Below are 72,089 nucleotides of genomic sequence, written 5' to 3'. Positions count from 1 at the left end.
GACATGCATCTCAGAGGTAGCAGGTTTAAGACAAGAACATTAGGGTGCAAGGGGAATTGGAGGAAGAATGGGGAAAAGAGAGTGGGGTGGATGTATGTACTTTCCGATCACATTTTCATTCAATGACAAGGCCCTTCTATTTCTGGCCATCCGGGCCACTGTGGGAGATGTCCATCTGGCATGATCATACAGGACCACGCAAAGTCTGTGTAATTCACTCCTGGCTTATCACAAGGAAAGTGTCAGAGCATAAGTCCTCTCTAGTCCTAGGAAGAGTATCACTTGTCATATGGCGTGAGGCAGGCAACAGGAAGTTCTCTTTCAAGGGATCATTGCACGGCAAGAGGCTGATATTGACCCAGTGCCCTCCCAGCATCCCATGGCTAGCCACCCACTCAGCACTCCTGGGCAGCTGCCCCTCCCTTCCAGGGCAGTTTCCTATGACCTTCAATCAGATTTACCCAGCCTCCCCAACCATCTATTCATCAAGTCTTCTCAGTCCCCACCCCCAACCCCCATCCCCACCCCAAAGCAAACACTTCATTCTCCCCTGGATGACATTTTACTGCAACACTTTAGAGCATATTTTTAAGGAGTTTTAAAATTATGAAACATTTGAAAAGTACGGAGAAGTACTGAGGTTAATATATCAAATGCTCTTCTACCCACCACCCAGGTATAACAAAGAGTAATTTTTGCTGAATGTATGTGCTTCTGATATATTTTTTTTAAGAAATAGAATTTTAGAGACATTATTAAAACCCCTTTATATCACTCCTCATTTTATTCCCTTCCATCCCTTCCTCCTCGGAGATAAGCACAGTTTTGAGTTGGTGTAGGCCTTCTAGAAACCAAGTAAGAGTCAAAGAAAACTAAGTTTTTTTTTTTTTTTCCTTTTCTGGGTCAATCAGATTTCTTCTCATTTAGAGTCGAAGACAGTCAGTTGGCTACTAAAGAGAAAATAACTGTTTATTTAGAAGAGTCATCTTTTTACTGACATGTGGCATCAGCAAAAGGAAATGACGGTAGGAAACACCTTCACCCTGATCCTGACCAGGTGACTATGGTCAAAGACAGTACAGCCATTTGCTGTAATAAATATGAAGATTGGGACAGAAGCTGTTGGTTAAGGCAGCAGACTTAACAGAAATGCGAATCTGGAACAGGCCTCAAAAATGAAATAAATTCTGAATGAAGTGATAAGTTCAGTAATAATAAATATGGGAGTTCCTATCATGGCACAGCAAAAATGCATCTGACTAGGAACCACGAGGTTGTGGGTTCGATCCCTGGCCTTGCTCAGTGGGTTAAGGCTCCGACATTGCCGTGAGCTGTGGTGTTGCCGTGAGCTGTAGTGTAGGTCGCAGATGTGGCTTGGATCTGGCGTTGCTATGGCTGTGGCATAAGCTGGCGGCCGCAGCTCCAATTGGACCCCTAGCCTGGGAATCTTCATATGCCATGGGAGTGGCCCTAAAAAAAAATAATAATAATAATATTTATGTAAATTAAATATGGCCACTATTTTGAAGACATATTATGAAGGCTATAAAATTGTGTTTTTGAAGACTACTTAATGGGGACATGCTCATAACACAGTGTCGAATTTTTTGAAAAGGAATAAAAAAGGAAAACAATAATTGTATGTACAGTATGATCCATACGTATGTACTAACATATCCATAAATGTAAAGAGATAGACACGGATATATAGAGATAATATTATATTTTTGTGTGTGTATTTGTGTTTGTCTTGGAAACAAGACTAGGATACATATAGTTGTGTTGTGTGTGTTTGTGTTTGTCTTAGAAACAAAACAAATGAAAATAGTTATAGTTTGGGGGTAATAGGATTTTGTTGGGGGCAATAAATTTTGTTTTTCTTTCATTTTTCCAAATTTTCTAGTAAGTCATGCAAGTATTTCTTTATATAACATGTGTCTACGTAAAAAAGAAGTGAAATCAGAGATAGGTTGAGCTTAATTCAATAGTAAAGGCAATTATGTATTCCTTTGACAATCTGTGAAGAGACCCACTTACCTGAGAGCTCCATGGTCTGCCATCGTGAAACTCAAAAAAATGTTGATAAATTTAAATGACTAGAAGCAACATGAACTTTTGTCCTTGTTCTTATGAAGGAAGAGCTATTTGTAGAACAGCTGATTTCATGATTTCCATGGTCTTTTCACTGAATCAGGTTGAATAAGTTACCAACGTGATCAACTGAGCATAACTGAGTCTCCAACATGGGGAGGAGGAAAAAAAAAGGAGATTCAACTAAAAGTAATTGATCTAATAGCCACATGTAAACACAGAAGCAATTTCAGGGTCAAGATAATGAGAAAATCAAAGTAAACATGTTTTGTAAAACTTACTCAAATATGCTCGGGAAGAATAATAGATAATCCTGATTTTCAATACAGAAATTACTCTAATTATTTTCAACTGACTATTTATTTATAGTGCTTGATGGCAGACATGTATTTATAGTTTCCATTTTGACAGCTTTTGTGGTTTTAATTTCATTTCTTCACTTCTGAATGGTTTCAGACTGCCCATCCCTTCAGAGGACACAGCATCCATCCCTTCTTCCTCTCTCACTTCCCAAACGACCAGAAATCTCAGCTGGGTCAGGAATGCCATGTTCTTAGAAAATGTTCTGTGAACAGGAGGGACGTGATTTTCCCATATCTCTTTACTATTATTGCTGTTTAAATCATTTTTGCTCACAAAATTTCAATTTCCGATCACTTTAAATGAAAGACTAGGCCAGCTAAGACCAAATGGAAAGAGTTATTCATAAAATAAAACAGGTCAAAAGACATAATAAGAAGGATCTCACCTTGGGTGAAAATGAAAATGCTTCAACAAAAGGACACATATAAACACACTGACATCCACTGACATTAACGAGCATTAGCTTGTGTTAATAAAATCCCAGCACCTTAGGGGTGAAACGGAATTAGACATTATCCAATTCAATTCACTCATTTTTTTTAGATAGGAAGACTAGAGCCAGAATTAAAAGGTGACCTACTAAGATTGTAGCCAAAGTTTCCTAAATCTCAATCTACTTAAAAAATAAATAAATAAAATTCTGAATAGTTGCATGTGGTCATCCTTTAGTTCAAGTTGCACACTGTCTTAATCCTGGGCAGTCAGCACCAAGCAGTGCCATGTCACATAAACCAGCAGGGTTTAGTGGAACAGATGCCTCTTTGAAAGCTCCTCTGACCTAGGGACCTTGTGCCCATATAGACCATACTGCAGCTGACCAAGACAATTTAGTTTGGACAGCAGGTGAATCTGATGATGTAAAAAAAAAAATGACTTAAAAGCCAATTGCTTTCAGAAGGGCTTTTTTAATATTGGAGTCCACTATAAAATTGGTGATTATTGTATGTCATTATAGGAGGCCAATTTTTATGTGAAAGATCTATTTTGTTGATTAAATGAAATTCTTCTTAGTGCCATTGGGTCACACATAACATATGTCCAGTCAATTATTTTAGGAGTAGTTGAAGATTTCTTTTTTCACAGTAATAGTTTTTTTGGCAATCAATAGAGCTTTGAAGAACCATTTTTCTTGATAATGACCCAGATCTTTTTTATAGGAATTTTTTTCCCCAAGATGGATAGAGTTGGATCATGGGGAAGGGTGATCACATACGCTATATTGTAATTTTTCCAGAAAGATCGATGGTTTTGCATTCCAAAAGGTTAGCATAAAACAATAGTTTTTTTTTAACTTTTCATGACTAAAAACAGATGTGGGTTTAACTTGACAGATGTCAAATAAAAATATTGATACTAAAGAAGTAGCCATCCTTTTTCCAGGAAATCTCATCTCTTTTCATCTTGCTAGATCAATAATACAAATTTAAACTATGTTGTGTTCAATAATTTAGCCAGGTAGAAGTCTCAATATTAGATATTTGGGGATTTAGTTTCAGGTCTAATTTTCATACACTGATTTTCTGTGGAATAATCATTTAATTTTAATTGCTTTACAAATAAACTATTTTTAGATACCAATTATGTTTACGAAAAAAGTTACACTTCCTTTAAAAAAGACTTGTATTTATACAATTTTTTTTTTACTCCTAGTTTGTGCTTGGATTAAAATCAATTATCTAGGGCATCTGTTGACCCATGTAAATTGTATGTGTGGGTCTTTAGTCCATACATGAGATTAACACTTTCTCCTGAATGAGTTGAAAGACTTGTACTGAATGGATTAATGAGCAACTTCCTGTTGATATAAGCAATACTTCTATGGGCCATTTGGTTAAATATCTTTGCTAGTCCTGTGTGAGCATCATTACCCTGTCTGTTCAAGGCCAGGGAAACTTGCTGACTTACCCTTTCCTTCTCCTTCCCATTCTACAAGCAAGTTGCTCGAGGTTGGAGCCAATCTTCCTGTCTGGTACCTAGGGACTATGTTACAAGAGGACAGGATTTAAAAGCTAGAGAGTGCCCATAGGCTGCATTTACTGCCTAGGCTGGAAGTGATAAAGCTGTGATAACGGACTAGTTCATGTGCAAGTGCCCATTCCCAGTGTCACCAACCCACTGAAGAAGGAAGCAGGGCAGGCCTGGTTTCATACCCTCATCACACCCTAGGTAGGGAGGAGAGGCAAAGGTTCTGCACCCCTTAGATTTAAAGCTGGAAAGGAGCCACATCTAATTATAATCCTTGATAGACGCAGAGGCATCAGACAGTCGTTTAATCTACACACTGATCCAGTGGACCAGTAATTCCTAAAACAAACTTATTCCCAAGGAACCAGGCAGTGCCACGGGGACTCCAAGCTGGGAAATATGGTTGCGCAAACTAGGCGTGGGAGACTATTTTGTGCAGCTGCTTCTGTCCATCATGCAAATTTCTGCTCAGCAAGTACATTCACTTGGTACGTTTTCAAAGTCACATAGACAGAGACATGTATTTAAAGCTCATTAAACCCCATGGCATCCCTTTCGGAAAAGAAGAGGAAAAGTCTGGGGTTTCCCCCTCACGGATAAGCATCTGTCATAGGCTTAGTGTAACTGCCTTTTGGAATACTTACCTGTACTTAAGCCAACTCTATAAAGGTGGGAATCATCTCATGCCACTGACTCCTAGGTCGGCAAGCTGAATCTTCTATCTGAGAGGATGGCAAATGGAAGACAGTTTTCCAAACTGTAATGTACTGTTATTCCCATTAAGTGTTCCGATAGTCGATTCTAAGGATTCCGGACCAGACCAAATTATAAATGTTGACATCCTGATATGTATCTTTGAGATCCTTTCCACCGGTTCCCGGTTAAGAAGGTTCTAGTTATAATGTGAACATACCATCTCTGTATTAATACCAATAACATCCTGAGAAGTTTGGAAGTAGAACAGAACCTCACAAATGTCATTAATTATGAAGGGGAAGGACAATCAGGAATGTCAAATCATCCCTGCGGTTTTCCAGATACAGTTGTTTGTGCCCTACCTTTTTACTCTGACCATCCTAACAAAGACCTCCTCAGGAACTGAAATGGGTGATCTGGCCCATGGATGAGCCTTCTGCAAACCAGCAGTCAAAAGCTATGACCCTTATCCAAATACCCGCTAACCTTCCACCATCACTGCAGCTAAGAGTATCCTAGCAAGAGGTCTCTCAATGCTCATATCTTTAGAATCCTAGTCCTGCCTGAAATCCACACTGCTTATGGAAAAGAAAATTCTGGCAATGGATGCCAAGTTTGAGTTTGGTCTCCTGGCAAATGATGACAAGACATCTGAACACTGCAGCCTAGAAAAGCTGAGGCAATCAGAATAGACAGGTGACATGGCTATCTTCTTAGATGTTTCAACCTGGACAACATCTAAAACTTGGGCAGTTGGCACCAAGCAGATTCAGGTTACATAAACCAGCAGAACTTAGAATAGACATCTCACTTAAAGCCCCTCTGACCTGGGAACCTTCTGTGCATTGACACCAAAATATAATCGACCAAGTCAGCTCAGGTTGGACAGAATGCAAATGCCTGATCAGGTCAGCACTTAGCCCAGGCACTACCCAGAGTCTTTCCCAGAATTTACAGGATCCCTATTATCCTGGGAAAGTGGCAGCATAGTCCAGCAGCACTCTTAACAATAGCTCCTTATTCTAGGCACATCCTGGATCCCTGCCTAAACCCTGATCTAGAGCTCTGCTCTTTGTCTATCTGGCTGCATTTTTGAGTTTTGGTCTCTGTGACTCTTATCATTTGGCAGTTGTCCTTTTGGTGGTTTTTTGGCCTTGATTTACTTTTCATTATAGAAAAACAAGAGAAAGAAACAAAAAGCAAAAATAAGAGCCCCATCTTTCCTTTCAGACTTAACCACTATAAGCATTTTAGTGGTATGTCCTTCCAGATGTTTTCCAGGTCTGTTAGTACACACACACACACACACACATTCTGCATATATAGCCTCGTATTAGATCATACATGAAAGGTATATATCATAATGGTTGGCACACACTAAACATCCAATAAACACAAACTGGCATTATATCTCTGATTTGTATCATTCATCAAACTATCATGAATATGCTCCATGTTTATAATCTTTCTCTATATGTCATTTTTAATAGATACAGGGGATGTGCCATACTGTAATCTTTTATTTACACTATTTTGCTGTTAGAATCCCAGCTACAATAGACATTATTCTAGTTAAAAAATTTTTTTTGTCTTTTTGTCTTTTTTAGTGCTGCACTCGTGGCATAAGGAGGTTCCCAGGCTAGGAATCCAGTTGGAGCTATAGCTGCTGGCCTATGCCAGAGCCACAGCAATGCAGAATCCAGCCATATCTGTGACCTACACTGCAGCTCATGGCAATGCCAGATCCTTAACCCCCTGAGCAAGGCCAAGGATCAAACCAGCATCCTCAAGGTTCCTAGTCAGGTTTGTTAACCACTGAGCCACGATGGAAACTCCTTCCAGTTAAATTTTTATATTCCAAGATAAATTCCTAACATTAGAATACTGGGTCAAAGAATTTGCATAGCTAAGACATTTGATGTAACATGATAAACTCACCTATTGATTACAGGCATATACCAGTTTGCACTCCCCCTTTCAGCAGCACAATGGAATGTCAATGCATGTATTCATTCTTTTGCTCAACAAATAAATTTCATGAACTATGATAAATGCTACTTTATCAAACTTTTGGGACCAAACATACAAAGACCTTACTATCCTGGTTATGCAGTTTAAAAGAGAAGATAATAAACTTAAAAAAAATCACAATAATCAATTACAAAGTTTAAAAAGCACCATGACTATAAAAACAAGGTGCTATTAGATGTGTATTGGTTAAATATCCATGTCTAACAAATTATCCCCAAACCATCATGGTTTAAAACAACAGACATTGGAGTTCCTGTAGTGGCACAGCAGAAATGAATCTGACTAAGAACCATGAAGTTTTGGGTTCGATCCCTGGCCTCAATCAGTGGATTAAGGATCAGTCGTTGCTGTGAGCTGTGGTGTAGGTCATAGATGCGGCTCAGATCTGTCATTGCTGTGGCTCTGGCGTAGGCCGGCAGCTGTAGATCTGGTTAGACCCCTAGCCTGAGAACCTCTATATGCCACAGGTGTGGCCCTAAAAAGACAAAAGACAAAAAAAAATTAAAAATAAAACAACAGATATTTATTATCTTACGGTTTATGTGGGTCAGGAATCTGTTTACAATTTAGTTATATCCTGAAGATATTTAATATGTATATCTTAGAGGATGACAAGGCAGGCCTTAGTAAAAGATTAAATGTGGATGAAGTAGAGAAAGAAATCAGAAAACATTCCCAGGTTTCTGGCTTCAGCAATTGACAATAGGCATTATAGACTTTATTATTACTGTAAGTAATAATACCTTATTATTACTATAAATTATGGTTTGGTTTTGTTTTTTTTTTGTCTTTTTTGTCTTCTGAGGGCCGCACCTGCAGCATATGGAGGTTCCCAGGCTAGGGATCTAACCAGATCTCCAGCTGCCGGCCTACACCACAGCCACAGCAACACCAGACCCGAGCCGCGTCTGCAACCTACACCACAGCTCACAGCAATGCAGGATCCTTAACACACTGAGCAAGGCCAGGGATCAAACCCAAAACCTCATGGTTCCTAGTCAGATTTGTTTCCACTGTGCCATGACAGGAACTCCTGGTTGTTATTATTATTTGTTTACTCAACAGGTAAGAGGATTTTCTCATTTGCTTCATATTTTGTATTTATTTTCATGTGCTTATTGGTCAAGGTATTTTGGTTTAGTTATTTCATGCCTAGTATCATGGAAGTTATACTATTTTTCCAAATGGTAGAATTCATATTAGAAACTTGGTCTTCAACATCTTTGTTAGTAATTTAATCATCAGAAATTTGTAACATATATTTATAAGGGGAAAAGTAAGGTACATAGTAATATGTTTATAAATGTATGCATAATAATGCATTTATGTTTGGAGAGGTACCTGTGTTTGCAGATGCTTAGATTGTCTGTAGTAAAATATATAAGAAACTGGTAATAATGGGTTTTACCGGAGAGGAACTGGGCATCTGAGGGACAGGGAGACATTTACTTTTCCTGAATCCTTTATCTTTTGAATTTAGTTGCTTAGGCAAATATTATCAGTTTTAAACATTGCACCTCTACTAAGAAGTCATTAGGGGAGTTCCCATTGTGGCTCAGCCATGACTAGTATCCATGAGGCCAAGGGTTTGATCCCTGGCCTTGCTCAGCAGGTTAAGGATCTGGCATTGCTGTGAGCTGAGGTGTAGGTCACAGACACAGCTCGGATCTAACAATGCTGTGACTGTGGTATAGACCAGTGGCTACAGGTCTGATTGGACCCCTAGCCTGGGAACTTCCGTGTGCTGTGGGTGTGGCCCTAAAAGGATGGAAGGAAGGAAGGAAGGAAGAAGGAAAGAAAGGAAGAAAGAAAATAGTCAATAAATAGGAATATATGATGGCCTTGTGGAAGTAAATACATGGCAGACTTTAGTACCCAACCTACAATCTCATGGCTATTTTACCCAATGAAAAAGATGTATGTATTCAAGGGCCTCTAGGAGATTTTGTTTAGAATCTGCTCGAAAGCATGTATTGCGTCATTGTAAGAATTGCATACCAAAGACCTTTAATAACGATCATATTTTGCTCTGTATGTCCATGTCCTCTGTTTATGTATTGTCTCCACCCAGGTATCAATTATTTAGCACTCACTGTTGAGCTTGTGCATTATCTAGTCTCTTTGATTCATATCCTTAGCTCCTCTGCCACCTGCCTCTTAATTATTTTCCTGCTCATTAACAGCTCGAGTGGGCATAGTCATAAAGGGGAGGCAAAACTCCAATAAATTTATTTGTTATTCTTAATTGTACATAGGAAAAGGCTTTATGAGGCAAAGGTTGAGTTTAGTGATTAAAATGAGATATTTCAGTCATTTTAATTTATTTTTTCTTGTTATTCTTAATTCTTTCACATCTTTGCAGTCTACTCACTATGAAGCAGTGTTTTTTTTTTAATCTTTTGATATCAAAAGATATTGTCTGCATAAAAATCTACTGGCCACTTATTCAACATCCACAATTTATCCCCAAATCTGAGCATTATAATGTCCAGAAACAAATACAGTAGCAGGTATTGAAATAAGATGTTTCAGAATAGTAAGCAAAGAAAAAAACAACAAAAATGTAATAATACATAAAACAAAGTCAAGGGGAGTGTGCATGACCAAAGAATGAATACAGAAAGGCCCGATATAAGATGACTGCTCAGAAGCAAAGAGCACCCCCTAAAAATCAGACCCCAACTGTTTAATGTGTTTGTTAAAAGAACTGGGAAAAGAAAGAAATGAAAAACCTGCAAAAATAAGAAGTAGTAGGATGGAAAACTGAAATGGTACTCATGAGTGGATACCATTTCATAGAAGCCCAATATCTGTCCATCCTATTTTGGTAACTATTTTCCATTTAATCTGTTCTCTCTCCAGTCTCCCTTATGGTCTCTAATCAGAAAAATGCTACCTTGACTCTAGAGGTGGCAAGTGATCCAGGACGGGCCAATCAAAGCATCTCATCTTCCTGGCAACAGTCATTGGTTCCCAGTGATCCCATGGCCCCAGCTGGGCCAATCAAAGCCAAAAACACTGATTTGGGGGAATTCAAATTACTCTTTTGAGGGGTCAGACTTGTCCTTTTCTACTGGACTAGGAATTTGGGGAATTTGAAGGTTAGAAGATGTTTTTACCATCTTGTGTCTGTGAATGAAGATGAGAATGAAGATGAGAATGAAGCAAACATACCGGGAGTGGATAGCCGCATCCTGCCCTGGGGATAGAAAGAAATCAGGACCCACGGGACATTGCTTGAGCTCTTGCCTAAACCAGCCTGACCTGAACACATCCCTACTCCTGGGCTGCTCAGTTACATGAAAGCTAATCAATTTCAGTTTTCCCCCATATATAGGTTTGAATTGAGTTTTCATTGTAGAGAAAAGAGTCCTAAATAATTGGTTTTACTCATATAAGTTGCTGAGGGAAAGAAAGATGGTGTCATTTTTGTCTGACCAGCCAGTAAGACACAGGTGGGTCTGATCTAATAGAGCTAACTTGCCATTCATTCCCTAGAAACCAAGCTCTAGTGGGGCCATGAGAGGCAGGCTTTTCTAATAGGCAATAATAAATGCTAGTGATTTCACATTCAAACATTTTGAAAGTAGTTAACCCCAATGTGGAGTCTCAGAAAATATCCAACATTGGTTTATCTAATAGGAAAATATGGACCTGTGAAAGAATGTAGTTTGGAGACTGCATAAAAAAAAAAGAATAAAACTGAGGGACAAGGAGATGGGATAGTGAAACTTACAGTAGGGGTGTGGGAGTGCAAAGTTATTTCCATCCCTAATGTAACTGAAATCTCCCTGAACCTGGCAGTGTAACTGATGGCTGGAATATATGGTAAATTTCACTGTGACATTGAAACTTGCTGAACTGAAACACTTTGCTTCCATCATACTTTGAAATCATCACCCTGGACTTGGACTTTTGGGAAAAGTTGAACAAGATCAAAACTCTGAGTCATTTGTGTGATATCTTGATGCCAGGAAGCGATGACCTCTCCAGAAAAATGGGGCAGTGACATCAGTTTGCAGCGGGTCGCTAGGTGCTGTGCAGGGTGGCAAGTTTTAGTGCGCCATCCTGGAAGATGCTTCCTGCATGAAATATGAGACCAGAACTCTAATTCTAACAATGTTATAAACAAACCTATGCAATTAAATCCTAGGCCATGACTGGAAACAGAGATAAGCTAATAAGATTACGAACCAACTAAATAGATCCCGAAGCCATATGATGACATCATGAAATTTTAGAAGATACAGCTGGCTTCTCGTGATATTTTTGCAGCTGAAAATATGTAGCATCTGGTCTTTCGCTTATCATTCTTTGCTGAAATACTTGTCATCTTAAGTTTCTTTTTATCATGTAGATGTGTTAAGTTTAAAAATAAAGTTGGAAGTTTTTGATTGAGCATTCCATCCAAGTTCATGTAAAAAATAAGCAAAAATTAGTCATGGTTTCATAAGCAAACTCTTATGTCCTAAGCCTTTGCAGTTGCGATAAGCAATTTTGTACTCTTGGATCATCACTAACCAAGAGAATGATGGTGATGTCTTATGTCTCTATGTGGAACAGTCATTCATCTATGCATGCTCTTAGCATAGGGAAGTGTAATATATTGGCTGTAAGTTTCTTTGGTTCAGACCCAATTTCACCTCTTACTAGTTGTATAACTTTGAACAAGTTATTTAATCTCTCAAGTTTCAGTTTGCTCAGCCATAAAATAGGAATAACAGGAACTACCATTAAACGGTACATGGTATTTGTATAGTATTTTGCACCATGTCTGACATACATAAACCCCAAATAAATATTATTTATTGTTATTCACTCAATTAACCCTACATATGTGCAGGTACTGTGCTAATCCCTAGGAATAGGTGGCCAAGAAGAGAGAAGTAGATTCTTAACAATCAACTGCTGTACAAGTAGCATCTCTGACAAGTTTATTGTCTAAAACTAGTGTGCTTCAGTTGCTGACCCACAGCTAAGATGATCCTTGGGAAGCTGTGCATCTGGCACCCAGTGTTAGAATGATAAAGGTTCCTCCAGAGAAATAACATTAAGAGGTAAGTTTTAATAACTTGTGCAACATAAAAGAATGTGTTCTAAAAATATGCAATTACATGTAACTAACAAAAATTGAATTCTAGGAGCTCCTGTCATGGCTCAGCGGAAACGAATCTGAGTAGCTTCCATGAGTATGCAGGTTCAATCCCTGGCCTTTCTCAGTGGGTTAAGAATCTGGCATCACTGTGAACTGCATTGTAGATAGCAGACACGGCTTGGATCCTGTGTTGTCCTGGCTGTGGCATAGGCCAGCAGCTACAGCTCCAACTCCACCCCTAGCCTGGGAACCTCCATATGTCAAGGGTGCAGCCCTAAAAAAAGAAGCCAAAAAAATGATAATAATTCTAAGTGGTAGCCGTGATGTGCGAAGCGACATGGGAATAACATCCCAGCATCTGAGTCTGCTCTTGATGGACAGACCAAAGGCCAATCTCATTGACTTCTCCTCTGGCTCCACTTCCATCACATCTTCTCTGATTCTTCAACAATTGCCACTGTCACAGCTGCCGGCAACTTTTTCTTTGCCACACTTGCCACATATTGTGTCATCTTCATTATTCCCACTGACATTACCTCTAGCTGCTCCCAGATCTGACAAAGTCTCTGCCTTCCAGGAGCTCACAGTCTAACAGGGTATAGGGCATTTGGAAATTTGGCCATATTCAAGCCTGGATGAAGTAAATACTAACAAAGAAGTATAAGAAATACCTTACAGAGAAAGGAAAGTTTTATGTAGAGAGTATGTATTTGAGCTGACTGTCTTTTGATAAACAAAAATAAATGGAAGACCATCTCAGGCTATAGTAATGGCATAAGCCACTAAAAAGGTCATCACTTTGCTGTTCTTTTAATAGTACAAAACCCCGAAACCAACAAAGGCTTTCAACATCAGGATCTAGCCACTTTTATCTTCTGGAAGGGCATGGACAGGTCAGTATTTTCAAGTATGCATACGTGAATGGCACTTCTGGTTTCTCAAGGGGCCGGAAGCTGAAAGGATAGCCATTTTGTTTTTATTTTTGTTCATTAGTTACTTACCCAGTTTATTGCAATGGTAGATGTTAACACAGAGCCCATCATAATATGTTTGTGTATTTGTGTGTGTGTGTGTGGGGGGTGATGAGTATGCGTATGTATACTCAAATACGCATATGCATCACATGTAAAACAATGATTTAGAAACAAGAATCAACTCAAATTCGAAAACGATCAGTCAAATTTCTATAAAATCACTGTGTTAGTACCAATGTGTGTTATTTCTATTTTCTACTAGTAACTGCAACTGGATTTATTTTGTTTCACATGCCGTAAGTTTTGTGTTTTCACTTTAACTACCATAGGCTAATTCAAAAAGCATGTACCTTGTATTTGAATATTAATGATCAACTCTTTTTGTGATGGCTTGATTAATATCGATAATCCTTATTACTCACCTGAGCTTTATAGTCATGGTGCCTTTGATCCATAAGATATATGGAAATAGCCATGACCAAATGAGATAGTTCAGGCTCATGGTATTTAGATATGCCAATGAGAAACCTTTAATGCCATCACAATAACATTTCTTATCTCTCTTCACCAGAGTAGAACACAATAGAGCATGAGAAATGCATATGCCCAGGTTTTAACAAAGAGCCCATTACCATATTAGACTTAGCTGTGCTCAGTTAACTCCACAGGATCAAAATACAGGCAAATGATCCAATGAGTGCATTTTATTGCCAAATGTTGTCCAAATTAAAGAGATTATTGTAGCAAATGTTTCATTAGTGTTTGACTCAACAGACAAACCACTATTTTCCCTGTGAGCATGTTTTAATCAAAATGGAGACGGCAACAGATGCTGTTTGATAGTTTTCAAACCTATACTAAAATTTCTCCCACCATCAAATATATTTCAAGTTTCTTTAAAGGTGATATTAAGAATGCTGCTGCCCAAATTATATAGCTCAGTTCACTTCAGAGCTTTCTTGCTATTTTATGTCAATTCTCTTTCACACATCATTCAAACAGGATTAAATTATACATGCTTTGAACATACAATGCAATGAAGTAGTGAGAGTCTGCCTGGCTTCCTGGAAAGATTAATTAAGTGCATCAGCTTTTTCCTGGGTAGAAAGAAAGTGTAAATTTGGTTCTTTGATGCAGGATTGAGCTACTTCTCTCGAAAGGGGCTAGAAAAAAGTGTTGATCACAGGTAAGGCTATCCTAAAATTAGAATGCCCTGTTCACATTACATAATTGAAGAAATCTGAAAATGGCTGAACTCGCAAAAAAAATAACCCCTTCCTCGCCCTATGGAGTGTCTTGAATTCCTGTTTTTCAATTCACTACTTGCGAATTTTCTAAGAGCTCCTCTGAGGAGTTCAACAAATAATTTTCCAATGTATTGATAGGAATTAGTGTATCTGAGCCATTGGTATATCTATGTCTCTGGAAGAGGGCAGACTTTTAGGAGAATGAGTGAAATTGGAGGTTTTTATATTTGTTCAAGGAATGAAACACTCGTGGCAAAGATATTTTTATAACACCCTGAAATGTTACTATAGTAAACTGAAAATGACTATGTTTTGTGCAAATTCAATACCCTATGAAACAAGATTCTAATATGGTTAAATGGTAGCAGAAACTAGGTTTAAAGAAAAAAATCAGAAAATTTTTATTTAGAACACTATCTGATAGCTGATTTTTTTTTTCACTTGCATATAGGGAAAAGATGACTATTATTTGATTTTGAAAGGTAGAAAATCTTGATATGGTATTTTTCTAGAGCAAAGTTTGTGAACTGTTGGATTAAACTTTTTGACAGTTAAGAATAAGTGATAGGTAGCAGGTTGAGAATAATGGGATAGGTCTATGAATATCTAAGAAACATGATGATAAGCAGCATGAAATAGTGGAAAAAGACTTGGATTATGAATAAAATGCCCCAACTCTACCAGACATAGTACCAACTCTACTCCTTATTAGCCTTCTGTCATTGGGACAAGTTATTAAATTTGGGGGACATCCAGTACTTCACTTGTAAAATGACGTTAAACCGCATTAAAAAAAAAATAGACATCAGTGATTGAGTGATGTATCAATCACTGATTGAGTGATTTGAGTCCCAGAGTGACTCTCAGGAGACAGATTCAATGTGAAAACATTTTAGGAATATTTTGAAGAATGTATTTCACTTATATTTCGCTTTTATCTGTAAGAAAGAATGATAAAAGATTCTTGAAATCCATGTATAATTAAGTTTAAAATCGTTCTTCCAATAAATAGAAGATTAAAATTCCATGCTGTAAGAAAACATTGTGTTATTATTCGATTGCAATCTTCTGTCTTAGTAGCACATGAGACAATTGATGGTGTATATTGGAAAGAAAAGTGGTAGGTAAATATTCAATGTTACAATGAAGTTGCACTGGAAGTGAGTTAGAAAAAGAACATTTATTGGTACCAAAGGTAAGGTTGACATATTTTATGACTTTGTTTAAAGCTGGCTTGATACCAAGGAAGAGATCATGGAAATGACAACCGCTACAAAGAGACCTGAAAAGTTCTGATGTGCATGCAAGCCATCTGGCATTAGCAAAACAAATTTTACCCCATGGGAGGAATCTGAATCTGCTTCTAATTGATAAAATACCATTTTAGCCCTAAATATTGACACATTGACAATCAGTGAAGCTCCCTGAAAGGCAACAACACCTACAAAATAGGATTTGATGACAGGATCATAGAGTAAGTAGCTTTATAAAATCTAATCAGTTAATGACCATGGGAGGGGGGAGCATGTCTGTAAATTCATCACTCAAGATCAAGTTCAAGAATCACTTCTCAAAGGAAGAAACTTTTCCTTGAACCCCCAAACTATGAATGACTGCCTCTTCTCCCTATAACACTCATCTTAACCAAACCTTTATTAAAGAACATATCAAACTAAATGTTAGCTGTCTCCTGCTTTGAGTATCACAAAGCTAGTAACTATGGTTTGCTCAACTGGTATCAAGAGAACTTGATATAGTGTAACACTGGGTACTAACGAGGAAATCAATAAATTATTGGTGAAAGACTGAATATGTTTAATGTATTTCGTATATAAGAATCATACACATTAATTTGTGAACACAGTTTGTAAATAAGATTAATGATGCTATTACAATGCTACGAGTTTTAATTTACATGGTGTAAAAGATAATGACTGCCCTAGAAACATCAGTTTATTGATCTACCACACCCCATTTCCCCCTTCTAGTTTTATCAGCCCTATTCACAGTCTTGGGAATGTCAATCCTTTGAACAAGGTGAACTTTTCCCTCACCTTCATTTCTTGGCTCTGGCTGATAGACCAGGGGTGGAAACTTGTCCATAACAGGAGGGATCCTCTGGTGGGGTCGAAACTTAATCTTTCTCTTTGGAGAACTGAACCAATAGAGAGTCTGAACAAGTGGAGAACAAAAGCACATTATGGGTGGAGCATCAGGATCAAAGGTACTGTTCTCCCGAGGATTATCGGGGGGGGGGGGACATTTTCTTAGATTCCACACATGTTACACCATAGAAGTTCCTTTTCTCTCAGGTTAATTGCATAGATCCTTCTTCCTTAAAACCAAAAATGCTCTTTCCAAGAGCAAGTACATTTTCTGTATCCCAACATAAACATGATATAGTATACTGGTTAATAGTGGTGATCAACTGTACAATGACATATAATTAATACAAAATTCACCCTAATTTAATGATCATTGGATGTTATCATTGATTTTAACAATCTAGAATACTTCTGTGCTTCAGAAACTTTGGGTCTTGCTCTCTACTGGACACTTCACTTCGCCTTCTCCCTTGATTTGAACTCATTTTCAGCTCCAGGTGAGATTTTTTTCTTACCACCACACAGTCCTATTCCTCAGGCATTCATATCAGCTTTGCTGTTACCCCACTGGGGTTAACAAAGAAGTGCACATTATTAAAATATAAAAGGGTGGGAGAGTGAGCAGTTATTGATTCATCTGCATAAAGGGATATATATCAAATACTTTTGAAATGTTATTACTGACTTTAAAGTAGAAAGGTAGGTCAATGTACAATAACAAAAAGACAAAAACAAAGCAAACAAGGAAAGAACCCTAAAACAAATGGAAACCATACTGGGTCAACATAATTCATGTTGTTTATCAGTTTTATTGTATATATGGTTAAGAGTTTCCTCAAATTTCAGTTTGTTAATTAAAATGTACTTGAAACTCAGAAATAGCCCTTTGTCTACTGGTAAATACTGCAGAATGACCCTAAATACTTCTCCATCTCTTTCTAGCATGCTTTCCTGGTTACCAAATTCTGGAAAGCTAAATGTTATAGACATTTCTCAGACTCAGGTGAAGCTAGAGTTTCACATGCGACCTGGTTTCCAGCAACCAGATGCACCTCTATAAGACAAGAAAGGTGAATATGAACATCACGAGACAGAATCTATGGGGCTGTTTTAGCAACTAAAAGGTTTGAAGTGTTTGGTTCTTCTACAGAACTGTAATGGAGGATCTAGGATTTAGTCTGTATCTTCATTAGTTTTTAAGTGGCAGATGATGAGTGGAATTTCCACTTGGCCATCCCTTTGTACAGCTGGACATCTCTTCTACGATCATCCAAACCTGGTCCTAGATCCCAGCAAAAACGTTGTAAATTGTCTATTACATTGTAATAAATCCTTTTCTGCTTAAACTAGAAAAAGTTAATTTTGTTTTCTGAAACCATGAACCATGGCCTAAGTAGTAACTGGTACCAGAAACAAGATGCTGAAAACTACAAGTAACACCAATTTAGTAGAAGCAATTGGGTAATGGATGAATGGTGAGGGTCTAGTTTGAATGTGGTAGCCAAATATTTGGTTAATCTATCAATCTTTTGCTTACCTTAAAAAGCAGGATGTCTAGTGACTAAGGGTATGCATTCAGGCAAATAGTAGAACTAATTTGTAGTATTGGTAGGTGGTTTGTTTTTGCTATTTTTAGCAAAATCTTATGAGTTAGATGAGGTCAAACTAGAACCTTCTTTTGGAAGGAGAGGTAGAATGAAGAAAAGATTTGCTAAGGGAGGCATTCTCTGCCCATGCCCACTAACCACACTGATGGAGAGTCCAGTGATTTAGAACTTGCAATGCTGAAAAACTCATCTACTTTTATATCTGAACTTGAAGAAATTTTAAGTTGTAGCCATGAAACTATAGTCTTAGCAGGAGGTAAGTCTCTCGCTTTGTCATAAAGCAGCAGCGATATTGCTGGCAAGAGATGATGAATTGCATTGCTTCCCCATCTAAGCCTATTATTTCAGAGGCTTTCAAGGTAGCTACCATTAATTTAAGGGCCAAAGGGATGGGGAGAGAACAGAGCCCAGTAAATAAAAGATGAGAGTCTATAGGCTCAAAAACCATGTATGGACAAGACTTTTGGCTATGGCAGTTTGTACATGGAATAGAATGGAAACAAATCAAGTCTGCTAAGTGTTTGGAGGAATTATCTTCTCAAAGAAACCCCAAACTTGGTCTACAACAGTCTGTGATTGTTAAAACTTTAAAATAATCCCTGTGCCCTAATATTTCAAAGTTCACAAAAGCTCAAGAGGGGCATCCTCCCCTTTGCCCTCCAAAAATATATATGTTGAAGAGAATTGACAAGGATGAACCTCCCAGGGGCAGATCCAGGAGCAACAGAGGACAAAGCACGAAGGATAACATTCAAAAGAAAGAACTAAGAGTTTCCCCGTTGGTCAACAAAAGAACTTCCTGCAGTGCTAGGGCAGAGAGTCCTGGTTATTCCTGCTCAGTAGGTTTTGATTATTACTATGGAATGTGATTAATGTATGGTTCTCATTCCTCCCTTTTCCAAATAGAGACATTTATTCAATGATCCATTTCTCCTCCATCACTGAAAACTTATGTGTGCTGGTAGCTGAAAACATGTCTTTAGTTTATTGGTTGCCAGTCTTTGAGTCACCTCTGAGCCTCTTAGAGATGGCTGCATATCTGTTTCTGAAACACTAGTAACAGAAAGAGACTTGTGTTTCAATCCCTTGGAGAGAAAGTAAGATCATTCTATTTATGAAAACAAAGGGGTCCATGGTGGGTTGAAAAACCCAAAAGGCAGACTATGACAGAAAATTGCTAACAGCCTACTATGGAGGTTCTAAACTTTGTCTGCAATTATTTGATACTTGTCCCTTCAAGATGACTTTCCCCTTATGCATGGAATTAACTTAGTGACTCACTTCTAATTAATAGAATAAAGTGGAAGTATTCGGTGTCACTTAGGAAATCAGGTCATAAAGGACACTGTGACTTCATCATTGCTTTCTCCTGGATAGCTCGCTCTGGGGGGAGGTAGCCGCCACATCATTGGGCTACTCAAGCAGCTTGTAGAGAGGTTCATGTGGCCGACCTGAGGCCTCCAGCCAACAGCCATGTGAGGAGCTGAGGCCTCCTGCCAACAGCCTTGTGAGGGAGTCTTCTTGAAATTGGATCTTCCACCTCCAGGCAAGACTTCAGATGACTGCAGACCCTGCCAATATCCTGATGGCAACCACATGAGATACCTTGGCTCAAAACAATCCAGCTAAGCTGTTCCTGAATTCTTTACCTACAAGAAACTTTGAGGTTATAGTGTTTCTTGTTTCAAGTTATTAATTTTTGTGGTGAGTTGTTATGCAGCATGAGGTAACTACTATACCCACTAAATAGCAAGTCTCATCTTCCTCAGAAAAATATCTTGATTTTATTTGACCATTACTTTTAGCTAAAATGCTGTATACCATGCACTCCCACTGGATACATCCAATGAGATGTTAGCAGGAGTCATTGGATGGACCTTTCAGGAAAATTCCTTTAAAAGGAGGTAAGCCACCCACATTCTTCCTACCTGGAATGCAGATTTGATGGCTAGAACACCAGTAGCCAGCTAACATCAGGAGGCAGCCTTTAGGATGAAAGTCAAGAGCTAACAATGACAGCATAGAAGTAATCTGGGTGCTTAGTGATATTGGTATCATCAAACCATCCCCCCAGAATGCATTTGGGGACTTTTCTTACATTGGTGAAAAATCAGCTTCTAGAAGTTAACTGTTAGCTCTTGTCTCTCTAACTAGCAGCCATATATGGTTACAAGTGGATAGAAATTGGAATTAGATTTCTCATATATCTGGCTTTTAGGAAATATAATACACTGAACTACCTAACAGGATAAATCATTTAGCTTTGTAAGAGTAGTTACTACTGTAAATTATTGAGCTATGTAGCTGGTATAAGCCTACCTTCTTGGGACATGGATGGTATATGCTGTTTATCCAGGATTCTCTTCCTAGGTCACATCTGGAATTCCATATTAGCACTGATGGACGAACACACTCACACACCTCTTAGTATGGGGCATAAGAAATTACTGACACTTAAGCTGTCCAGATAAAACATCTTTCACCCTTACTGTACTAAGTCATTTAAGAGTCATAAAGCAGCCACAAAGTTAATTTCCAACAAGTAATTTTCCCGATTTTCGGCAAATCATATCAAGCAAAGTTACCTTGAATTGTAGTATTTTAAGAAAACATTTGTAGACTAATTTTTTGATAACATCAAAGTTCTTTTTTTCAAAATGAGAAGATAGGTTCTTTAGTGGGGTTTTTTTGGTTTATTTGTTTTCTGTCTTTTCTAGGGCTGCTCCCAAGGCATATGGAGGTTCCCAGGCTAGGGGTCTACTTGGAGCTACAGCTGCCTGCCTTCGCCACAGCCACAGCAACCCCAGATCTGAGCTGCATCTGTGACCTACACACAGCTCACGGTAATGCCAGATCCTTAACCCACTTAGCGAACCCTCAATCTCTTGGTTCCTAGTCGGATTCGTTAATCACTGAGCCACGACGGGAACTCAATGTTTATTTTGGTTTTAAAAAATATTTTAAAAACATTATTTAGATATCATTTACATACCATGCAACTTACCCATTTAAAGTGTATAATTCAATGATTTTTAGTATGTCAACAGAGTTGTGCAAACATCATGACAGCCAATTTTGAACACTTTTATCACTCCAAAAAGATATTCTATTGGCAGTTAATCCCCATTTCTTCCCAAATCCCTCCCTAGATCTAGGTAATCACTACTCTACTTTTCGTCTCTATAGGTTTGCATATTATGAATATTTCATATAAGTGAAATCATGCAGCATATGGCCTTTTGTTCCTGGATTCTTTGACTCAGCATAATCTTTTCAAGTTCATTCATGTTGAAGCATATATTGGTCCTTCACTCCCTTTTTATTGCAGAGTAACATTTCATCATAAGGCTGTACTACACTTTATTTATCTGTTCATTAGTTGATGGATATTTGGGTGTTTCCTGTTTTTGATATAATGAAGAGTACTGGTATAAACATTAATGTACAAGTATTTGTGTGGAGATAAAGTTTTCATTTCTCTAGAGTATATAATTAGGGGTAGAAGTGCTGGATCATACGTAATTCTACGTTTAACCTTTTGATGAACAGCCTGACTTACTTCCAAAGTGGTTGCAACATTTAAAATTTTTACCAGCAGTGTCTGAGGGTTTCAATTATTTTACAGTCTCATGAACTCTTGTTCTTATCTGTTGTTTTTTAAAATATTATTACAGCCATTTTTAGTGAGTGCGAAAAGATATCAATCTGTGGTTTTGATTTGCATTTCCCTGATTGCTAACCATATGGAGCATTTTCCCATGTGCTTAATGTATATATTCTTTGAAGAAATGTCCATTCAAGGCCTTCATTCTTTTAAAACTATGAAGGTGTTAGTCTTATTATTGAGTTGTAAGTGTTATTTACATATTCTAGATAGAAGTCTCTTACGGATATATGATTTGCAAAATTTTTTGCCTATTCTGTGGGTTTTCTTTTCATTTTTTTTTTTCCGATAGTGTCCATTGAAGCACAAAGGATTTTAATTTGATTTAAATCTAACATCCTTCTTTTTCCTTTTGTAACTTATGTTTTTTGTGTCATATCTAAGAAGGCTTTGCCCAACTAAATTCATGAAGATTTATTGCTATATTTCCTTCTAAGAGTTTTGTAGTTTAGTTCTTACATTTAGGTCTATGATCCATTTTGAGTTGATTTTTGTGTATGGTGTAAATAAATGGTCAGATTTAATTCTCTCCTGTATGGACATCCAGTTGTCCCAACCCCTTTTATTGAAAAGACTATTCTTTTTGCATTGAATTGTGTGAAATCTTAGGGAGTGTGGGTGTATGTGTGCATGTGTGTGTATATTTGAGGGTGAGGGTAATTTTAGTTTGGTTTTGTGGAAAAAGAAACTATATAAGAATTTTATGGGAGTTCGCATCATGGCTCAGTGGTTAAAGAATCCGACTAGGAACCATGAAGTTTTGGGTTCGATCCCTGGCCTTGCTCAGTGGGTTAAGGATCTGGCGTTGCCGTGAGCTGTGGTGTAGGTCACAGATCCTGCATTGCTGTGGCTCTGGTACAGTTCTGATTAGACCCCTAGCCTGGGAACCTCCATATGCCACAGGAGCAGCCCTGGAAAAGGCAAAAAGACAAAAAAAAAAAAAGAATTTCATGCTTCTCAAGCTAAACAAATCTAAAACAAATTGGTCAGTCTATGTCTATGTCTTTTGAGGGTCAAACATCTGCATAAATGGTAAGGATAAATCATGTTTTCTTTTTTTTTTCCTGGTTATTCTCAGTTATATCATGTTTTATCGCTTTCTTTCCTAGAGAATCCTTAATAATTTGGAAAAACACATATAGTTGTCCCTGGTATCTGCATGGGATTGGTTCCAGGACCTCCCACAAAAACCAAAATCCTCAGATGCTCAAGTCTCTTATATAAATTGGCAGTAGTGTTTGCGTATAACTGAGAAACATTCTCCCATATACTTTAATCTCTAGATTACTTATAACAGCTAATACAAAGTAAATACTATGTAAATAGTTGTAAACACAATGTTAAGTGCTGTGTAAATAGATGCTGGCTTTTGCTTTTTGAAAATTGCTGGAATTTTTTAAAGAATATTTTCCTTCCGTGGTTAGTTGAATCTATAGATATGGAGGGCTGAATTTATGTACTTTGCTTTAGTTGAAGGTTATCTGAATAAAATTACTTAAAAGGGATGAGATTATGTTTTACCCAATTGATTTACTATCATACAAATGTATATTTGTGAAATCCCGAAAATAAATTTTGTGTTCATTTATGATAAGAATGCTTAATGAGATCTACTTGACCCATTTCTATGTGAAAGGATAGGATTCCATGTTATATTTGCTTTCTTTTCTTAATTTTTATTTTTTTAATTGAAATACATTTGATTTACAATGTTGTGTTAATTTCAGGTATAGAGCAAGGTGATCCAGTTATAGCAATATTTACTTTCAGTTGTAAATTTTATTAAGTTGATATGGCATCAAAATCGACAGGTTTTTCTTAGTTTCATTGGGATTTATTGGCTTTTTGTACTGCTTAACTATACCAGACATTTCTTGTTTGAGGAGCATCCATGTTTGCCTTCCATTAAAGTATCTGCCCTTTCCTTACACACTTTTAAATGCTTGTATGCAATCACTGTCAGGGTTTTTGTTTTGTTTTGTTTTGTTTTTAAGATCCAGCTTTTTGGAGTTCCCTTCGTGGCTCAACAGTTAACGAACCCGACTAGGATCCATGAGGATGCAGATTTGAACCCTGACCTTGCTCAGTGAGTTAAGGATCTGGTGTTGCCAGGAGCTGTGGTGTAGGTCACAGATCCTGCATTGCTGTGGCTGTGGCTGTGGCTGTGGCCAGCATCTGCAGCTTCAATTTGACCCCTGGCCTGGGAACTTTCATATGCCGCAGGTACAGCCCTAAAAAGCAAAAAAAAAAAAAAAAAAAAAAAAGATCCAGCTTTCAGGATTCATTTTATTGTAGAAACTGAGTGTCCTCATTTTGCCAGTCCTTGGCACTCATGCCCCACTGAAAGTAAAAGGGCTCCAGGCTCATTATGGAAAACTGCACAGTAACCTGCAGACAGGGCGTTTAAACATCTTCATCTTAGCTCTTCAGACCTTTCTCAGTACTCAGGGCACTGCAGCACATCCTTACTGCTGCAGCTTCCGGCAGGTCACTGCCTCAAACAAAGACTGGGGTACATTTATACTCTACAAGTAACTGGGAATGGAAGAATTGAAGGGCAAAATCTTAGGCTTCTATTGCCAGGAAGATGCTTGATAGTAATAGCGTAGGGGTAGTTCTGTGTTCTAAGGAAGATTTTTTTAAAGTTTATTCAACCCCAAATTTATAGAGTTTTATTCCTGCTATAAAGCCAGTTTACACGACAGTCTACCACCAGAGTTATTAGAACTAGAAGTAGCTGTAACTACAGTATGGTTAATGAAGACACAGTACATAAAATGTAAACTTTGCTGATTCTATAATTGCCATAAAAGCTTAGACACAAGAAAGTGATCTTTGTAACATAGCTAAACACCTGTAATCAACACAAATAAAATCACAGATTTCACAAGATTTAGATTTTCATCTTAAATCTTCCTTTAACTGTACTATTAAAGACTTCATTTGTCCCCTAGAGCTGCACTGGCCACATGTGGCTATTAAGCACTTGAGGGTGACTAGTCCAAATCCGGATAGGTTAGGAGTATAAAAACCACACTGGATATTAAAAACTTAGCGTGAAAGAATGTAAAATATCTAATGAATAATTTTTATGTGTGTACACACAGAATGGTATTTTTGATATCATAGGTGAAATATATTATTAAAATTAATTTTACCTGTTTCTTTGTATTTAAAACAATTGGCTATCAGAAAATTTTAAAGTACCTTTGTAACTCACATTTACGGCTAGCTTTGTATTTTTATTGGACAGTGCTTCTCTAAGAGACTGAGAGATGGTAACAACCTAACTACATTGAGATCCCATTTGAATGTTTTTGTCAGCTGTCATAGTTCACTAGACACTAGTTCATAGTGTAGAAAGTGGGCTCAATACTTCTCAATGGCCATTTTTGTTTTCTTCATACTTTGCTACTTGTTAAAGAGTCTTTTCCTTTTCTGAGAACCGCTTTCCACTTTGCCTACTTGGCAAATTCTTCTTACCTATGAATGGCCAGCTGAAGCACTCTGTTCTCTGTAAAACTTTCCCTGAATTGCCTTACCCCACACCTGAACCCCAAGTAGAATTAAAGACCCTGTCCTGTGGGCTATGACAGTATCTTGTCCAATATCTACCTGATGGCTACCGCTGGCACACACAGTGTGCCAGGGATAAGTGATGGAGGTACCCAAATGTGAACGAGAGGGATATGGCCCCTGGGGCTGTAGTACTTGAACTTAGAATGGTTAAACATCCAGTCACCAACTGGTGTGAACAATGCTCTAGCAGGACAGACTCAGGGAGCACATCATAAGCACGCGTCTCCCAGATGCCTTCTTTGTGGGGGATGAACATATTGAGTCTGAACTGTAAGTCTCTGAGCCCACAGGAACCCCAGGGTTTGTAAACCTACTTGTGTGTTTAAGTATATAAGCTCAAGGGTGTCTTTTTCACATCACGATTGGTTATATGAGAGTTGTCTTCACTACGCAAATTACTGAATAGGCATTCTTATATTACATATATGCCCCAGTATCCTTGCAATGACTCTCTTAGCCAGGAAACTTAGGTATTGATTTTTTCAAAAAAAAACAAAGAACAACAAAATAGCCCCAACACAATTAGAATGATTAAGTAAAAATGAATTCTGCAAAAGGTGTGCACTTTACTTAACACTAATGCACTACCAAAAAGAGTTCAGGATTTCAATGATTGGAGTTCTGTGAGGTTGAGAAGAGAGCTTAATAATGAGGTGAGCAGCTTTGTTAAGTCACCTAACATATTGCAGGAGACTTTTTTAACACTAATGTTGGAGGGCAGGACCAAAACTTGATATAACCTGACTTAGGAGGTTGTTTATCTACCAACTGCAATCATCTAAAACTCTTGCTAAGAAGCAAAAAGAATATTTTCAGAGCAACAGTTGAGCGGTCCAAATGTGTCACAGAATCTATGCACTAAGGTTCACGTGCTTTACTCCTTGGTGAGCACATTAGTTCCTTCCAGGGAACCCACTCAGTTTTACTTTAGACTGTATTGTGACAAGTGAGGCTATCTGGATTCTCAGACCTCACCAGACTAGCAGCTGCCAATCAGAAGAGGAGGAGAATGTTGGAGGCAAGGCATGCTGGCAAAAGAGAGAAAAGACACCAGATTGTCAGTTAGAGAAGGGGGAGAGAAACTACAACGGGCAGAGATAATCACTCAGTCCCAGTATCCCAGAGTCTTTCAGGGCAGAGACTGACGGCTTATATACCTCCAGGGAGCAGCCTTAACACCTTGGAAGAAGCCTGATAAAGAGCAGGAACTGGACGTAGTTGCTAAATCCACTATAACCTACTACATAATGAACACTTTAAATAAAATTAACCCAGAATTTCGACAAAAAGCCACACTGTTTTAGAAAACAGAAATATTTATAATACATAGAAAACATTTGTACAAGAGTTAAAACGAGTTTGACTTTTTTTTATTTTTAAACAAGTTTGACTCCTTAAAGAGCCAAGCTCCAATTATGCTGATCATCACTTAATTGGAAGACTTGGCTTTGCATCAATCCTGGGTTAATGTTATGCTATAGAACAGCAGACTTTACCAAGTTGTCTTGAACAGATTTCAAACGGTGGTATATGCAAATAACAAACTATCATAAGAGGTCTAAACTGTATAAGAGGGCGACAGACTGCACAGTTGAATCAACCACCAGAGTGATGTAAAAGAATTGTTCTAAAATGCAGTATCACCATGGAGCAAAATAAACCTACCATGTACCCAGCACTGTGCTACGGGCTGGATTTAAGAATTAATTTGAAAAATTGCTTTCACTTTTCAGATTGTGAAGGTATTCCAGAACTCTCATTCATATTTGTAAAGGTTAAATGACATTTTAAATGCACAGCACAGCCATTACATAACAGGCATAGAATACTGTTTATGACTTGGATAGTTCTTTTTTTTAAGTGTACCAGCAACTCTATTTTCAAATGCTATAGAATTCACAAGGCTTCCTACACAGAAGAATGGAATGCCTCATCCACTCACTTGTTTTGTGTAATAAGTGTTTTAAAACAGGCATGCCATTTCGGAGTTTAAAGGGAGGCTAAGCTGCACTTTAGCGTTTTGGAGCAAGCAAAAACAATTTCAGCAACGGTACTCATTTCCCCCGGTAATTTTGTTTTTCATGGCGAGTTACTAAATGCTAGATGCTAGTAGTCAAAAAGAAACCTGACATCTGGGGAGGTGTTGAGGGGGTGTTAATAGTTCTAGTTAGATGTCTGAGGAGCGCTGAGGATAAGATTTTAAAACAGCAAATACAGGGAGAAAGGGGAAATTACGGTTTCGTATGACTCTCTCCTCCCTCCACTTTCTCTCTTCACCAATCCTTATCCCCCTCAATTTAGAGGCGGGTTCAGCGAGATCTGGCTGCAGGAAACCAAGAGGCTCCACCGCGCTGCCGCCCCAGCCTCGTGATGTAATTGTTATTTCTTATTCGGAGCCTGAACCGGGGAGAGCTACTGAAGAAGTGGCAGCCCTGTGCCTTTTGCCTTGTCTGGTCGGGTCAGATTCTTCCCGGGGATGATGTAGATTCGCTGACGGACTCCGCTGGAGACTTCGCAGTGACAAAGCAGCTGAAGAAAAACCATGCTCCTGGGTCCTCCGTCCGTCTGGGGAGCCGAACGGAGCACTCCTCAGGTCTCCTTCCCAGTTTTCCTCTGGGAGTCACTCCGCATTTAATCCCTGGGTGCCTCCTACGTGCTGGGCGTGGGGTCCAAGTGACCTGCAGTTAGTGCCCCTGTCCCCCAAGATTAAAGCAAGACACACAGATTACAAGGTGGTGGAAGTTGGGGGTGGCGAGAAGGGGCCAAGGGGACGCGTGTCCTGGGGTGAAATGGAAGGAGGGGGCTCCTGAGGCGTCAGCACCCAGGAGGGGACCCCGGGCGTTCGGGTCCCCGGGCTGTGCCCCCAAGGCGAGCATTTGCCCTGTGGAATGAGCTCGATGCCCAGGGCCCCTGGGACGAGCTGTCCCGGCGCCTTCGGCGGTGGGGGCGGCTGGACAGAGCCGGGAGCCGCGGGGGACTGCGCGAGCGCGTGGAGCAGCTACCTCTCCCCGCCACCGCGATCCTCCCGCAGCCCCCGCCCGACAGTCCGAAGGGCGGGCTAGGAGGAAAACAGCCAACCGAGGGGGGCTCCTCGGCTCCCGCGTGCTGCCGGGACCCGGGCTCCTGCCTCCCGCCCCGGCCACAATGGGAAAGCGGGGGAGAAAAGGGTTAAGAAACTTGGCTGAAGAGCTGAATGGCGTGGAGCGGCGAGGGGAGGGACTGGGCCGCGGCGGACTCGGCGGCGGAGGGAGGAGCGCGGCTGCGGGCGGGTGGCGAGCGAGGCGCTCAAAGTCAGCCTCGCAGACATTGCAGCAGAGCCCCGAACTCGGGAGGCGGCGGCGGTGGTGGCGGAGGAGGAGGAGGAGAAGGCGGCCGAGGCGGAGGGACGATCCGGCCCCACGCCCGCGCGCCAGCCAGTGGCCTCGCGTCTGCTGCTGCGCTCAGCAGCGCTGCTGGTCGGAGGAAAGAGCTCGCCGGGGCGCCGGGGGAGGACCGGGCGGCGGGGCGCCTAGGCGGAGTGAGCTTGCCGGAGCCCGGGGCTCGGAGCCGCGGCGGCCTCGGGTGAGTGGCGGCCGCGGCCGGGGGGCTCAGAGGAGCGGCCGCTGGCGCCGCCGGAAACGACCCGGGAGCGCGGCCCGCGGCGGCGGCGACGGCGTTGGCAGGCAGGGCCGCGGGGGCGTCGGGGCGTCGGGCCGGGGCTGCCTGCTGCGGGAACGGACGCAGACAGCACGGTGGGCTCGGCGGCCGGGCGATGTGTGGGGGTGGTTTCCGGGGAAATCCTGCCTCTCCTGCGGTGTTCGAGTCTCCCCGGGAACTCGGGGGGCTCGGGCAGCGGGGCCGCAAGTTGGGGAGTTGGCTCCGGGCTCACTGGCGGGTCCGTGCGGGTCCTGGGCCGTGGGGCGGCCGCCTGGTGGCCCCGGAGCCGGGCCGGATACTGGGGGTCCGGGCCAGGGTCGTGCCCTGCTCGGCTGCTCTCTCGGCCCGGAGCCCTTCTCGCCTTGCAGCTCTGGGTCTCGCCGCCCCGGGCGTTCTGGGCGGCTCCGGGCGCAGCTCCCCGCCTCTCGCTCGGGTGCTTCCCTGCTCGGTGCTCGCTGGATCCCGGACCAGGGAAAGTGAAAAGGAAAAGGGGCCGGAGCGCCCTGGCTCCAGGCAGACCCCAGGGCCCGGCCCGTCGGTGCTTGTCCTTCCCCTGCAGAGGGCGAGGCCCCTTGGACCCCAGGCCTCAACCATCACTTTACCTCTGGGTCAGAAACGGGGTTCGCATTTAGGGGGAGCCCGGTGCAGGTCCTGGGAAGCTTTAGGAGGCTTCTTTTTTCTCTTCTACCTGCGTCCTCTTCCTACTACTAGTGAATGTTGTTATTTTATGAAGGGTTGCCTTGGAAATATTTACAGACCATCACATCCTTTCCAAAGTAGTTTCCAAATTTTAATCAAGAGTTGGTGTTCAGTCTGAAGGAACAAAGGAATCAACTGCCTTAGAGGCGAACAAGCTGGGAGGGAATCTGTGACACATGTTGATCTTTCTCTGAAGCATTATTCGAGTTTCTACCTTCTATCTCATTGGGGATTGAATTGAGTTTTGGAGATGTTAGAAGAACAGAATGAGAAGTACTTTAGCGTTTGAAGTTTTTGTTTGTTTGCTTTTTTTTTTTTTTTTTTTTAATAGCGCATTTTTACATTGGAAAAGAATTAAGACGTTCCTAGCTCCAAGGACTTTTCACTCAGTTTGTGGAACTGAGTTGGAGTTTGTCTTCGGGCATGTAAATGATTCAAGGTGAGATTGTGCGGGGGTGGTGGGGGGGATTGATTTTAGAGGAAGAGAGACTATCCATAGGTGTCCAAAGTAAAAATGCTTGTCGGGTTATAAGTAATGTTTGCTTTTTACATTGCAGCTTTACATCTGGGGGGGGGGGTTGTGAAGCTTTGGTAATTCATTCTTTAAAGTTATGAATTGCATTGAACCTGCTTATTAGTGAATCATGGATTTAGCGGGTGGGTGGCATCTTCCTGATGTGATTATTCAATGTTTAGTCACTAGTTTGCCACCTTTGTTGAAGAGACACTGAAATTAGTGGACTTTTTGCACAAAGGGTGCTTCAGCTGCCTGGCACCTAAGTGTGGGTTGCTGTCTGGAGTTTCTTGAAATGTCTTTCACCTTTGAAGTAAGTTGGTCTGGTTTTGCCCAGCGGTTTGGTAACGTGCATCGAGTTGAACTGGTTCAGAGAGTAGTGCCTTCATCACCGGTAGTAACTTTTCTCTGCCTGGAATTAGTTTCTAGAGACAAAGAAGATTCAGTCAATGGAACAGCCACTGTCCTTCATGCTTATGTGAGTGTTACTTTAGCCTGTTTCCTCCACTCTGGTGGGGAGAGACCTCTTTCCGTACTTATCCTGAGAAGGCCCTAGGAGTGTGAGTAAAATATTTATTAAAAACAAACGAAAAAGAGGACTACTCATTGTTGGTTTTACTCCGGTGCGCTCTCTACAGTGCCTTTGAGGTCTTTGAGAAGCAGGTTTAATGCCTGGATCCATGTCCTGCATGCATCTCGAAACTCTGTAGAACTTGGATTCTATTAATTTGACACTCTAAAATATTTTAAGTTTGCAATTTTAAAAAAGTGTCTATAAGAGGCTAACGGCTTCTCTGACTCTTGAAGTTTTAAGAGCAAAACATCATGATAAAAAATAACCTATACCACCACCTAGAGTCTGTTTGTTAGTTTATTGCTCCTGAAGTTTCCTTAAATTGACGTGTCTCCTGTGGTTCCAGTATAGCCAAAAAATTATTAAGAAGGTCTAGCTTTTAAAAGGCCATCCAGGAGAACAATTCTTTGTGTCATAAATGGCAAGTGCCAATTTAAATCCATCCATGCTACCTTTAGAATTGAAAATTATGTCATACCAAGTTGAGTGGGCTATTGGCCAAAAAACATTAATTCAAAAGAACTTAAGACAGTTTCAGTTTGTGCTCCAAGGTAGCTCTGATTGCTTAAAGAATTTCTGCATTGTTACCAGAGGTTCAAAAAAATCTTCGAATTAAATACCATTAGGAGTGTTTGAGGTCCAGGTGAAACAAAAGAATGATCAAATAAAAATATAAGGGAGCATTACTACTTGAGAAATTTTGGAAACTCTGCAGGTAAGAGAATGTTCTGGTTCAGAGATGTGAAAAGTAAAGGCAATGTGAAATAAAGTGGTAATGTCTTGCCGGTAGTTTACACAGAGTAATCTGTTCAATGGGAGACCTTAGGATGGCAGCTTTGTTGCCATGTGGCTTAGCACATTGTCCAGGGAGGAAGTAACATCCTTCTTTAAATGGTGTAACCCGAGAGAAAGATGGCCTCCAAGATCCTTTAATTAAATACTGGTTGCACAGAGAGAACTAGAGCACTGTATTAATTCTGTCAAACGTCACTATTTTAGAACATCGAGGACAACTAAAAATGAATTAACTCATATCTGAAAGCAGAGTTTTATGGAAGGTGACAGATGAGGCAAAATATGTCAATCTAAAGGCACAAATAGGGAGATAAGGGGATATGTCATTCTTGGCTCCTTAGAAAGATGAGAAGGAAGAAGGTTATTAATTGTACAGGTTCCACTGCAAACCAGTGCTAGAAGAGGGTGGCAGAGAAGAAATTTAAATCAGAGTAGCTTAGGATATATGATGTTACAAGGATGAGGTTTTTCGTTTTAAAACTTTAAGATTGTAAGAAACTTAAAGGCTCATTTTTAAATGTTCTGAATAAGCGATGATAGCTTTGTGTATCAGGTTAAAAATAATTCTGCTGCAAATATATTCATAACATCTCATTTTTATCAAGAAAAAATTGTTTACACTGATACAGTTAGTTTTGCTTTTCCAACTTTAGATTGCTGGTGACAGTTTTCAAAAGTGTAGCTTAACAGAGAAAAAGAGGAGTTTCAGTTTTTTCTGTCTACACTCCACCTCTCTCTTTCCTTACTGCTCTTTTGTCCCCTTTTCTAAAATAAATAGCTTCTATTATCTTTGGATGTTTTCTTTCATGAAAATTGCCTTCATTTATAGCTTCCCTTGGCTGTGCTGGGATGAAGGTTCTGTACTCTTGTGCCTTTTCCATATGTCCCTTCACATGGCTGACACATAATGAGGGTGGGTTTTGTTTTGGTTTGCTTTAAATAGTGATTTACTGTTACATGGATGAAGACGGAGGGAAAAAAAGCATTTGCTGTTCTAACAAAGCCTTTTGTACCCGCCTTTGCAACTAGAGAAATATTTTTATGAAAAGCAACTTTTGCTTACTATTGGAAAGTCAAAGAAACACTTTGAACAGAATATGGGGGCAGGCAGGCACTGTCTAGGGGAGAAATAAACAAACTCAGTCTGTAATATTTAAATGAACACAACAGTCAGAGAAATATAACACCAGGATGCTCACTAAGACTTGAGAAGGTAAAAATCAAGAGTGTCAGGTGATGAAGCAGGCCAATGGAATGGACCTGAGGATTATATCCAGAGGTTGGAATGAACAAAAAGTAAATGGAGGAGAGAGATCTAGTTTCCGTATCTTGTTTGCATCTGATGCTGAAGCAGAGACATGAATTGCTGATGGTAATGGAGTCCCTCTTATGAAGGCAGCAGTGTTATATAGAGATGGTTTGAGGGAGAGAAATGACAAGTTCCCCACTTGTGCATGTGTACTGTTTTTGAATATCTCCTAAATTTAAGGTGGAAGGTCATAATTGGGTACCAGCATAGAACTGGGAGATAGGGAGTTACAGTTTATTTGGGAGGAAATGAATTTATATTAGTCCATCTTTTCTTTATTCTCTTGAGACCTGGTGTTTTCCCAGGGTCTTATTGAACATGGAAAACAGAGTGCTGAGGTTTTTGGTGGTGAACTGAAGAACTCTTTCATGAGATTTCTGATAACTTGATGTAAATAACCATGAAAGAATGCTTTCTTTAAGCACATTATCTTTCGAGTCAAGGGTGGGGGAAAATTGGGACCAATGAGATGTCTGAAATCTTATCAGAGTTTCTTTGCAAACTGTAATATAGATGCCCCTCTGGGTTGTTTTTTTTTTTTTTTGTCGTTGTTGTTCCTTGAAGTTTAATGTTCAATTTGATGAATATTGAATATTTAGGATTCTAAAAGTAAGAATTTATTTAGAATAAATAAACTTTTGTTTTGCTCCAGGTATGAAGAGTAATTTTGATTTTTCATAGTAAATATAGGTATTGAGATGAGTAGGAAGATAGACTAATTGTCGTCACTGTGTGTGTTATATTGCATACTGTGCATTATGGACCTTAGAATTCAAATTCTACATTACCTTGCAAATATTACAAATAAAGAATTACAAAACTCATGGTATTTTAGGATTTCAGTACACCTGAAACAGGTAGTTTTTCTTAAATTCATGAAACATTGAGAACAAGAACGAGGAAAAAAATGCCTGTGATACATTTTACCATTATATGAGGATTTTGTGAAAATTAATACATTGAACCATGCTACGGATAACATTTAGCCTAGAACTCTAGAAGTATTGTAATGAGAAGCAAAGCTGAGGAATTTAGAAGACTGGTAGCTCAGAATGTAGAAAAAATTACTCTGGAGCTATGAAAAAAAAAAAATGACTCCACTCTATTTAATAGTACTAAGTTTTTTTTTTTTATGGTCACATCAGATTTTAAGATAGTTATTGAAGACAATGTATGGATAATTACCTGTTAAATTATAATTTATATGTTTTTTGGTCAAAATAAATTCAAGAACTCCAGGATGTCTGAGAAGGTGCTTATCACGTCCCTCCATCCGTCTGTCTGTCCATCCATCCATCCAACCAGCCATCCTCTCCCACTCTCCCTCTCCACCTTCCATCTTCCCTCCCACCCTCCATCCTTCTTTCCTTCCTCTTATATAAATGGGGCTGGTGTTAAAAAATAAAAAAAAGCATTTTGTTAAGAACTTGGAAATGGACTTGTTTCCCGGGCAGGGTTCATAGATAGTTGTGTTTGAAATTCAAAGCTTGCATGGGTCACGCACCTCAGAAAATTTTTTAACTTGGTAAAACCTTAGAGAGTAAAAACTCTAAATTAAAACCCATCCTGCCTCTTTACCTTGGTGTCATTTAGCAAAAATATCCTTAAGGATGGAAGGAAAAGACCCTTATTTGCTTTAAATTCCAGGTCTCTGTGTGACTAAGCCTAGAGTTTCAAGAAATATTAAACTAGAAGCCTGCTGGGAATTTGAGTCATCAGCTTAAGACACCACTCGGACCAGGACTGCTGCCTGATTGACCTGAAGTTGTGTTTATGTAGAGCTTTGGTGGAGAGGAGTCTCTCACCCTTGAACTTCTAATTAACAAAGTCATTTTTCAGTCATCTCTTAAATAACAGGGCTGCTCCTTGTTTTCAGATTTATACTTGGCTAATGGATCGAGGATAGCTCAGGAACTAAGGAGTTTGCAACTTGTTTTTTTTTTGTTTTTTTTTTCCGCAGCTACTTTGATCATTTTACTTTTACACCACTTGACCGGGTATGTGAGGGTAAAAGTAAGGTGCTTGGCTTTAAATAAGAGAAAAGCTAAGTCACCCAAGTCACTTAGTGGCTAAGCTAGCTCCTCCTTGTAGTTGTGTGCTTTCACTTGTTGAATTTGCCTATATTGTACATACCATGTGAACACATTAACTGTATTACTGTGTTTAAAAAGGTAATTTTGTATTGTGATGGTAAGAGGAAATTGTTTATATGCAGTCTTAGAATAAGAGTAGTATTTTAATTGTGGTGATTTAATGACATAACGTGGATAAGAAAGCCTGACATGTAACAGGACACAAAGTTTAGAAGTTAAAATAAAAAAGAGACTTCTGTTTTGAAGACTCTGTCTAGAAATTGAGAAGTGTTTAAGGGATAAGTGGTTTTGGCAAAGCACACTTTTTAAGAAGTTTTTTTGATTCCTGCATTTATGAATTTGTAGTAATCTACAGTAGAGTACAACAGATTTATACCCTGAAAAAGAAACAAATCAAAGGGAGGAAGGAGGCCAGAAGAAGGGCGAGAACCTAAAGAAAATGAATTTGAAAACACGTGAAACACTCCCAAATGGGATGTAAGAAAGACCCTCAAAATGGAATTAATCACAGTTGCAGTTTTTCCTCTAAAGGGAATATTTGTACAGTGGGTCATGTAGGCTCAGGTTTGATTTTTGCAAAGCATAGTTTTAAAGAAGTGTTCCTGTTTTATTATTTTCCAGCTTAGGTTCTTCTACTAAATCAATGTATGGTACCGGTGAAAATCCTTTTGTCTCCCTGGGCAACATCTGTAGAACAAGAAGGTTAGATTGCATGTCTGAATTCTGCAATTCTGATTATACATCAATATATGCTGTTGTTGCCAGTAAATAAAGATTTTAAGGTTGTAGTTGGGAGAAGAGTAGAGTTGATTGGGTCAAAACTTGATATATAAAACACTTATCTAGTTACTTGTCTTTCTGCCTTTTACTTTTTCACTGGGGAGAGGAATAGAGAAAGGGAGAAGATTTGGGGGGCACCTGCTCCTGCTCATGCCAGGCCCAGTGCTGGCTGCTTTACAGTCCCCCTGCGGCAGGTAGGTATCTTTTTCTCTATTTTACAGAGAAATTTTAAAGAGCCCTATTCTAAGAGATACCTGAGTAACTTGCCTGAGGTCACACAGCTAATTTCATCGATAATAATTTGCTTGTCCATGAGAATATGCCATCTTTGGAGAGAAAACCAGTCTCCATCTGATTTTTAGAAAGCCATACAAAAAAAACTAAAAAACAAAAAAAATCCCTGATAGCTGCAGGACTCAGGCAGTAGCCACCCAGTCTGGCTTCTGGAAGACCAGTCAGCCTGGTAAGATGCACTGTTTCCAGGAGATGTTCCTGCAGCCTTTGCTCTTGGTTCTCAGCTGATGTCCTGCTCCCTGTGCTTGCAGGAGGGGATGGGGTCACTCAGGGCAGTGTGTGGGCTCCTAGCTCCTGTAAGGTGGACCACAGAATTACCACAGTGTCCTTTGAGGCGGAGAAAGCCACTGTGTTCCTTGATATGATTTATTAAAATAGCTTGTCATGGTCTTAATTCATGTATTCCTAAGGCTCATTATGTTTGTCCACTTCAAGAAGCAGCTGTAGCAAATTCAGAGCCATAGTTTTTCCTGTTGAAAAGTTAAACTCTTGACTTTCACTTCTTAACACGATTTTTATTTTTATTGTGTTCTGTTCATCCCCAGTAATTTTAAAGACTATGCGATGCTAGTCATCTAGTCTCCCTAATACGAAGAGGACATTGACAGTGTATTTATGAATTGACTAGAAGGAGGCAGGAATCCAGAGATGGAGGGTATTTGGCTTCATTTTGGGAATAGACCATGGTCAGGAGAGAAATTTTAGACTTAGGGAGGTTTGTGGCATGTCATGTATTTTTAAGTACATATCAGGCATGTTCTTTTATTGTTGGAGCCGTGAGAAATGGAGTTATAAACCTCTCCACCTCTTTTTACTTGCCTCATTTAAAATTTATGGAATTTTGAACCCAAAAGAATCAAGCCAAGTGGTTCCCTCTCCACTAGAAGGTAGTCACGTTGAAACTGTATTGGAGACACAAGGATGAGTAATAAAGCTCATATACATAATATTTTCTAGCATGCTTTGGATTTTAAGTTGCCAAGGAAATGTTGGATAAACAAAAGGGCCTGTATAAAAGCTGCAAAGAAATGTTTTACTGTGATCTTTTATTAAGATGATACAGGGTTATCTGGCCAAATAAGAGAGAACCAGTGTAAGTGGACAGTCTGGGGAAGAAACTCTTTCTGGAGTTCACTTACGGATTTATATTATTTCCCTAATCCATCTACGCCTTTTTAAAACAATTGAAATAGACTGTGCGCAAAGCCAGGGATTGAAGATGGAAGTTTTTTATTCACCGCCTGGTTTTTTCCCAGTATCTGGAGGTTCCATGTTATTGAGGCAAGCCTCAAAGCGATGCATTGTTCACTCTGTTAGTAAAACATTACTCTTATCTATCCCGATAATCCTCGATTGACCCGAATCAGTGTTTTCATCTGGGTTTTTTGTTTGTTTGTTTGTTTGTTTTTAATTTCTTTTGCTTGGGCTTTTACAAATTGAGGTAATTTCATAGAATCCTGAGATTTTCAGGTGGGAAGGGAGTTTGATAGAAGCTGTGGAATTTCTGGGTTTAAGTGCACTTGTCCCGAGGTCCCTGTTCTACTTCCTCATTTTCAAACAAGGTGCCTATAGAGACACCTTGCTGAATAGAACAGCGCATTGGATAGGTGATTGGCGTGGACTGCTAATCAGTGATAAGTACTACTATCTAACACGTATATACTTTTTCTTTTTCTCTGGATTCTCCTCCTCTGTTTTTTTGTTTGTTTGTTTCCTTTTTTCTCGTCCCCCCTTTTTTCCCTAATTTCCCTTTTTTTTTTTTTTTTAATTGCTAGGGGTATCATGTGCTGCAATAGAGTAAATGATTACTCTTTTCCCAACATCTTTGGCATTGTTGTTAATTTAAAATTTCCAAAATATTTCTTGTCCACATTTTACAGAGGAGGACGCTGACCACCTAAGAACTTGAACCAGTAGGTCACAGCTGGGTAAACCCAGTGTGAGCCATTAAGTCTTGATTTCTTTCACACTTGTTTGTGCTAAGGCAGTCTCAGAAAGAGGAGCTTTTGTACTAGGTGTTAATGGGTGGTTGTTAACCTTTGGTGATGGGCTCAGCAGAGTACCTAGGTCTTAGCCAACCTCATGGAAGGATCTGTGGTAATTAGAAGGTCTGGGTCTTGAGAAGTGGCGTGAGCAGGGCCAGCTATGTCACCCTTGTCTTTTGTAGCCTGTTTTCTTCTCATGCTATTAAAATATGGTCTTCAGAACAGTCTTATGATTCAGTTGATATTCTCGAACTTGGAACTAGGGTGAGAGTTTAAAAAGAAAAGCTTTACAGAGCTTTACAGAGCAGATGCACATCTGTTCATGCAGCACTTTGTTTCTACATGTTATGTACACTTGAAGCCTATATAAAACTCAGGAGGAGAACTACTATTTGTAGATTAACAGAGTCAGGTAGCTTTAGTTGACTAGTATGATCAGAACACTCACAGGCCAGCCCTACGACTACCCGAGAGTAATAGTGTAAAACCATCAGTGGACGTGGTTAGATCTGTTGGTTCAACTGGAAACATCATACAGAGGTTATGGACCCCATTTCTGTTTTCAGCTGTGAAAAGGTACCAGCTCAGACAAGACGGCACTGTGTAAGACCCGTGGTGCTCAGTGCCCTGCACCAAGCACATCCATGTCCACCCCTCTAGAAAGACAGCAAGAGAAAAGAAACCTAATAGTAGCCATTGATGTGGGCCACAGACCCACCGAGCGGCCACACTTCTGACCTCGGTGAAGCAAATTGGAAAGGAATATTCTCACTCATGGGGCAGTGGGCAAGAGAGTGTAGATGTGCATTACTGCCTCCAAGCCTCTAACAAGAGCAGATGTGTCTCTCAGTTCTTTGTATCCCTGATTGTAACAAGTCACACTTGTTTAATGTCTGTCCTCCTCAGTGGACTGTAAGTGCCGTGAATAGGAGCATATTCGTGAGTGTACTGTCAGTATTATAGGTGCCTGGCACCTAGGAGGCCATCCTGAGTATTGGTAAAATCTGGCTGTTTGGTGGTTAGGAATGTAGCCTTTGTGTATTTAAACCTGGCAGCTGCTAATTATTCTGAATAACTTATGCATAATAGCTGCTGTTGTACACTTTTTCTTTAGTCTCTTTAAATTAGAACTTCTAAAAGGAGTAATCTTTCTGCCTTAAAATTTATCATCATCTTTCCAGGCATATTAATTATGAAGGAATAAGTGAAACTAACTGTTGGTGACATTATAATTACTTGGCACTTGAAATTGTTTTGTAATGCTAAGTTTCTTCAAAAATACACAGTTTACAATACATTAGAAAACATGTACAGCAAAATCTTTGGGGGCAACATTTAATTATTTTTATTTATTTATTTATTTCATCTTTTGTCTTTTTAGGGCCAAACTTATGGCACATGGAGGTTCCCAGGTTATGGGTTGAATCTGAGCTACAGCTGCTGGCCTACACCACAGCCACAGCAATTCGGGGTCCGAGCCGTGTCTGTGACCTACACCACAGCTCACGGCAATGCCAGAACCTTAACCCACTGAGCGAGGCCAGGGATCGAACCCGCGTCCTCATGGATACTAGTCGGGGGTTTGTTAACAACTGAGCCACGATGGGAACTCTGCATTTAGTTATTTTTAAAGAAATGAAACAGAATATTTTTACAGCCTTATGGACAGTTTCCTTAGCTTCCCTTGCAGTAGTCATAAGGTTCCACCGGGTCGACGACGCATTTAATTAATTGCATTGAATTTGACTGCTTGGGACACTGGAGGCATCTTAGAATCTCATGTCCAGTATTAATTTTGGTGTTCAGTAATCTTAAAAGTTAGAAGGCATCAAAAATGACTTGATGGTTCAAAACCTAGTAAATTATAAGACTTTAGTTTTGTGCTATTTTTTAAAAATTAGAATTTGTTCTTCACTAGAGGTGAATTTTCTGACTGTTAGAGAATTATTATTTTCAACTGGATTAACAATGCTAAGGCAGAAAAGAATACTATTTTAAAATGGAGCACATAAATTTCTAGACTAGCAGTAAATATGCAAGTGCTTCAAGAAAATGTGTAGATTATTTGGGTATACATATAAAGCATTGAGATATAACTAATGCTCTTAAAGTAACTTTAACATAGTTTCTTGCTTGTGAAGACAAATGTTTTTACTAAACTTTGTGCATACTTGGAAGTGGATGTCTTTTGTAAACAGAAAAAAATAATCTCTCATGGCTCACATATATTTCTATTCACAAGCTTATAAATCATAGTAAAAGAAGATATGCAGGATAATGGGCTATTGTCCAAAGGGAGAGTAGAAACATTAGCACATTTACTATTAATGTGATAGATTCTACTTTGTATTTTCACATTTGCTGATTCTGAGTATCTGAACTGCTCTCTCTTTTCGTTGTTACTGTCAGTCAGTATGTTATAAAGTGCTTGGGTTCTCTGCATTAGTGTAAATTGCCCACTTTTGAATTCTGCAGTGTCTGAGACCCAAACTTAGTTTCTATCTTTATGAACCAACTCTTGTAACTAAGGTGCGATGTCTCATTTAAATTAACTTTAATACCCTTTACAGTAAAAAAGGTGCATGAGACTCTGAATCATTATTTTTCTGCTGGTTGTTCCTGCTACCAGTGTTTGTTTTCCCTTTGCCTGCTCATCCATCCTTGTGTGTATTCCTTCTGATGATGCCAAGAGATGCTTTCCTTTGAAGGTACTATTCTAATACCATAAGCACATTCCCTTTGAGTTTTCTACTCTTGTACACATTCTATTTTTTACCCCTTAAAAAAATAGTAAGTTCTGTTACTAGAGTTATTTATCATTTTCCCACAATTTGAGTGATCTTTCTTTTGAAAATCACTCTGTGTTCCACTTACTGGCATATTATGCTAACCTATAAGGTTCCAGGTTGCTAAAGGCAAAAAATGACAGGATTGTTTAATACTGAAAATAGACAAAAGCAGGCCTTTGGGCAGTCAACAAAAAAGATTAAAATCTGACCTTAAATCTTCCAAAAATCTAAAATTAATCTGTGTTTCCTCACATGAGTCATTGGTAGAAATCCAAGTTTTGTTTGATGTTATTGATCTTTGTTTTCATGTGTCACCGTGGGAGTGGTCAGTTTTTCTAGTTGTATGAAATAAGTGGAAAGAGGAATATTAGCACACATTATTGTATATACCACAACTAAAATACCCCTGTGATGATAGCATGTTAGTTTAGACTATGTTTGATTTTATTTTATGGTGAATTTTAAACTTTTTTGTTTTTATTTTGGGAGATTCTGGTAACTGTGAACAGCAATCCATGTATATCTAGGTGTAAAAAGATATTTGTAAAGATAGCCAGCTTTTTCTATTGCGGATGAGTAGCAAGTTGTAGTTGCTTTCTGTAACTTAAGTCACTTGCTCTGCTGAATACCTAAACAAAATATCAATAAAGAAAAAAAAATGTGTACCTGTTGCCTTGTGAGCGTTACAGAATTTAGCTCTTCTCAATACATTCCTTTAAAAAGAAGAAGTAGTGAGTGGATGGCAAGTTTTGGTGTAGGGAGGAAAGGAAAATTTACCTCGAAATTCTGTTGACGTCCTCATTCATTTTGCTTTAGGCCTGTTTGTGTAATATGTTTTCGTGGGTGGTGACAGTAATAATGTGGTGAAAATATTAGTCGCCTTAATACACTGCCAGGTGGTTTGACTATTAATCAGAGACACCATGAAGAATAAAGGATCAGAGCCAGAGATTGGGTTCGTTTCAGTGAGATTGGGCTGCAGCTATGAAATGGGTGTGTCATTTAATATTTTCTGGCCTCAGTTTGTAAAATAAGAGGGGTGGACCCGAATGATTATTTGGCTTCTTCTTGACTCTATCGTAATCAGTATCACTTCAAAAGTCAGGTTTTCCTGTTGGAGTTCCAGGGTGCATAGAACTAAGGGCTGTGAGGCTGTCCCTTATGATTTTTTGAGCTTGGCATTTAATATTTTATGGCAAAGTTTTTAGTTTAACATAATTGAACTTGTACTAGATAGGGTTAATAGGCTAGAACAAAAGGTCAAAGCATAAGGCATTAGGCTTAATTAAGGGAGAGCAGGAGTGGCAGGAGTGTGTGACAGTTAAATGGGTTTCCCACAGACTAATGTCGGTTACAGTGCAACCATGCCTCAACTTAAGTGGGTTATTTTGTGCAAAGGGCAGCAGTGATTAGCAGTTTGACATGCCAGACACTTCTGGCCAATCCCATCTGTTTTAGAGGTTAAAAAAGCACACCTTTATGAGCTGATGGATTGATTTGTGTGCCCGTCTGGTAAAGATTAGAAGTCCAAGGCCAGTGCAGTAAATGTCAGTTATAGAATATTGTACTTTCTTCGTTGGCTCATTGTTTTAACCGTCAACTGTTTTATAATGGGGGATAACTGCTGTTTATGGAGTTGAAGGCAAGATGGGTGGGGGAACAGGTGAGAGAGGAAGAGAAATATTTCCTAGAAGGAATTGTCAATTAACATATGCTGTAGCCAGTGTTTCCAATGGAGATATGGCCTCCTAGATACACTTCATCTTGTGCAGTGTTTTTGGTCTATTCCTTATACTTGAGTCAAGTTCTTTTCTGGGTTAAGGAGCATCCTGTCCGTCTAGGATTTAACTTTGCATTCAGAATGGATACATTTCTTTAGGCACCTCTTTTTCAGACAAGATGAATCTTTTACCTCCATGCTATACCATACCATATTAAGTGTAATATTTTGATCATTGGCCTCCCTGGGGAAGGAAGGGGAAAGGAAAAGAGAAGATGGAAAGAGGAGGGCGCGCGCGCGCGCGTGCGCACACACACACATACACGCATACCTGCTACGTGGGTAGTGTTTACTGAGCTCACCTGAGATTGCTGCATGCTGTTCAAATGCACGTGTCAGAACCCAGGCTTGGACTTTTTTCTTCAACTTTGAGACCTGTAAGAATGATGCCATTAATATACTTCATTTTCAGTTCCAGGTTGTAAGTAGTTCATATAAAGATACAAAGGCTAGATTGTGGTTTTAAAAATTGCTTTTAACATATTCTAATATCCAAGGAAAGGGGAGTCCTAATTTTATGTATATGAAATAGAACTTTAGGTATTGTGATCATGATTAATGAGCTTTAGGGACATAAAGCTGTACTCAGTCTTTTGGATGGACAGAGGGAAGTATTTGAGAAATAGCAGAAAGTTATCCTATTTATCAGAAAATTATCATGAGCCCGAGGTTTGAAATCAAATAAAAATGTGGCCAAGAACACTGGAAGCAATATTAGAAGACGCTGATGGGCTCAATCCTTTTGTCCTTATCAAACTATGTGAACCATAAATTGCTTATTATACAATCATGCATATTATCTATATCATGTTAAACCCTGGATTGCTGCTTATAGAAAGAATTAAAATATCTAAAGAAAATAGGGTCACTGAGAGTTATGTGTGGATCATAAAAGTGCTAGTACTTTTTAAAATATATGTATGCATTTATTTTACTACTAAGCTATTCCACAACAAATTGGCCTAACTTATAGAGAGAAATTGAGATGTCTTTTTTCTCATTTAAAAAGGACAAAGTGACATCAAGGTATTGGGATTTATTTAGGAATATAGTATTTAAATAAATGTTTTTCATCCTTATATTCTTTGTGGAGTAGCATCAATTGAAATGATTTGGATCTAATACGGATTTACATGCAATACTCCTGCCCTTCTGTGTAGGGAGAGAAGGTGAAGAAGACCAAATTTTATATCATTACTTTTCATTCACTAAATCATATTTAACTTGCCAAAGTTTGGTTTGAGCAGTATCAAAGTGCTTTGGTAGCAAATTAAATATGAGAGATTTATCTCATTTAATGGACAGAAACTTCTTAAATGAAGCTCCTGGTGATGTTGTATTAAACCTAGAACAGATATGTGAGGCTCTACATTCATACGAATGTTACAAACATTTTTAAAGGTCCCTAGATCCTATTCTTTTAGTTTCCTTCTCTTCAGCAAGTTCAAAGACTAGTTATATCTAGTTTGTATTGGAATATTACTGAAGGGAAATATCTTGTAGGACTAACTTGTTCTTGTGTTAGGATACAATCTGAAGTTTTGAAGAATACACATGGTCCCTTATAATTTATGGTAGTCAATTTCTGTCAATCAGTTGTATTCCTTTACTTTTATTAATGTGGTATTATTGACTCTGAGACATGTCAAAATCTCTCCTCTAAGCAAATCAGTTGAATAAATGTTTAGGTTATGAAAACTGAAAGCAGAAGCACTTAATATACTTAGCATCCTGTGTGGCAATGCTTGTCCTAAAAATTGTTACAGCTTTATAATCTGAATTTTAGTTGTTATAAATTTTTGTGAGACAATGGAAAAAATAATAGCCCTTATTTCATGTTTTGATTTTAAATGCAGTTAAAGCATAGATTGTCCTTTGCCTCTATTCAGGGAGATTGGTTTTAGTAAGAAAACCGTAATATATGATGGATTTATCAAATATATATTCTTATGACATTTTATATGTATATTTATAAAATCATTGTGTATATGTGTGATATATTAGATATCAGATAGAGATGTTATGGATGGCTGCACCTGTTGATTGCATGAAGCATTTGGTGTCTCCTAATGAGGGAGGGGGACGGTCTACCCCGGTGTCTGAGTACACCATTCCTCCTTGGTGAATTGCATACATTTTACTTTTTTGTATTCTGTGACCTTGCAGTCAGTGACTTCAGCCCAGAATAGTTTCAAAGTCATGTAAATGAATGCAATTAAGGTATTGCTTATCATCTTACATAGTTCAGATGGAACTTTATTGGATAGAGAGGTTTGTTTACTTTATGAGGAAGGTCAAAATAAGGTTAAATTTTATTATATAAAATGATTTGGTAATGTTTTTATTTAGCTGCTGAAAAATGGTGTCCTAGTAGGAAATGATAATGCTTTTCTTTTTCTCTCTCTCTCTTTTTAATCACTAGGTGGTATCTTCAGGGTTTTTCATTTGTTTTCTGTTTTAAGGTGATGCCTACTGTCTACTAATACAATTTTAGGAACATTCTGCCGTTAGTTGTGGTTCTAAGTATCTTTCATTTACACATATAGGTGGCATTCTCTGCTGCTGCTGGAGGGTAGCTCAGGAGCTGCTGATGCATGTGTGTAAAGGATTTGCCCAGTCACCATGCCAACTGAGGCGGGACCTCAGACAGCAGGACTAGAGTCCCCAATTCACCTGGGCAGAAAAGAGATCTGCCACCCAGCCCAGCTGACTGTCTCTAGGGGTTAAGGGAGTGTTGACATAGATAGTAGGAGAGTCTTGCTAATGAAGAACTGAGAGAGAAAAGGTGGGGGGTATGGAGAAAGACTGAGAATTGAGTGTGTGATGTATGAGACATGAAGTTAAAAGAAAGGCAAGTATTCTTCATTGTGGTTGGCTTATGGCCAACCTTCTTTCCTTTATTTGTATTTCTTTTTTTTTTTTTTTTTACTTTAGAATGATATTAGTTGATAAAGTCTCACATGAGCAGACATTCACTCAGCATCAGCTCTATGCCTTGCACCATACTAGGTACTGGGGGATTCAGAGATGAATGAAAGGCTCTCAGTTGCACAGAGAGTAATGGTAAGCAGGATACAAAGAAAGTGACCCAGAGGCAGAGTGGTTGAAGAGCCTACTTCCCTAGGATGTTAAGGGAACATCTCCCGCAGACATTTATAATCTATGTATGGGTTTTAAGGAGACTGAAGGGTATCAGGTAAAATGAAGTGATAATGAAGAATACTTTATTTTGGGAGTTTAAGTTTAGATGGATGGGTTTATTTGAAGGCTAAGCTATTATCCTTGAGAACTGATCATAGTCTGTGGGATGGGGGAATTGAGAATTCTAGAGATGTAACCCAGACATAAACACAGTGGAATGCTGCTGTGGTGAAATCTCGGAGTTTGTACTATACCTTCCTTATCAGCAGCTAGTTGCACTGTCCACTGGCCTATTGATCAGTATACAGTTTCCTCAGCCACCACAGTATTAAAGTGTGGGCATGTCTCTTGCTGGCCAAAAAACATTTCACCCACTCTTTTGTTCTTGAAGGTATAAACTTTCCTGCATGTTGATGTCATTCTATATCTAGGATGGTTCTATTAACATTTTTTGTTTCTAATGAGCTGGGGAAAAAATGAGGTATTTCAACTCTTATGTTAACTGTCAAGTGATTCTAACACTTTTTCTCCCAAGATCCTTGATCAGAATTCCTCTTGGTTATTGACATTAACTTTTCACACATTTAAGAACTGGTGATAGAGTCTTTATTCAGTGTAAAGACAGGTAGTGTGCTTTAGTATAAATAATTTTCTAAACCATATTTATATCAGATGTGGTCAACAGCTATGCCCAAGGAAAACATATATAATTAAGAATTTTTTTTCAAATATTTTATTTTAGTTGTAGTTAAGATTTCATTGTAAAACATGCTATTGAAATTCTTTAAGATGCACTTGAAGTAACACTTATTTCTGTTAATTTTCAGAGAGTGTTTGGATTGTGAGCGATTTAAGGACTCAGTTCTCAGGACCCATTATTTTAACATTTGGGAGAAACACATCCAGAAGGTATTGTATTTTGTCTCATTGCTCCACTTTTAAAAAATAAAGTTAAGCCTTTTCAGTTGTAGGAAAGAAAGAATATTATGCCATTTTTAATTGTTTATTTTTCTTAAGTTTCAGAGATTGATAAACTAGTTGTTTGGCATTTGTAACAGAGAAGAGGTACATATTTTAGTGTTGGTAAATTCTGAATTTTGTATGGGAAAAAGAAATTTGGTTTAGACTGAACCAGTTTTGTCTTTATTAAACATCTGAGGTATTTACATTTTACCATTTCAGTATATGATTTTAAAGAATGTTGTAATTTGAAAATGAGTTATAAAAAATTTCTGTTAATCTAAGACCATGTGAAATATACATTAAACATTCAGGCAGTCTTAAAGTTCTTCCTGCCCATGGCAGTTCTGCCTCCCATTGTAGGAGCCAGCTGCCTTCTGTGTTTCCATCGGTCTCTCATCAGGGTCCGTGGACACATTTAACCGGGTCACCTGACTCTGCTTCTGAACATCACCTGCTGAGTTCCCCCTGCATTATCACATCTGTCTAGACTGATGCAGCATAACAGTTCATCTGCTTGTAGACCCTGCGTCTCAGCACATGTGATCTCTTACCAGGAAGGAAGGATATTAGGATCATCATTTGTGAGACTTACCTGCTTTGTGTTTTTGTTCTTTACAACCCCAAGACCCCATGAGGATATACCAGCCTATTTGGCTGAAGTCAGTGGTGAACACAGTCCTTTCAGCCAAATCTACCCTTTCCTTCTTGGTGTCCGCTTTTATACCTTCCCTCAGTCTCGTGTTTGTCTTTTTTAAAAACTTGCCAGCTGTCTTGCTTGGAAAAGAAACAGATAAAGGAAGGATGCACAATGCATTTAATAATGTATTTACTAAAGTTGTAGTGAATAGGTCAACCTCTTTAAATACATGTTTCTGTATTAACTGGGTAGTCATGATCTTAAAATGGATTTTAAAACAAATGAGACTTATCATATAAGGAAGACTTTTGCTTTATTATTGGATGTTTGGATACGTCTTTGAATATCTAAAATCATGGATGTGGATGAGTAACACAAGTAGTACTTCTGCATTTCCGATGAATATTTATTGCTACTTTTATCTGTGTTCGTAGTAGTCTAGTGATTTAAAGTGAAATTATTCATTCTACAACATAAGTACTTGTGAAATTTTGTATCAATCTTTTTCTCAGTCTTTAGTAGAGAGCAGAGTTATTCAGTAGAAGTGTAAGGTGAGCTGCTCAAATTTTAAATCTTCTAGTAGGCGCATTTAAAAAAGAAAAGTAAAACGGGGAAGTTAATAAAATATTTTATTTATCTGAATATCTGCAAAATATTATTCCATTGCTTAATTGGTATAAAATTATGAGATATTTTACATTCTTTTCTCTCATACTAAGGTTTTGAAATTCAGCATGTATTTTCACTTTACAGTCCATCACAGTTCAGACTGCTCAGTTTTAAACTACTCGGTAGCCATGTGTGTATTAGCCAGCATAGTTATAAAGTTACACCTTGAGTTTTTTAAAGACAGTGCCTTAGTCAAATTCATATCTATTTAAAATTATCCTAAAAAAGTCGATGGAAAGATGCCATGCAGATGCTAATATAGTATGTTTCAGTAGGTCTCAAACAGGCTTTTTCTCCTTCAGTGTTGAAATAAATAGCATTTTTTGGTTTGGGTTGGACACCACATAAAGCAATTAGCCAGTATTTAGGGGGCATTTTGTATGAAAAGTACATTATCTTTAAACTGTAAAATCAGAATCTGTAACAGCAGATCCATGTCATCTATTGTAATCTAGGTTATATGCTAGATAGAATTTTAGTTGTTTTTTCTTTTTCTTTTTTTTTTTAAGCGTGGCTGGTTTAATTTTAATGTGATAAAGTGACATATGATGTAACTCCACTATCTTCTGAGTAAAATAGGGCAGTTAAAAAAAGATTGTATGTATACAAATAGATGTACCTATGACTTTCCATTAATTAGTATATTTAAAGGTTACCTAGATTTTGATGGTTAATGTTCTTTATGTATGTATTTGCCAAGTGAGATGAATCAAGAACTATAAGCTGTGTCACATGAACTTGGGTCAGATTTTGCTACCAGATTGGTTTGTTTTAAACTTTTTTGTGTTCAGAATTTGGAATATGGATAAGGTATGAAAATGGTCATGTCCGGAGGGTTGCCAGGAGGGGTAAAGCCTATTCAGCAAGACTGGCCATAATCACTTGTGTTTGCTCTTATTCTGGGTTCCTGATATAAGGTAGTAGTTTTATAGCCATCCTCACTGACACGTTTTAATAGTACTCCTTCCTCCCTTTTAAATGAATCAGCTCTACTCTTTGACACTCAGTTATAATAGCATATGTTATTAGCCATTGGAGAAAGAGAGAAATCATTCCTCTGCTTAAAAGCCTTCACCTCAGTTGCAGTAAAGCTAAAGTTCTTGCATCAGCTGATAAGGCCATGGCATTTTCTCCATGGTCTGTGCTGGTGACCACTCCACTCAAATTGGGAGCCTCCTCTCTCCTTCCTCCTTAGGTTGCTCTGATTTCTTTTTCCACAACACTTTCCACTTTTAAAATACTATGAATGTTTTTAAAATTAATTTTGTATTGATCGTTTTCTCGTTCCGAAATGAAAGCTCTCTGAGATCAAGAATCTTCTGTCGTGTTTGTCACTGATATGTTGGGAAGAACTTAGCATAATTCTGGGCATCAGCTGGTGTAACCACTGTGGAAAACTGTATGAAGTTTTCTCAAAAACTTAAAAATGAAACACCCTGTGAACTGGGAATTCTAGTTCTAGGTATATATATCCAAAGAAAGTGAAAATCAGGATCTTGAATAGCTATTTGCATTGTTCTGTTTTTTGCACCATTATTTACAGTAACCAAGGCTTGAAAGCAGCACAGCATGTCCAATAACATATGAATGGATAAAGAAAGTGTGGTATTTACATACATTGGAATAGTATTCAACCTTAAAAAAAGAAATTCTGTCATTTGTGACAATACAGATGAACCCCAAGAAGATTATCTAAAGTGAAATAAGCAAGATGCAGAATAACAAATGGAATCTAAGGGAATCAGACTCATAGAAGCTAAGAGTAGAACCATGGTTACCAAGAAGTGGGGGAGGGGGAGTCAGCTGTTGGTCAAAAGGTACAGACTTTCTCTTATTCACGATGAATAAATCCTAGAGATCTACTATATATCATAGTACCTGTAGTTAGCGATACCATATTTTATACTTAAAATTTTGCTAAGAGTCATGTTAAGTGTTCTTATCACACCAAAAATAAAAAGGCGGGTGGAAACTTGAACATGATGTATATGTTTATGGCATAGGTTATGGTGATGTTTTCCTGAGTGTATACTTACCTCCAAACACAGCAAGTTGTATACATTGAATATGTACAGCTTTTTGGCTATAAATCATATCTCAATGAAGTGGTTTAAGAAAATTCTGGACATCTAGAAGCTGCTCATAAGTAGTTATTGACTAAATATTTCTTGACTGTATGGAGAAGAAGATATAGTATTTTTTGCTCTTGAAAATCTGGCTTTATGGACTTTATGGGGCAGGAAATATTTAAAGGAAGAGAAAACAAAAATCTTCAGTTAGGAGTTCCCACTGTGGCTCAGTGGATTAAGGATCTGACATTGTCTCTGTGAGGATGGAGTTTGATCCCTTGCCTCACTGTGTGGGTTAAGGATCCGGCAGTGCTACAAGCTGTGGCATAGGCCTGCAGCTGCAGCTCTGAGTTGACCCCTAGCCTGGGAACTTCCATATGCTGTAGGTGCAGCTGTAAAAGAAAAAAGTCTTAAGTTAAATTTCTTTTCTTTTTTTTTTTTTTTGTCTTTTGTTGTTGTTGCTATTTCTTGGGCCGCTCCCGCGGCATATGGAGGTTCCCAGGCTAGGGGTCGAATCGGAGCCGTAGCCACCAGCCTACGCCAGAGCCACAGCAACACGGGATCCGAGCCACATCTGCAGCCTACACCACAGCTCACAGCAACGCCGGATCGTCAACCCACTGAGCAAGGGCAGGGACCGAACCCGCAACCTCATGGTTCCTAGTCGGATTCGTTAACCACTGCGCCACGACGGGAACTCCCTAAATTTCTAATAATACATTTTGGTGATTTGAATTAGTTGAAAGTTTATTCATCGAACATATATATACATATATATATATATATATATATATATATATATATATACACACCTATTAAAAGTAATATGTAGTTATGAGGTTTTTAAAAATAGGGTGTATTATTATGGTCAGGTAATTTATCTTTGGAGTACATATATATGTGTGTGTGTGTGTGTGTATTTTTCCATTTGGGTCGTAACATTTTGGTAATCAGTTTGAGAAGTATGTTTATAAGAGATACAATGTTTTTTTTATAAAATATAGAGACAGTCATTGTATTTTGGTATCTTAAAATCCGTATGAAATCAGGAAGACCTTGATCATTTTTAAGAAGTAGTTTCTATAAAAGTATAGGTTGTCTTTCCATTTTATACAGATATTTTCTAATTATAGTTTTTTGAAATTTTAGGTCACCTATGATAGTAATCAAAGACTTACAGTATTAAGAAATGATATATGATACACTGGAATTCATTCAAAGGAGAATAGGTAACTTCATGAGATGATTTAAGCAAAGTCTTTTCTGCAAGTCTATTTGCAAATTTTTGGCCTTATCTTATGCCTTTATACATTCAACACATGGTAGCAGGCAACCATATGCATGACTCTTTCTATAATCATTTTCATTAGAACAGGAGGAAGTATGAGATTTAGTTTCTTTCTTTTTCCACTGCCATCTTCCACATTCAAGCCTTAGTACTTCATGACTGTTAGGCAGTTACTATAGTATTTTTCTAATTGGTCTTTTACCTTTTAGTTTTTATTATCCAATATGTTCCACACACTACAGCACAATAAAACTTTCTGAGGAAAGAATCATTACCCTGAACACAAAGACCTTTGCCCACAAGAAAAAGGCCAAGTCCTATTTCCATCTGGTTCTTGCGTCATATTGCATTTGCCTCATCCTTGAGCAGTTAACTGCACGTTTCTTTTACTGCCAGTTTTCGCCATCTTCATCTCAGATGTGTTGTGATCTTCTTCTAGTTTTCTTTTACCAAAATGCCACCCATCCTGTGATTTGTATGGTCACCCTAAAGCAAGGGACATATGCCCTCTTCTACTCAATCTTAGTAGGTGATGAGTACCATTCACATAGTGTTATTTTATTGATCTTTTCAGCAGGATTGTAAACTTCTGAAGGGAAAGGATCATATCTTTTACAAAATTACACCTTATAAAGCACCCAGCCTGATGCCTCCCATTTGCAGAGTGATAAATTGAAATGCTGATGAAAAAACAACTCCAGGCTATATTTGAGAACTTGAAAAACAAAGGGTTTAAAGTTTCATCCTGTTTTATATTATGCAAGTTTTTTAAACTTATGTGCAATAGCTGTTGCTTGCGATTTGCGTGAAGGTGAAATGGTAGCGTGTGTGTCAGCAGTTTGTAGGTTCCAAGGTTTTGCACACATTTGTGATAGGACCCAGACTATATTTTGTTGAGTGTATAAGTTTCTTTGGTTTAACTTAATGTGAAATACATAGAATGTTGTTTTAGTGTTTCTTACCTGAATAATGGCAAGATTGGTTTAATGGTAGCTGAATGTTTATTCTCGTCTCTTTACTATTCATCTAAAACAAGAAAGAAAATACAGAGGCTTTTGGTGAAAGTCATGAATTACCTGTTGGAAATGTAGCAGTTTCGGAGGTGAATGAATTTGAAAGTTTTGATAACTTTTAAAATCGATCCTTAATTCCTCATGTTGAATTACATTGGAGTTAATTACATTTTTTGAAGGGCATCATTTCACAGATTTCCATTCATTTCTTAAAGGTGACCCCATCCCTGTCAATTCTGTTTCCTTGGAGTATTTAAAACTAAATAGCTTACCTGGCTAGTGCAGGTTTTAAACAGGACTGAATTTGAGATGACGAAGTTTTTTTATTTGATTAGGGTACAGTTCTAGGGCTAAGAACAGTGTTTGGGAATAGAACAAACTTCTGACTTTCAGAATTTTTTTTCTTTCTCCCTTCAAGAACAAAATCTGAGTGTCACGTATCCCTGAATGGTAGCTGTAAGTTAAAGAAAGAGATAGGTCGAGATTCAGGGAGAAATGAATTTCATAAGACCAGCGTCTTAAACCACGAATATTGTCATCATGTGTAAAATAGGCCCTGAACATAATGGGCCCATTATGGTCTTGTGTATTTAAATGCTCAGATGCTGGTGACACAAAGTGGTAGCAGAGACTGAATTTGTGAGGAGGAGGGAATGATTGTACTTTCTGGGTCTTCCTTACTCATAAGAATTTGGATAATACTCTTTTGGCAATTAAATAGGTTTGGGAAGTTAACCCAAATGTATTGGCCGCCCAGATGTATTTAGGCCATCAGTATAGAGAACCCTTACTTTGTTACCGAGGTTATAACATTTAGAAAATATTAAGTCTTTTTTTTTTTTTTTTGGTTAAATAATTCTTTGCTTTTATTATATTATAGACAAAAATTCTGAAAGAAAGTCTGTTTATTCTAATAGAAATGGATGTAACCTGACAGTGAATATTGTTCAAGTTACTTTGACAGGTGAATTGAAAATATGTGCGTGGAGCTTTGTGTTAATACTGAGTTCATGCTAATTTGCCATTTTCACAGTAACTTCAAGAAATAAGAAATGGGTAACATTTTCATTTTATTTAAGTACTCCCAGGAGTTTCTGTTAAGGGTAAAAAAAGTCATTACTGTATTTATTAGAAAGTCACATACAATTTAAATCTAGTCTGGTGACCACAGGATGCTATTATTTTAGCTTTCAAGCCTTCGGCAAAATTGTGTAACCTTTCTTCCTCTTGGTCATTAATGTGAAATGTGAATTATCATGCTTTTTTTCATCACCGGAATTGTCTGAAATGAATATACTGAACTGTTTAAAACATTCGTGTTGTTAGCATTTAGATTTTTTTTCTGGTAGGCTTATCACATGTTCACTAGTCATTAGCTTATAAGCTTGTATTTTCAAAGAAAACATTTATTAAGATGAGGATTCCTGCTTTCCCCTGAAAAAAGGCAGAAGTAGTTGTTTTATTAAAAAAAAAATTAACCCAAAAGGTATATTTCTCTTTCACTCCTTGTGCAGACACTTAAGAGTAGCCACAGTTACGGCCACAGTTCAATATATGATGAGGGAAATGCTGGTCTTAGAATCGTAAGATTTATATTTGAGCCACAGCTCTCCATGTAGACTGTTAGCAAATTGCTTAATGTAAGCCTCAGTTTCCTGATCTGTAAAATGAGGATACGACCTACGTCACAGAACTATTCCAGAAAATAAAAGAGAGAGTAAAATTCGTTGTCACCAAGTGTGACATTTTAGAAAGATAACATGTTATTGACAATAGTGTTATTTCTCTATTTTTCAAAAGTTTAAAATAAATTTTGGAATGACCACTGTTTACTCAACAGCATGCCCTCTAAATTAGGACCTTTTCTTCCACACACTTCACATTTTTCTTTCTTTGTTTCTTCTCTACTTTAGGAGTTTTCATAAACTCTGGTCTATACTTTTGAACATCTTTCAAGTTTGAATTAGTTAACACCTGCTACCTACCGACCCCATTCTTTCTACTTCCTCTAACCCTGCCTTCCACCTACGTAGTTGCTTGTCTTTGGTAGGTGATTAAATCAGCCTTCATTTGATTTTTTTCCAAAGATCTAGATTAGTACAGGGTTAGAAACAGCAGCTTCTGAATGCATCTGAACTGTAAGCAAGGTGCATAGACCCAGTAATAACTTTAGTTAAACCCCATGTGGACTTGCTTTTTCTTTCCTTGTATAGCAATTACAGGTTTTAAAAAGTGATTTCTGCTCACATAACAAAAACAGTTTTTTAGTATAAAAGTGTGAGTTTGTGGAGTGACACACTACATATGTAAATACTTTAAAATGCATGCCCTTAACTACTCTTTGAATTTTTATAGATTTGTAGTTTTGCTGACTGTAAGAAAATAAAAGGCCTAGTGCCAGTTCTTACTGGGTCAAGATTTATTTTAAAGTATCAACAATTCCTCAGCTTTTTGATAAAAAGCCATACAGATTTTCCTGCAGAAGGGTTTAATGGGCATTATTCCAGGAAGGAAAATTCAGGATGCTTATGACAAAAGCAATGCACAGTTGACTCTTGAACAAGATGGAAGTTGGGGCACCAACCCCCAGCCTCTTGCATTTGAAAATTTGCATATTACTTTTGACTTCCTCAGAACTTAACTAATAGCCTACAGTTGACCAGAAGCCTTACTGTTAAAACAGTCGATTAACACGTTGTGTAAGTTATATGTATTATGTACTATATTCTTATAGTAAGGGAAGCTAGGGAAAAGAAAATGCTATTAAGAAAATTATAAGGAAGCAAAAATGCACTGTACTGTACTATCTTCATCCATATGATAAGTTTACATCATCCATTTACATTATTAATGTCTGTCAGTACATACATCAGTATTCTCATATATGAGGTAAAACACTGTGGGTATTATATGCATTATTAACATTAGATATCAAATGTGAAAAGAGAGTGTGAAAAATTCATACTTATTTACTAGTATAACAGTTCATGCATTGATAACAAAGATGCAGCAGTGTGATTGCCTTATGGTAGCCAAGTGTGATCAATATGATTGCTTCACGGTAGCCCAACCTATACACTAAGGAATAAATCATTATAAAATCTTTATGGCATATAGTATTACACTCATGTTTGTGGACAGGTGTATAATTCTTTGAAACCTTATAAAACAGGAAGACAACTAACACAGTATTAATTTCATGTTAAATATCGCTCACCTTATGCCACAGTTGCTTTAAAAACTTGCATTCCAGAGTTCTTGTGTGGTGCGGTGGGTTAGGAATCTGGCATTGTCACTGTAGTGGCTTGGGTCTCTGCTGAGGTGCAGGTTTGAACCCTGGCCTGGAAACTTCCACATGACACAAGGCAGCCAAAAAATTAAATAAATAGATAAAAATTAAAATGTACATGCCACGTTGAGAGTCATTAAAGTATAGAAATATATTTAAGGCTTTTAAAAAATCTTTAGGAAACCGTGTTCAAATCAGTGTTTCCACGTAAGTGGGATTGAATTTAACGGGATTGAGACACTGTGGTGTGGTGGTTTTGAACAAGTGCGAATCCTAACGCTGCCACTTACTAGTGACTCGATGTTGGGCTAACAGTCTTGCCTCCTAAGGCTCAGCATTCCCATCTGTAAAATGGGGATGGTTTTATAGGGTTGTTCTGAGAATTAAAGGAATTAAACTGTGGAAAGTACAGTGCAGTTCCTGGCACAGGGTTTGTAGTAATTTTTAGTTCTTTTTTTTGGTTTATAGATAACTTTTACACATGGCCTTGAGTATTTGTGGGAAATATAGTTTTGAATTTTTTTCATGTAGTGATTAATGGTGGAATTTGGGGAGGAAATGCTTTTTTCTCCTCATTTGTATAATGTATGTCTAATTGACATACATTAAAATACTGAAATACTCAGAATCTCTTGTAGTAAAAGTAACATCTAATTTATATTTTGTAAAAATAGATGTTTACATTGCACCTGCCTGATGTATGCCCCCCCTCAAAGAACTTCTAACCTCCCCACTGCCACCAAGATGATGGTATTAAGAGGTGGAGCCTCTAGGAGATAATTAGATCATGAAGGAGGAACCCTTGTGAATGGATTTAATGCTTTTATAAAAAGGCCCAAGAAAAATTCCTTTTCCCTTCTGCCATGTAAGTTATAGTGAAAAGATGGCTGTCTGTGAACCAGGTAGCAGGCCCTCCTCAGACAGTCTGCCCTCACTTTGATCTTGGGCTTCCCAGCCTCCAAAACTATAATAAATTTCTATCGCTTTTAATCCACCTAGCCCATGGTATTCTGTTATGGCAGGCTGAATGGCTTAAGACAACACTCATTTTCCTGATCTTCCCAGGGCTTTGTACTTTTAATCCAGTCTTTATTCATGCATCTGCTTTCCTTCCTGCTTCATTTCCTGTATGTAGAGTGACCCAAAGAAGAAGCAGGGTTGAGCAGGGAGAGGCAAGGATTGTACCAGAGGTCAAAAGGCAGTCAACCTTAGGATGATGGGATCTATTTTCTGGACTGAAGCTTTCAGTTAAGTTGATTCATGACTACTTTTTTGAAGTTTGACCAACAGAATAATTTTTACCTCTTTTGTTCACTATTGTGAACAGGGTGAGAGGATTTTAAAAGAAATCTACTTTTCTCAACAGCTTTCTATAATTTTTTTAAAGAGCTGCAATTCATCAAAATGACAACTAATAAAAGATTGCTAACCATATAGTTATTATATCCTATAGGTATTATATTAAGAATAGGGATAAGTTTATCCTATATAAAGTTAGTTTTTTATATCCTCTGTTTTGGTTCCACTAGTTCTGAAGTAAATGTTTAATGGCAGAGGGACTTGACTTTATAGGAATTTTCACTGTAAAAGACTTTTATAAAAAGGCACTGTGGTTTCTTTTGTAGGTTGTTATACTGAGAACATGAAGAGTTAAGTTTCAAATAGTTTTGACTTTGTTACCGACTAATGGATTAGCTTATAGTTAAAAATCAAAACATGATGACTCTTAGCCCTTGGACTCAAACCATTACTGACTCCCAACCCCCTTCCCTTCCAGTCTGTCCGGATGAATGGGAGGAATGGAGGTGTCCCACAGCTGCCTTGTACCCACACAAAGCAAACAGAATTATTTTACTTACATCTCCATCTGATTTGATTTGGCCTTGAAAACCTCCCCACCTCCCTTCTTACCACCTAATTTTCTCTCTCTCCTTCTTTGGGTGACCACCGATCATTTTGCAGAATCTTGTTAGGCATATCATTTTATTATTTGAAGTATTTTGAAGCTCTGTGTTTGGAATGCCTTGGCTTTGGTCCTATATTTATTTTCAGTTCTTAGTTAAGAACTTACGCAGTGTTTATATAGTTATTCTTGTGAGAAAAACTGATCACATTGAAAGATCTTGTTTATTGTCATATGATGTGTTCTCTAAGCATTCAGGATAGAAAAAGGGGAAACCATCGGACATCTATCTTCATTTTGATTTGACTTAATACATTTCAGGAAACTTAATATTTGAAAAATGTTCCTGTGTTATCAAGATATAAGTAATAGAAAGCATTACTAAAATAGCTTAAACAATAAAGAGTATATCAATAAAGAGTGTATCTCACCCAACAGGGAATTTAGAGTACTGGTGGTTAATTAATTGTCATAATGATGTTATCAAGGACCCATACAGTATTTTCCATATTCTCTGCCATCTTGAGTGTTTTGACAATGTCACTTCGTGATTGTAAGATAGGTATTTTTCCATGCTTTTTTTTTTTAAGTGGGGAAAACATTTTCTACTAAACTTTATTGGCTTTAATTTCATCATATGCCTGTTCCTAAACCCCTTTCTGGCCAAATAAACATTATTTGTCTTAAGTGTTTTGACCTAATGGACATTCACCTCCCTAAGGGTATAAAAAGCATGAACATTCTGCCATCAAGTAAGAAAGAGGGAGGTCTGTCTTTCAGAAGGTGGCCACGTAACTGACACAGCTAAGGGAGTTCACAGTTTTGTTAATTGCTGTAAATTTTCTTATGAGATCACAAAATATAGGTTAGTTGTGCCTTAATCGATTCAATATATGTTTAATGCATGCCTACTGTATTCCAGTTCATCTTGGCCCTGAGGATAGAGCAGTAACTGAGAGAGAAGAACCTTACACTTTATTGGTGAGAGAAACAAAAATATAAAGTTCAGTTTGATGATATCTTATTAACAAGTGCTAAGTAAAAATTAAAACAAAGATTGGAGCATGGCAATTCTGGGTTAGGCTGTGCATGAAATTTCAGATTATGTCCTGGGAAGGTCTCATCTAGAAGGTGCCTTGAGTAAAGGCTTTGTTGGTGTGGAGCTGGTGATGCAGCTCTCTGGGGAGAAGAGTATTCTAGTCCAAGACCCTGTGGCTGGAGTGGGGTCAATAAGACAGGGTAACAGGAAGTGAGGTCAGAGGGGGAAGAAGCCACCAGACAGTTTTTTACAGTGACTCTATGTAATATTGGCACAGAATCACTTTGACAGTTGTGTCAAATGGGCCTAACAGGCAGAGAAATCTAGGTTAGGAAGCTGTTGTAATAATTGAGGAGAAATGATGGTGACTTGAACGGGAGCAGCAAGAAGTAGTAGGATTCTGGATATTTCTAAGCAAAGCCCACAGCATGTGCTGAAGAATTGGATATGAGAGGAGGAGAGGCATCTAGGATGGCAACCAGGATTTTGGACCTGAACAATTAGAAGAATGGAGTTGATTTATTTGAGATTCGGAAGAACAGGGACTCAGTTATTCCCATATTAAATTTGAGATGTCAGATAAACAGGTATATAAATAGTTCTTGAAGACAGATCAGTATATATATTTTTAAAGGATTACTTTGGCCGTTAATAACAGGAAATGGCTTTTTTAATACATATATTCAAAAAACAACAAGGAGAGAATACAAAATGTGGAAACAAAGTTTATTTTGGGAGGGGAGTGGATATTTTGTGTTCCATTGAACAAATATGGCAAAAGACTGGAATAAATTTTAAGAGAGTATTCAAAGAAGCATTTATACATTGATGTAATGCCCACTGTATTTTAGTTTCAAAAATTACATATTAATGCCCACTGTATTTTAGTTTTAAAAATTGCATATTAAATATATTTATTCTTTGAGTTAGTGCCTGAATTTTGAAGCCCTACGTTTTATTAAAAATAGACATTAAAAAAAGAAATACACCACAGAATCCATTGATAATGGATTTAGTGCATGTCTCTTTCCTCTGAACATGATGTGGTTAGTTATCGTTCTAAAGACTAAAGACGTGTTATTAATAAGTAGGTTATCTTCCCCCAGCTTCGTCAGTCTTGTGCAGCCGATAGTTAATGCTCAGGATATTATTCAATGGTGATCCAGGTCAGGAGAAAGATCAGTACAGTACGTTCTAGGTGAGTTTATCGGGATGCTGTGGCTTTTCTTTTGAAAAGGAATGAGTCCAAGATGTCTTTTCGCCAGATTATTGCACTTATTTGTATTTAACAGAAAGCTACACATAGCTAAGATTTTCAGTCTATGTGTATCCCATAAAATGCTGAGAAGTACCTTGTGAAGTACCCTTCATATTATATGTACTCACGAAATACGTTGGTAGAAAATTTGATTTAGAACACTGTTTCTAATTTATTTAAAAGCCTTTAAAAATTGTCCAACAAGAAGTAGATATTATTTGATAAAATGTGTCCTAGCTATAATGTAAGGTAGTTGAGAAAACTGAATTATAATTTTGTCAGATAAAAGTACAATGTAATAAATATAAGAAATTATTTATTAGGCAAAGAAATTTTGCTCTTTAAGATTAATTAGGCTTTTCTCATTGCACTTTTGGCCAGTCATGGCGAATGTTGGCCTCTGACCCATGAGGCTATCTCGTGAGAGAGTTCTGCAGATCTCTAGTAATTAAGCAAGCATTTATGTTACTTTTATTTGAGACCAAATTGACGGTAGATATGAATTATCCTCATTGTTTCATTGACCACACTATCAATTTTTATCTGCATATTTGCCTGTAAGTTCTTTGGAGTGTATTTCTTTATATATTACTTTTTTTTTTTTTTTAAAGGAGAGTTAGGAAAATCCATTGCCTGTTAGTTAGCATTTGTTCATGTGTGCAAATTACTAAGGTGCTTACCTAAACAAGATTCTTATCAAACTCTGATTTGCCAGATATAGCAGCTTACTTTTTTATTATGTGAACATGAATGAGGTAAACAAGGAATATATTTAAATCATGAAGCACAGTATCAGAATGATCTTGTGAGGACCCAGTGGGATCAGAACTTTACTTGGGAGTTCCTTTCATGGCTCAGTGTTAACGCACCTGACTGGTATCCATGAAGATACAGGTTCGATCCCTGGTCTCGCTCAGAGGGTTAAGGATCCAGAGATGTCTTGAGCTGTGGTGTAGGTCACAGATGCGGCTCAGATCCCACATTGCTGTGGCTGTGGTATAGGCTGGCAGCTATAGCTCTGATTTCACTCCTAGCCTGGGTACTTCCAGATGCTGCGAGTATAGCCCTAAAAAGACAGAAGAAGAAAAGAAAAAAAAAATTTATCAACTTGTGCCTCTCCTTGCCTCTGCCTTGACCCTTTACTTCCCTCCCTCACCCCCAGCTACTCTTCATCTTTGTGTTAATCTTTTACTTCTTTTAATAATACTGGTTTTATCCTTAAATAATATACTGTTAAATTTTACGTTTTGTTAAGTTTCGAAAAATTGGTAGCATTCTGTATATAGCCTTATGAGACTTTTTAAAATTTATTTTGTTTATCTGAAACCTGTATCGTTGAATGTAGTTGTAGTTCATTTATTTCACTGCTGAGTAATATTTGATTGTATGAACTTATTTATTATCCTGTTGGTGGACATCTGGGTTATTGTTGTTGGGAGTCTTGTTTACTTGTTTTGTTTGTTTTTGGTATATCTATATTCACATGTCTGTACCTTGATACAGATGTATGTGTAGGTATGTATATTATAAGCATTGCTAATATCAGTGATCATTTTTATGTGTACTGGTGTACATGTGCAAGACTTGAGAATATGTATCTAAGAGTATAAGGATAGAGAATGTTCAGTTATATGAAATAATGCTGAATTGTTTTCTGAAGTCTTTGGGCCAAATTATATTCCACCAGTAATATATCAGAACCCCACATTGGGCCAAATCATTGCCAAAACTTTGAATTCTCAGGATTCTTAACTTTGTGGCTACAAAGTGGTATCTTATTATGGTCCTAATTTGCTTTTCTCTGATTGATAGTGAGGCTGAACATCTTGTCATGTGAAAATACCATTGGTATTCTTCTTACGTAGGATGTTTGTTCGTATCTTTTGTCCATTACATTCTTAAAGCTGTGCATTAAATTGCATTTATTTTTTTACCTTTTAAAATTTTGAAATAATAGCACACTTATGGAAAAGTTGCAAGTACAAAAAAGATAATTTTTTCCCCTGAAGATTTGTTTTGATGTCCCATCACCACTAAATAAATGAGTGTGTCTTTCCTACAAACAAGAGGAGTGTCTTAGAAACCACAATAAAGCCGTCAAAATCAGGAAATTAACATTGATGCATTACTACTAGCTAATCCTCAGATCTCATTCAATTTTCTCAAGTTGTCCCAGTAATGTCCTTTATAGTAAAAGGATCCAGTTTAGATTCACACCTTACATTTTACTTGTCACATTTCTTTAGCCTTTTTCAATCAGAAAGAGTTCTTCCGTCTTTGTTTGACTTTCAAGACCTTGGCACTTTTAAAGACCATGTAGGCCGGTTATTTTGTAGAATGTCTTTTTTTTAGGTTTGTCCACTGTTACCTCATGATTAGATGTAGGCTGTGAATATTTGGCAGGAAGATCGCATATGTTTACTCTGTGTCTTCTCTCTTCCTCATGTAAGGTGGCACATGGTTTCATTTTGACCTACTCTTGAAGTTCATGTGGATTACTTGACTCAGAGTCTTGGCCAGGTGTCTCTACTTTGAAATTACTCATTTTTCCTCTGTCCTTAATAATTATTTTGTGTGGAGGTGCTTTGAAACTATAAATATCCCTTTCTTGGTCAAACCTTATTTGTATCACTATGAGTTTATGATTCTGTATTTTATTCAGTGAGCTATAATCCATTACTGTTGTTACTTATTTTGATGCTTATCTCACCCTTATTTAGCCAGTGGGATCCCCTTCCAGTTGGCTTCTGTGTCTTTTTGACATGTCATTCCTCAACCATACTGCTACCTCCAATTTCATTCCCATTTTATAGAGTTAAATCACATTTTCTCCCTTTTTTGTACCTTCTAAGTTTCAGTGAGAAACTTGCCTCTTTTCCTAAATTTATTTTCTGATTCGATCAGTCTCCCTGTATGTGATAAATCTGCTATTTCCATCAACCCTCTGCCAGCCCACAATTCTCTTTGAGTGTCAGAGGCACCTATGTGGAAGACCCCTGCTTGAGTTACTACATTGCCTAGCATGGTGCATCTTTTTATGAACACCCAGCTCAGTCATTGACACTCAGTATTGGGCCATGTCATACAAGGTTCTGCTCACCCCAAACCACCCTTCCAGAGCTTGGGCTCTGACTCCTGTACCACATTGTTCTCTTCATTCCACCATGGACACCTGCCTCACCCTACTTGGGCTTGGACACCCCTTATTAGGGATAACCCCTTTGCATTTTGCCCATTTTAAATTCAAATTTTATAAAATATACACAGAGACAAATACGTATCTACAAACATAGATGCATATTCTGGATACCAGCATCTTTTTTTGGTGATGTGTTTTGTGGTGGTGTAGTTCATCTCTTCACATTTCTTTATTGTATTTCATGATGAACGGAAATTTTTGATTATAATGTCGAATTCATTGATCATACACTTTAGAGTTAACTCTTTCTATGTCTTAAGAAAACCTTCCCTACTCCGAGTTCATAAAGATATTCTCTTATATTTTATTTTTAAAATATTAGAGACTTGCCTCTTCTCTACTCAAAACTTTAATCCCTCTGGAATTTTTTATATGTTATACAGTAGGGATCCACTTTCTTTTTCTCCCCCAAATAAATAACCAGCTGTTTCAGCACTGTTAAATGATTCATCCTTCCTTCAGTGATCTTCAGGGCAACTTGCATTAAATATTTTCGTGATGTGTGAAGGTCTGTTTCTTCTCCAGTGTTCAGTTTGTCTCTCCCAGAAGCACACTGACTTAATGGGTAGAACTTTGTAATATGTCTCTATATTGGTAGAACAAGTTCCCTACTGTATTCTTTTTCTGGTTGGATGGCTTGTCTGTTACAGGCTTTTGCTGTCCTATTGTAAATTTTAGAGTCAACTTATAAATCCTTTGGATTTCGCTTGTCATTGCATTCAGTGTGTTGGTTGAGTTTGAGAAGAATTGTTATTTTATGTTAAATCTTTCTGTCAGGAACATGGTATGTCATTCTGTTTATTTAGGTTGTATTTAATGTCTTTCAGTATTTTCTCCATGTAGAACTTGCAATATTTGCAAGTTACTTTTATTATTTAGGTACATTTCTTGTTGGATATTTTTTAAATGTTATTTTCTGTGGGTTACTGGTATTTAAAAACACAGTTGATTTTTTTATGTGATTAATATTTAGTTGCAATGAATTGAATACTAAAACCTGTTTGGATTAAATGTCAGACATGCTCAAAAGCAATAAGTAAGTTTAGAAGTCCAAGTTTTTACTCTGAAATAAGTTTTGATGTTTTAATAAGTACTAGGTCGATAGATCTCTCTTTTTTTTTTTTTTAAACAGCATAAGATTCACCTATTCAAAGTGTTCTTTATGGCCATGCAGGTGTCCAACCAACACCACTAGAGGATTTTCAAACATTTTCGTGACCCTAAAAGGAATCCCATACCCGTTAACAGTTACTCCCATTCTTATCCTCCCCTGTTCCCAGCCCTAGGTAATTATGAATCCACTTCCTATCTTTGAATTTGCCTGTTCTCTGGACATTTCACATAAATGGAATCGTATAATACATGGGTGTTTTTTTGTGTGACTATCTTCTTTCACTAAGCATAATAATTTCCAAGATTGATCTATATTGTGGCATGTATCAGTAGTTTATTCCTTTTTATGGTTGAATAATATTCCTTTGTGTTGAATATATCACATTTTATCATTCATTGGTTGGTAGACACATAGATTGTTTAAAATTTCAGGCTGTTTTGAATAATGTTGTTGTGAGCATGCATAAATAGGTCATTGTGTGGACATACGTTTTCTTTTCCCTTCTCTCTATACCTAGGAGTAAGAATTTCTGGGTTATGTAGTACTCTATGTTTAACTTTTTAGGGAGCTGCCAAACTGTTTTCTTAAGAGGCTGTGCTATTTGACATCTCATCAGCACTGTATGAAGATGTCAGTTCCTCCCTGTCCTCCCCAACCTTTGAATTTTCCAGTCTTTTTAAAATATATATCTATCATTATAGTGGGTATATAATGAAATCTCATTGCAGTTTTATTTGCCTTCCTCTGAAGGGTAATGATAATGAGCATCTTTTTATGTGTTTATTAAATGTTCACATATCTTTGGTGAAATATCTTCAAATCGCTAGTCTATTTTTAAAAATTGATTTAGCATTTTATTCTTGAGGTGTAAGGGCTTTAGTATGATTATGCTAGATATCGTGTCTTTATTATCTGTACTGTTTACAAATATTTTTTCCCATTACGGGGCTTGTCTTTTATCTAAACTACATCTTTTGAATAATTTGATTCAGTACATTTTTTAATGGATTAAACTTTTATTGTCATATTTAAGAAATCTTTCCCTGACCTAAGATCACAAGATTTTTTTCCCCCTATTTTTTCCTAAAAGTTTTATAGTTTTAGGTCTTTGAATTTGAACTGTGATCTATTTTGAGGTACTATTTTTGTATGTTGTAAGGTAAATGCTTATACTTACTATGCATTTATTTTTGTATGTGAATATTCAGCTGTTCTTGCACTATTTATTAAAAAGACTTTTCCCCATTGAATTCGCATGACACATTTGTTGAGAAACAAATGGCCATGAGTGTGAGAGTTTATTCTGATTTGTCTGTCTATCCTGTTTTCATTGTCCAAATGTCTATTTCCATGCTGGTATTGCACTGTATTAGTTATTAGAGCTTTATGTAAGTTTTAAAATTAGGTGGTTTAAATCAGGCAACCTTAGTTTTCTTTTTTGATATCACTTGGATATTTTCAGTCCTTTATACTATCATACATATTTTAGGATGGATTTCTACAAAATAGAAAGCATGATAGGATTTTAATAGATCAATTTGGAGGGAATTGCCATCCTAATAATATTGAGTCTTCCAATCCATGAACATGGAATGGATTTCTGTTTATTTATATCTTTAATTTCTCTTAGCAGTATTTTATATTTTAAATGTACAGGTTTTGCATTTATTTACGTAAATGTATTCTTAAGTCTTTCCTTCTTTCTGCTATTATTGTGAGTGGAGTTTTAAAATTTCATTTATGAATTTTTTGTTGCTAGTATGTAAAAAAATCCAATTAAATGTATTATTTTCTTTTTTTCATTTTTGGCCACCCCAAAGCATATAGAGTTCCCGGGCCAGGGATCAGATCCAAGCCCCAGTCGCGACTTAAGTCACAGCTGTGGCAACGTTGGATCCTTAACCCACTGTGCTGGGCCAGCGATTGAACCTGTTTCCCAGAGCTCCCAAGACACCACCGATGCTGTTACAACAAAACAGGAACTCCTGCAATTAATTTTTATATATGGATCTTGTATCCTATAATCTTTCAAAACTTTCTTAACTTTAATAGCTTTTTTTTTGATTCCTTAGGATATTAATCTAGCTATAGGATCATGTTGCCTACAAATAAAGACAGTTTCATCTTCTTCTTTGCCAATCTGTATGTCTTTATGTTTCTTGCCTGATTGCCCAGAGTAGATTCTCTGGTAGAGCGTTGAATGGTAGTAGCCGGAGCAGTCATCCTTGACTTTTCCCCTGTGTTACAGAGGGAAGGCATTCAGTCTTTTACCAATAAGTAGGTATCGGTTTTAGGCCTTTGTACCAGAAAGGAAGAGTAGTTTCACATTGAAACAATCAACTAATGTAATACACCTTATTAATAGAATGTAGGACAGAACTGCATGATTACCTCAATAGATGCAGACAAAAAAGAAATCAAGGAAACAGAAAGCAAAATAAGGAATTTAAACAAACTAAGAGAGAAGAAGGAATCTACTTTTTAGTGATGAGGAAAAGCTTCTCTGAGGAAATGACATATAAGCTAATATCCAAACAACTTGAAGACCCTAATCACATCGAGAATGAAGAGTCCTTCAGCACTCGGGCTTGCACTTGTCATGTTCACTTTGTAATTCCAATGCCTTGCACAGTGCCTTGTCCCGAAACTTGTTCACATAACAAAGAGATAGTTTAGTATCTTGCTTTCTTGGCAGTTGTCATATTCCAATCATTTTACCATGTCATTAAGTATTCTTGGGAAACGTATTTTAATAATTGCATAATATTCTGTAATAGAATCATAAGAAAGTTACTTGAATGTTTTATTATTCATAGATGTGCTTTCTTCATACACATGGGCATATTGTTGCACTGATTTAGATTTAAGCCTAATTTTCCCATTTATTAATAATCTATGATAGTGGTTTATTTTCTGTCATTTTTTGCTAATTTTTATTTAAATATTCTTTTAATTTATCCTTTATGTGGTCGTATGTTCAGCTCAAAAGGATTATGATAATGCTTAAATAGAGACCAAACATTAAAACAAACAATTCTAGAATGTGGCAAAATAGCAGGCATAAATGGTGGGTCTGAATATTTTTTCCTTTCTACATGGAAAAATGTAGACTCATGAACTTGGTGCACTGTTACCAGGTGCTTTGCACTACCCGAATTGAGACCCTGGGAAGTGGGTAGTGCTAGAAAGAAGTCAGGAATTATGTTCTAAAGAACTGCCAAGGCCCTATCTTGTTTTCAAGTAAAATATACCAGAGTTTGAATTCCATTTTAAGTTCTTACTAGTTTTATGATTTGGGATAACTTAAACTCCGTTCCCTTATCTATAAAATGAGGATGATGATCATGTCATAGAGTTGTATAAAAGGGCTTAGTGCAGAGTCTGATACATAGTAACTGTCCAGTAAATGAAAGCTGTCATTACCTAAGTCTCATGGTCCTGGGGGTGCTGGTAAGAGTGGTAGCTGGAAGGTTTCCTTATGCCTTGTCAGCAGATACCAGCCACCTCCTTAATAATGTTCCTCTGAAGGTGTTTACTTTTACACTTGCCAGGAATTGGTCATTTTCTTCACCAAACATGCCGGTTTAGAGACTATTTCTTATCTGCTCATGTGCCAAAAAAGATATAGCCGGTAAGAGGTGTTTTAAAGTACCATTAGGTTAGACCTTTTGACATCAACCTGTAGGCTGCTGTTCTCAGCATTCATAAATATAGTTTTGGTTATTTTCTTTTCCAACTTTAAAACAAAAGACAATACATTTTTTTTTCCCCAAGAAGGAAAGAAATGAGACTAAAAATTGAGCAATTAAATTCCACTTGTATTTCAGTGTTTTAGTAGATAATGTTGGTAAGTGGCAAGATGGGGTTGTCTTGGGTATGGCTTCTGAGGTTGGAGATTAAGAATTTAGGAAATTTCCAAGGCCCCTGGTGCATTCTAATAGGAATACTAAATTGATTGTAAATATATCATTTTAAGTTCGTGTGTGAAGTACTGCCTTGTAGTTATGAATTATCAGAAGTGATCTTTCCCTACTCTCTAGAATTCCTATCAGAATTTATAGTCAAGGCTCAGTTTGAGTCCAAGATCTATAATTTGGGGCATGACACTTAAACAGCTCTGCTCATAGTTTGTTTCTCCTCCATAAAATGGGATAATGCTTTCTCTGCTTGTTTCACTGAGTTATGAAGCTCAAATGAGGTCACGTCCCTGAAAGGGCTTTGTAACTGGTAAAGCATGCAGCTTACTAACTGTGACTCCAGTTCATCCTGTCAGACCTGCCATTTTCTCCCTACTGTTTGGTAGGTCACTGGTGAGGGTGACATGATAACCCGGGTGACATGATAACCCAGAACTCTATAATGCGCGGTACCTCTTAGGAGTGCTTGTTTGGTACATGTACGAGGGAGAGGACAGTGGTAGACAAGTGCTGTTTTCATCCTTTAACTTGTTTTACTTATTACAAAAGTAATACAAGTTTATTGTAAAGAAACTAGAAAACATACGAGCAAAAAGGAAAAATAAAGATTACCTCTAACTACAGAAATCATTATTATATTTATTTTTGTATAATTTTAAAACAAAAATTCATTTATACTGGACATAATGTTCTATTTCCTGTTTTTATCATTTAATATATAATATGGTATGTTATTCCATGAAATTTATATAATATTTTAATGGCTACATAGTATATAATGACATGCTCATGGCTAAATATTTGTACATAGTCTCATTTTTTTTTTTTTTTCATCAGGGTGCATCCTGTACCTGAAATTGCTACATCAGGGAGCATACAACATTTTAAGAAATGATTTTTTTTTAACTTTATTGAGATTCAGTTGACATATAATAAACTACATATATTCAAGGTGTACAGTTGGATGATAAGTTTTGACATATGTATACAGCCATGAAACCAGCACCACAATTAAGATAACACTGTTCGCTAGTCCTTCCTTTTTGTACCATCCCACTTGACTATCCCCAGGCAACCACTGTTCTGTTTAATCTCCCTGTAGATTAATTTGCATTTTCTACATTTTTATGCAAATGGAATCACACACCATGTATTTCTTTTAGGCTGGGTTTTCTTGCATTTAGCATAATTATTTTGAAATTCATCCATGTTTATATCAAGATTAATATCCTTTTTTTGTTTATGGGCAGTAAATATTCCATTGTATGGGTGTATCATAATTTATTCGCCTATTGATATGCATATGAATTGTTTCCAGTTTTTTGCTATCAAAAATAAAACTGCTTTGGACATTGGTGTACAAGTCTTTCTGTGGACATAAAATGTATGATATTTATTATCAAATTTTGTGCTGGGAAGGTTACATAGGTAGTGTTTTGAAACAGAAAACACTTAATATGAAAGAAACCAGCTCATTTTTTCTTCTTTTTTTAAGGTTTTGGAAATATACCTTGGGAGGATTTAGAATCTTTAGATATAACTGAATTGAATTAATTTGATAGAAATTTGAAATTAACAGAGTTTCATAAGTGCATCCTAACAACTTATAAACCTGTTTCACAATTTATTTTCTTGAAGCATCTGCTTTTATCGAGTAATCATATTGTTTAGAAAGCAAAAATCTATTGCTTTTCCTTTAGTGATCAATTTATATTTCATAAACAATCCGTATTTCCCTGTCAATGACTCTGCATTGAACTTGAACAAGAAAAGATATTGAGAAAAGTTTACAGAACTTCCACTAAAGATATTCTAGAATCTAGTTTAGAAGAGATGCCAAACTACCTTTTTTCCTATTCTTAAGATACACACTAGATTGAAGGAGGAGTGGGAATCTGAAGGCTACAGATGACATCATCAGAGCTACTTTTCAACAGCCTTCTCCGTTTCCTTTCTCAAAAAGCAGAGATTCAAGCCTTGGAGGTGGACGGTGAGAATATTTATCCTGAGTTCATAAGGCTTAACCATTGTGACTTTAATATATTTCAACCTATTGCCTTTTGAATTGATAAGCAATGAGATCCTGCTGTATAGCACTGGGAACTATATCAGGTCACTTATGATGAAGCACGATGGAGGATAATATGAGAAAAAGAAGGTATACATATGTGTGTGTGTGTGTGTGTGTGTGTGTGTGTGTGTGACTGGGTCACTTTGCTGTACAGTAGAAAATTGACAATATTGTTAACCAACTATAATGGAAAAAATAAAAATCAAAACTAAAAAAATATTTTTAAAATAAAAATGAATAAAGAAAACAAAATGGTGAAAGACCTCTACAAAAAAATATATTTCAGATAATCCTTTCTTAATTATAAATTAGCTTATAATCACCATATTTGTATTTTATACTTTGTGCAAATTATTTCATTAGGCAGTGTGGTTTTTTGTATTTTTTTAAGTGAATAAAATACAAATCTCTCTGACAGCTAAGGAACTTACAGAGAAAGAATAAGTATAGATAAATACAATCAAACAGGAGGAAGAGGTTAAATGCCATAAGCAAGACACAAATGACATTCTTGAGAATTTAGAAGGGTAGATTACTTCTGGAGAGAGGGATTGAGATGCTTGAAAGAAGGGTAATATTTTTGTCGATGATACTTAATTTGTTTACCAAAAACCAGGGAAATGGACAGTTAATTCAAAACTTAAAATAGCTATCTGATCCAAGATAAAAAGTTAATTGTTGTTTGGAGGAAAAGTAGAAGTATGTTTGGTATTGTGGGTTTACTATAGTGTAAGTAGTATAAGTCAGTGATTACTTTTGAATTATATAAAATGGTTCCCCCTTAAAAGGCAAACGGTATGTCAGCATTTCTCAGAAATGATCTAAAAATCTGATTAAATTATCATAGGCAGGTGGGCAGTGTAACAGAAAGAGATGAGTAGCTAATTCTACTTAGATTAATGTTTTTGTTTTCTAGTGCAGCAACAGCCTAACTGCATTTGTCATGCCATAAGCCTTGTGCTGCATATACCTGCACAGAACTACAAGTAAACTGAGAAAAGGCACAGTGATTGATTATTGTGCTCATAATTAGTTATGAAGAGTTCAGTTAACTGAAAACTCCAGTCAGAAGAGAAAGCAAATAGACTATCCTAAAATTTATGATGTTTTAATAGGTCATGATATTTCAGAAGGGGAGGCGGCAATTCTCAACCAAATTTGTTCTTTACCGGGCTGCCTAATACGCTTGGCACAGGAATAATACTGACTCCTTTTCCTTCACTGTTCTGATTATAATTCAGAAAACCTAGTGATGATTTTTTTATTTTAATCATTCTCCTTACCTTTTAATTATTTTTTTATTCTTAGAATTTCAGCCAAAAAAACCTTTAAAACATTATGTTATTAAACAGATGATAAAATTAGTAATCACTGCTTTCTAGTCATTCTTCAAATATTCACGTACTATTCTTTTTCCTCTAAATTGAGATTTTTAAATCAACCAAAATTTTTTTTGTACATATTAAAATTTCTTTTACTCAGGTATAATTCTGTGTTAATGTCTGTTGGATAGTCTTAAATCTGCTTTTATTTTTGTTGAATCATAGTTGATATTGAACCCCAATTTTTAATTTTGTTAAAATCATAACCATGTTTATTCTTGTGACGCACAAGATATAACCATATCTTGTCTGTTGTTATACTTAGGTTGTCATCGCCCTTCTTTTGCGGTAAGCAGCAACTACTTTTGACAGTTGGTAAATCAATTGCAGACAGCCAGATGGTAAATATACGTAGCCAGTAAGTTGTCCTTGAAAAATGATCAAATTTAGATCTTTCAGAGAGAAGGCAGATTACTTAGAATATACAGTGAACAACTCTGACAGCAATTGAAGTTGAATTATTAGTGATTAT

General features: G+C 37.5%; 1 protein-coding gene across 2 annotated transcripts; it reads left to right on the top strand.

The window, feature by feature from the left end:
- The first annotated feature begins 27,671 nt into the window (after positions 1–27,671).
- Positions 27,672–70,326, top strand: LOC125135032 (circumsporozoite protein-like). 2 transcript variants are annotated; one of them, XM_047794658.1, is made up of 3 exons: positions 27,672–28,978; positions 46,634–46,715; positions 58,560–60,881. In XM_047794658.1, exons 1-3 carry the CDS (start codon positions 28,611–28,613, stop codon positions 58,587–58,589), a joined length of 480 nt encoding a protein of 159 aa, XP_047650614.1. In that variant the 5' UTR covers positions 27,672–28,610; the 3' UTR covers positions 58,590–60,881. The 2 variants fall into 2 exon arrangements, with proteins under 2 accessions (XP_047650614.1, XP_047650605.1); XM_047794649.1 differs by lacking the exon at positions 58,560–60,881 and adding an exon at positions 70,029–70,326 and having other exon boundaries at positions 27,693–28,978.
- The last annotated feature ends 1,763 nt before the right edge of the window (positions 70,327–72,089 follow it).

This window comes from Phacochoerus africanus, chromosome 1, assembly GCF_016906955.1.
Source record: "Phacochoerus africanus isolate WHEZ1 chromosome 1, ROS_Pafr_v1, whole genome shotgun sequence".
NCBI lineage: Eukaryota > Metazoa > Chordata > Mammalia > Artiodactyla > Suidae > Phacochoerus > Phacochoerus africanus.
This window is presented reverse-complemented; position numbering and strand designations above follow the sequence as displayed.

Bases quoted from the DNA above. Each gene is read 5' to 3' on its own strand.
- LOC125135032 (XM_047794649.1), top strand. From the start codon at position 28,611: ATGGCGTGGAGCGGCGAGGGGAGGGACTGGGCCGCGGCGGACTCGGCG. The intron at 28,979-46,633 runs GTGAGTGGCGGC...GTTAATTTTCAG, and splicing joins CGGAGCCGCGGCGGCCTCGG to AGAGTGTTTGGATTGTGAGC. The intron at 46,716-70,028 runs GTATTGTATTTT...CCTATTCTTAAG, and splicing joins GGGAGAAACACATCCAGAAG to ATACACACTAGATTGAAGGA.